The sequence below is a fragment of the Ambystoma mexicanum genome, chromosome 14 (genome assembly GCF_040938575.1).
Source record: "Ambystoma mexicanum isolate Mex_15411 chromosome 14, UKY_AmexF1_1, whole genome shotgun sequence".
Classification (NCBI taxonomy): Eukaryota; Metazoa; Chordata; class Amphibia; order Caudata; family Ambystomatidae; genus Ambystoma; species Ambystoma mexicanum.
In genome coordinates, this window is record NC_090940.1 from 79,011,753 (window position 1) to 79,083,841 (window position 72,089).

Genomic DNA, 72,089 nt, shown 5'->3' on the forward strand with positions numbered 1-72,089 from the left:
AAGATAGTGAGCTAAAGACTCTGGGTAAGTTTCTCATAACCAGGACTAATGTCTGGCAGAGGGACTCCCAGGATCCCCTTGTTAATCTGCATATTTAAGTAACTTTGGGTCTCAACCTAAGTTACTAGGGGAATCCAGACGTGGACCCCTTGTTCACTATTCTTAGAGAGGCACAGATCCACCCTACTGATGAGATCCAACCAGACCGAAACACGTGTCTGGGGTTTCGGTTGGTACTCTTGTTCAGAGGAGAATTGCCTAGCATTTCGGTGCTGGACTGCCCCAGGGCAGGACAAAGACTGATATGTTTGGGATATTTCTTCTCTGTGAAAGATAGTGAGCTAAAGACTCTGGGTAAGTTTCTCATAACCAGGACTAATGTCTGGCAGAGGGACTCCCAGGACCCCCTTGTTAATCTGCATATTTAAGTAACTTTGGGTCTCAACCTAAGTTACTAGGGGAATCCAGACGTGGACCCCTTGTTCACTATTCTTAGAGAGGCACAGATCCACCCTACTGATGAGATCCAACCAGACCGAAACACGTGTCTGGGGTTTCGGTTGGTACTCTTGTTCAGAGGAGAATTGCCTAGCATTTCGGTGCTGGACTGCCCCAGGGCAGGACAAAGACTGATATGTTTGGGATATTTCTTCTCTGTGAAAGATAGTGAGCTAAAGACTCTGGGTAAGTTTCTCATAACCAGGACTAATGTCTGGCAGAGGGACTCCCAGGACCCCCTTGTTAATCTGCATATTTAAGTAACTTTGGGTCTCACCCTAAGTTACTTGGGGAATCCAGACGTGGACCCCTTGCTCACTATTCTTAGAGAGGGACAGATCCACCATACTGATGAGATCCAACCAGACTGAAACACGTGTCTGGGGTTTCTGTTGGTACTCTTGTTCAGAGGAGAATTGCCTAGCATTTCGGTGCTGGACTGCCCCAGGGCAGGACAAAGACTGATATGTTTGGGATATTTCTTCTCTGTGAAAGATAGTGAGCTAAAGACTCTGGGAAAGTTTCTCATAACCAGGACAGATGTCTGGCAGAGGGACTCCCAGGACCCCCTTGTTAATCTGCATATTTAAGTATCTTTGGGTCTCACCCTAAGTTACTAGGGGAATCCAGACGTGGACCCCTTGCTCACTATTCTTAGAGAGGCGCAGATCCACCCTACTGATGAGATCCAACCAGACCGAAACAAGTGTCTGGGGTTTCTGTTGCTACTCATGTTCAGAGGAGAATTGCCTAGCATTTCGGTGCTGGACTGCCCCAGGGCAGGACAAAGACTGATATGTTTGGGATATTTCTTCTCTGTGAAAGATAGTGAGCTAAAGACTCTGGGTAAGTTTCTCATAACCAGGACTAATGTCTGGCAGAGGGACTCCCAGGACCCCCTTGTTAATCTGCATATTTAAGTAACTTTGGGTCTCACCCTAAGTTACTAGGGGAATCCAGACGTGGACCCCTTGCTCACTATTCTTAGAGAGGCGCAGATCCACCCTACTGATGAGATCCAACCAGACCGAAACACCTGTCTGGGGTTTCTGTTGGTACTCTTGTTCAGAGGAGAATTGCCTAGCATTTCGGTGCTGGACTGCCCCAGGGCAGGACAAAGACGGATATGTTTGGGATATTTCTTCTCTGTGAAAGATAGTGAGCTAAAGACTCTGGGTAAGTTTCTCATAACCAGGACTAATGTCTGGCAGAGGGACTCCCAGGATCCCCTTGTTAATCTGCATATTTAAGTAACTTTGGGTCCCACCCTAAGTTACTAGGGGAATCCAGACGTGGACCCCTTGCTCACTATTCTTAGAGAGGCACAGATCCACCCTACTGATGAGATCCAACCAGACCGAAACACGTGTCTGGGGTTTCTGTTGGTACTCTTGTTCAGAGGAGAATTGCCTAGCATTTCGGTGCTGGACTGCCCCAGGGCAGGACAAAGACTGATATGTTTGGGATATTTCTTCTCTGTGAAAGATAGTGAGCTAAAGACTCTGGGAAAGTTTCTCATAACCAGGACTGATGTCTGGCAGAGGGACTCCCAGGACCCCCTTGTTAATCTGCATATTTAAGTAACTTTGGGTCTCACCCTAAGTTACTTGGGGAATCCAGACGTGGACCCCTTGCTCACTATTCTTAGAGAGGCACAGATCCACCCTACTGATGAGATCCAACCAGACCGAAACAAGTGTCTGGGGTTTCTGTTGCTACTCTTGTTCAGAGGAGAATTGCATAGCATTTCGGTGCTGGACTGCCCCAGAGCAGGACAAAGACTGATATGTTTGGGATATTTCTTCTCTGTGAAAGATAGTGAGCTAAAGACTCTGGGTAAGTTTCTCATAACCAGGACTAATGTCTGGCAGAGGGACTCCCAGGACCCCCTTGTTAATCTGCATATTTAAGTAACTTTGGGTCTCACCCTAAATTACTAGGGGAATCCAGACATGGACCCCTTGCTCACTATTCTTAGAGAGGCACAGATCCACCCTACTGCTGAGATCCAACGAGACCGAAACACGTGTCTGGGGTTTCTGTTGGTACTCTTGTTCAGAGGAGAATTGCCTAGCATTTCGGTGCTGGACTGCCCCAGGGCAGGACAAAGACAGATTTTTGGGATATTTCTTCTCTGTGAAAGATAGTGAGCTAAAGACTCTGGGTAAGTTTCTCATAACCAGGACTAATGTCTGGCAGAGGGACTGCCAGGACCCCCTTGTTAATCTGCATATTTAAGTAACTTTGGGTCTCAACCTAAGTTACTTGGGGAATCCAGACGTGGACCCCTTGCTCACTAGTCTAAGAGAGGCACAGATCCACCCTACTGATAAGATCCAACCAGACCGAAACAAGTGTCTGGGGTTTCTGTTGCTACTCTTGTTCAGAGGAGAATTGCCTAGCATTTCGGTGCTGGACTGCCCCAGGGCAGGACAAAAACTGATATGTTTGGGATATTTCTTCTCTGTGAAAGATAGTGAGCTAAAGACTCTGGGAAAGTTTCTCATAACCAGGACTGATGTCTGGCAGAGGGACTCCCATGACCCCCTTGTTAATCTGCATATTTAAGTAACTTTGGGTCTCACCCTAAGTTACTTGGGGAATCCAGACGTGGACCCCTTGCTCACTATTCTTAGAGAGGCACAGATCCCCCCTACTGATGAGATCCAACCAGACCGAAAAAAGTGTCTGGGGTTTCTGTTGCTACTCTTGTTCAGAGGAGAATTGCCTAGCATTTCGGTGCTGGACTGCCCCAGGGCAGGACAAAGACTGATATGTTTGGGATATTTCTTCTCTGTGAAAGATAGTGCGCTAAAGACTCTGGGTAAGTTTCTCATAACCAGGACTAATGTCTGACAGAGGGACTCCCAGGACCCCCTTGTTAATCTGCATATTTAAGTAACTTTGGGTCTCACCCTAAATTACTAGGAGAATCCAGACGTGGACCCCTTGCTCACTATTCTTAGAGAGGCGCAGATCCACCCTACTGATGAGATCCAACCAGACCGAAACACGTGTCTGGGGTTTCTGTTGGTACTCTTGTTCAGAGGAGAATTGCCTAGCATTTCGGTGCTGGACTGCCCCAGGGCAGGACAAAGACTGATATATTTGGGATATTTCTTCTCTGTGAAAGATAGTGAGCTAAAGACTCTGGGTAAGTTTCTCATAACCAGGACTAATGTCTGGCAGAGGGACTCCCAGGACCCCCTTGTTAATCTGCATATTTAAGTAACTTTGGGTCCCACCCTAAGTTACTAGGGGAATCCAGACGTGGACCCCTTGCTCACTATTCTTAGAGAGGCACAGATCCACCCTACTGATGAGATCCAACCAGACCGAAACACGTGTCTGGGGTTTCTGTTGGTACTCTTGTTCAGAGGAGAATTGCCTAGCATTTCGGTGCTGGACTGCCCCAGGGCAGGACAAAGACTGATATGTTTGGGATATTTCTTCTCTGTGAAAGATAGTGAGCTAAAGACTCTGGGTAAGTTTCTCATAACCAGGACTAATGTCTGGCAGAGGGACTCCCAGGACCCCCTTGTTAATCTGCATATTTAAGCAACTTTGGGTCTCACCATAAATTACTAGGGGAATCCAGACGTGGACCCCTTGCTCACTATTCTTAGAGAGGCACAGATCCACCCTACTGATGAGATCCAACCAGACCGAAACACGTGTCTGGGGTTTCTGTTGGTACTCTTGTTCAGAGGAGAATTGCCTAGCATTTCGGTGCTGGACTGCCCCAGGGCAAGACAAAGACTGATATGTTTGGGATATTTCTTCTCTGTGAAAGATAGTGAGCTAAAGACTCTGGGTAAGTTTCTCATAACCAGGACTAATGTCTGGCAGAGGGACTCCCAGGACCCCCTTGTTAATCTGCATATTTAAGTAACTTTGGGTCTCAACCCAAGTTACTAGGGGAATCCAGACGTGGACCCCTTGCTCACTATTCTTAGAGAGGGACAGATCCACCCTACTGATGAGATCCAACCAGACCGAAACGTGTGTCTGGGGTTTCTGTTGGTACTCTTGTTCAGAGGAGAATTGCCTAGCATTTCGGTGCTGGACTGCCCCAGGGCAGGACAAAGACTGATATGTTTGGGATATTTCTTCTCTGTGAAAGATAGTGAGCTAAAGAATCTGGGAAAGTTTCTCATAACCAGGACTGATGTCGGGCAGAGGGACTCCCAGGACCCCCTTGTTAATCTGCATATTTAAGTAACTTTGGGTCTCACCCTAAGTTACTTGGGGAATCCAGACGTGGACCCCTTGCTTACTATTCTTAGAGAGGCACAGATCCACCCTACTGATGAGATCCAACCAGACCGAAACAAGTGTCTGGGGTTTCTGTTGCTACTCTTGTTCAGAGGAGAATTGCCTAGCATTTCGGTGCTGGACTGCCCCAGGGCAGGACAAAAACTGATATGTTTGGGATATTTCTTCTCTGTGAAAGATAGTGAGCTAAAGACTCTGGGTAAGTTTCTCATAACCAGGACTAATGTCTGGCAGAGGGACTCCCAGGACCCCCTTGTTAATCTGCATATTTAAGTAATTTTGGGTCTCACCCTAAGTTACTAGGGGAATCCAGACGTGGACCCCTTGCTCACTATTCTTAGAGAGGCACAGATCCACCCTACTGATTAGATCCAACCAGACCGAAACACGTGTCTGGGGTTTCTGTTGGTACTCTTGTTCAGAGGAGAATTGCCTAGCATTTCGGTGCTGGACTGCCCCAGGGCAGGACAAAAACTGATATGTTTGGGATATTTCTTCTCTGTGAAAGATAGTGAGATAAAGACTCTGGGTAAGTTTCTCATAACCAGGACTAATGTCTGGCAGAGGGACTCCCAGGACCCCCTTGTTAATCTGCATATTTAAGTAACTTTGGGTCTCACCCTAAATTACTAGGGGAATCCAGACGTGGACCCCTTGCTCACTATTCTTAGAGAGGCACAGATCCACCCTACTGCTGAGATCCAACGAGACCGAAACACGTGTCTGGGGTTTCTGTTGGTACTCTTGTTCAGAGGAGAATTGCCTAGCATTTCGGTGCTGGACTGTCCCAGGGCAAAACAAAGACTGATATGTTTGGGATATTTCTTCTCTGTGAAAGATAGTGAGCTAAAGACTCTGGGTAAGTTTCTCATAACCAGGACTAATGTCTGGCAGAGGGACTCCCAGGACCCCCTTGTTAATCTGCATATTTAAGTAACTTTGGGTCTCAACCTAAGTTACTAGGGGAATCCAGACGTGGACCCCTTGCTCACTATTCTTAGAGAGGGACAGATCCACCATACTGATGAGATCCAACCAGACTGAAACACGTGTCTGGGGTTTCTGTTGGTACTCTTGTTCAGAGGAGAATTGCCTAGCATTTCGGTGCTGGACTGCCCAAGGGCAGGACAAAGACTGATATGTTTGGGATATTTCTTCTCTGTGAAAGATAGTGAGCTAAAGACTCTGGGTAAGTTTCTCATAACCAGGACTAATGTCTGGCAGAGGGACTCCCAGGACCCCCTTGTTAATCTGCATATTTAAGTAACTTTGGGTCTCACCCTAAGTTACTTGGGGAATCCAGACGTGGACCCCTTGCTCACTATTCTTAGAGAGGCACAGATCCACCCTACTGATGAGATCCAACCAGACCGAAACACGTGTCTGGGGTTTCTGTTGGTACTCTTGTTCAGAGGAGAATTGCCTAGCATTTCGGTGCTGGACTGCCCCAGGGCAGGACAAAGACTGATATGTTTGGGATATTTCTTCTCTGTGAAAGATAGTGAGCTAAAGACTCTGGGTAAGTTTCTCATAACCAGGACTAATGTCTGGCAGAGGGACTCCCAGGATCCCCTTGTTAATCTGCATATTTAAGTAACTTTGGGTCTCAACCTAAGTTACTAGGGGAATCCAGACGTGGACCCCTTGTTCACTATTCTTAGAGAGGCACAGATCCACCCTACTGATGAGATCCAACCAGACCGAAACACGTGTCTGGGGTTTCGGTTGGTACTCTTGTTCAGAGGAGAATTGCCTAGCATTTCGGTGCTGGACTGCCCCAGGGCAGGACAAAGACTGATATGTTTGGGATATTTCTTCTCTGTGAAAGATAGTGAGCTAAAGACTCTGGGTAAGTTTCTCATAACCAGGACTAATGTCTGGCAGAGGGACTCCCAGGACCCCCTTGTTAATCTGCATATTTAAGTAACTTTGGGTCTCAACCTAAGTTACTTGGGGAATCCAGACGTGGACCCCTTGCTCACTAGTCTAAGAGAGGCACAGATCCACCCTACTGATAAGATCCAACCAGACCGAAACAAGTGTCTGGGGTTTCTGTTGCTACTCTTGTTCAGAGGAGAATTGCCTAGCATTTCGGTGCTGGACTGCCCCAGGGCAGGACAAAAACTGATATGTTTGGGATATTTCTTCTCTGTGAAAGATAGTGAGCTAAAGACTCTGGGAAAGTTTCTCATAACCAGGACTGATGTCTGGCAGAGGGACTCCCATGACCCCCTTGTTAATCTGCATATTTAAGTAACTTTGGGTCTCACCCTAAGTTACTTGGGGAATCCAGACGTGGACCCCTTGCTCACTATTCTTAGAGAGGCACAGATCCCCCCTACTGATGAGATCCAACCAGACCGAAAAAAGTGTCTGGGGTTTCTGTTGCTACTCTTGTTCAGAGGAGAATTGCCTAGCATTTCGGTGCTGGACTGCCCCAGGGCAGGACAAAGACTGATATGTTTGGGATATTTCTTCTCTGTGAAAGATAGTGAGCTAAAGACTCTGGGTAAGTTTCTCATAACCAGGACTAATGTCTGACAGAGGGACTCCCAGGACCCCCTTGTTAATCTGCATATTTAAGTAACTTTGGGTCTCACCCTAAATTACTAGGAGAATCCAGACGTGGACCCCTTGCTCACTATTCTTAGAGAGGCGCAGATCCACCCTACTGATGAGATCCAACCAGACCGAAACACGTGTCTGGGGTTTCTGTTGGTACTCTTGTTCAGAGGAGAATTGCCTAGCATTTCGGTGCTGGACTGCCCCAGGGCAGGACAAAGACTGATATATTTGGGATATTTCTTCTCTGTGAAAGATAGTGAGCTAAAGACTCTGGGTAAGTTTCTCATAACCAGGACTAATGTCTGGCAGAGGGACTCCCAGGACCCCCTTGTTAATCTGCATATTTAAGTAACTTTGGGTCCCACCCTAAGTTACTAGGGGAATCCAGACGTGGACCCCTTGCTCACTATTCTTAGAGAGGCACAGATCCACCCTACTGATGAGATCCAACCAGACCGAAACACGTGTCTGGGGTTTCTGTTGGTACTCTTGTTCAGAGGAGAATTGCCTAGCATTTCGGTGCTGGACTGCCCCAGGGCAGGACAAAGACTGATATGTTTGGGATATTTCTTCTCTGTGAAAGATAGTGAGCTAAAGACTCTGGGTAAGTTTCTCATAACCAGGACTAATGTCTGGCAGAGGGACTCCCAGGACCCCCTTGTTAATCTGCATATTTAAGCAACTTTGGGTCTCACCATAAATTACTAGGGGAATCCAGACGTGGACCCCTTGCTCACTATTCTTAGAGAGGCACAGATCCACCCTACTGATGAGATCCAACCAGACCGAAACACGTGTCTGGGGTTTCTGTTGGTACTCTTGTTCAGAGGAGAATTGCCTAGCATTTCGGTGCTGGACTGCCCCAGGGCAAGACAAAGACTGATATGTTTGGGATATTTCTTCTCTGTGAAAGATAGTGAGCTAAAGACTCTGGGTAAGTTTCTCATAACCAGGACTAATGTCTGGCAGAGGGACTCCCAGGACCCCCTTGTTAATCTGCATATTTAAGTAACTTTGGGTCTCAACCTAAGTTACTAGGGGAATCCAGACGTGGACCCCTTGCTCACTATTCTTAGAGAGGGACAGATCCACCCTACTGATGAGATCCAACCAGACCGAAACGCGTGTCTGGGGTTTCTGTTGGTACTCTTGTTCAGAGGAGGATTGCCTAGCATTTCGGTGCTGGACTGCCCCAGGGCAGGACAAAGACTGATATGTTTGGGATATTTCTTCTCTGTGAAAGATAGTGAGCTAAAGAATCTGGGAAAGTTTCTCATAACCAGGACTGATGTCGGGCAGAGGGACTCCCAGGACCCCCTTGTTAATCTGCATATTTAAGTAACTTTGGGTCTCACCCTAAGTTACTTGGGGAATCCAGACGTGGACCCCTTGCTCACTATTCTTAGAGAGGCACAGATCCACCCTACTGATGAGATCCAACCAGACCGAAACAAGTGTCTGGGGTTTCTGTTGCTACTCTTGTTCAGAGGAGAATTGCCTAGCATTTCGGTGCTGGACTGCCCCAGGGCAGGACAAAAACTGATATGTTTGGGATATTTCTTCTCTGTGAAAGATAGTGAGCTAAAGACTCTGGGTAAGTTTCTCATAACCAGGACTAATGTCTGGCAGAGGGACTCCCAGGACCCCCTTGTTAATCTGCATATTTAAGTAATTTTGGGTCTCACCCTAAGTTACTAGGGGAATCCAGACGTGGACCCCTTGCTCACTATTCTTAGAGAGGCACAGATCCACCCTACTGATTAGATCCAACCAGACCGAAACACGTGTCTGGGGTTTCTGTTGGTACTCTTGTTCAGAGGAGAATTGCCTAGCATTTCGGTGCTGGACTGCCCCAGGGCAGGACAAAAACTGATATGTTTGGGATATTTCTTCTCTGTGAAAGATAGTGAGATAAAGACTCTGGGTAAGTTTCTCATAACTTGGACTAATGTCTGGCAGAGGGACTCCCAGGACCCCCTTGTTAATCTGCATATTTAAGTAACTTTGGGTCTCACCCTAAATTACTAGGGGAATCCAGACGTGGACCCCTTGCTCACTATTCTTAGAGAGGCACAGATCCACCCTACTGCTGAGATCCAACGAGACCGAAACACGTGTCTGGGGTTTCTGTTGGTACTCTTGTTCAGAGGAGAATTGCCTAGCATTTCGGTGCTGGACTGTCCCAGGGCAAAACAAAGACTGATATGTTTGGGATATTTCTTCTCTGTGAAAGATAGTGAGCTAAAGACTCTGGGTAAGTTTCTCATAACCAGGACTAATGTCTGGCAGAGGGACTCCCAGGACCCCCTTGTTAATCTGCATATTTAAGTAACTTTGGGTCTCAACCTAAGTTACTAGGGGAATCCAGACGTGGACCCCTTGCTCACTATTCTTAGAGAGGGACAGATCCACCATACTGATGAGATCCAACCAGACTGAAACACGTGTCTGGGGTTTCTGTTGGTACTCTTGTTCAGAGGAGAATTGCCTAGCATTTCGGTGCTGGACTGCCCCAGGGCAGGACAAAGACTGATATGTTTGGGATATTTCTTCTCTGTGAAAGATAGTGAGCTAAAGACTCTGGGAAAGTTTCTCATAACCAGGACAGATGTCTCGCAGAGGGACTCCCAGGACCCCCTTGTTAATCTGCATATTTAAGTAACTTTGGGTCTCACCCTAAGTTACTTGGGGAATCCAGACGTGGACCCCTTGCTCACTAGTCTAAGAGAGGCACAGATCCACCCTACTGATAAGATCCAACCAGACCGAAACAAGTGTCTGGGGTTTCTGTTGCTACTGTTGTTCAGAGGAGAATTGCCTAGCATTTCGGTGCTGGACTGCCCCAGGGCAGGACAAAGACGGATATGTTTGGGATATTTCTTCTCTGTGAAAGATAGTGAGCTAAAGACTCTGGGTAAGTTTCTCATAACCACGACTAATGTCTGGCAGAGGGACTCCCAGGACCCCCTTGTTAATCTGCATATTTAAGTAACTTTGGGTCCCACCCTAAATTACTAGGGGAATCCAGACGTGGACCCCTTGCTCACTATTCTTAGAGAGGCACAGATCCACCCTACTGATGAGATCCAACCAAACCGAAACACTTGTCTGGGGTTTCTGTTGGTACTCTTGTTCAGAGGAGAATTGCCTAGCATTTCGGTGCTGGACTGCCCCAGGGCAGGACAAAGACTGATATCTTTGGGATATTTCTTCTCTGTGAAAGATAGTGAGCTAAAGACTCTGGGTAAGTTTCTCATAACCAGGACTAATGTCTGGCAGAGGGACTCCCAGGACCCCCTTGTTAATCTGCATATTTAAGCAACTTTGGGTCTCACCATAAATTACTAGGGGAATCCAGACGTGGACCCCTTGCTCACTATTCTTAGAGAAGCACAGATCCACCCTACTGATGAGATCCAACCAGACCGAAACACGTGTCTGGGGTTTCTGTTGGTACTCTTGTTCAGAGGAGAATTGCCTAGCATTTCGGTGCTGGACTGCACCAGGGCAGGACAAAAACTGATATGTTTGGGATATTTCTTCTCTGTGAAAGATAGTATGATAAAGACTCTGGGTAAGTTTCTCATAACCAGGACTAAGGTCTGGCAGAGGGACTCCCAGGACCCCCTTGTTAATCTGCATATTTAAGTAACTTTGGGTCTCACCCTAAATTACTCGGGGAATCCAGACGTGGACCCCTTGCTCACTATTCTTAGAGAGGGACAGATCCACCATACTGATGAGATCCAACCAGACTGAAACATGTGTCTGGGGTTTCTGTTGGTACTCTTGTTCAGAGGAGAATTGCCTAGCATTTCGGTGCTGGACTGCCCCAGGGCAGGACAAAGACTGATATGTTTGGGATATTTCTTCTCTGTGAAAGATAGTGAGCTAAAGACTCTGGGAAAGTTTCTCATAACCAGGACAGATGTCTGGCAGAGGGACTCCCAGGACCCCCTTGTTAATCTGCATATTTAAGTAACTTTGGGTCTCACCTTAAGTTACTTGGGGAATCCAGACGTGGACCCCTTGCTCACTAGTCTAAGAGAGGCACAGATCCACCCTACTGATGAGATCCAACCAGACTGAAACAAGTGTCTGGGGTTTCTGTTGCTACTCTTGTTCAGAGGAGAATTGCCTAGCATTTCGGTGCTGGACTGCCCCAGGGCAGGACAAAGACTGATATGTTTGGGATATTTCTTCTCTGTGAAAGATAGTGAGCTAAAGACTCTGGGTAAGTTTCTCATAACCAGGACTAATGTCTGGCAGAGGGACTCCCAGGACCCCCTTGTTAATCTGCATATTTAAGTAACTTTGGGTCTCACCCTAAGTTACTAGGGGAATCCAGACGTGGACCCCTTGCTCACTATTCTTAGAGAGGCGCAGATCCACCCTACTGATGAGATCCAACCAGACCGAAACACGTGTCTGGGGTTTCTGTTGGTACTCTTGTTCAGAGGAGAATTGCCTAGCATTTCGGTGCTGGACTGCCCCAGGGCAGGACAAATACGGATATGTTTGGGATATTTCTTCTCTGTGAAAGATAGTGAGCTAAAGACTCTGGGTAAGTTTCTCATAACCAGGACTAATGTCTGGCAGAGGGACTCCCAGGACCCCCTTGTTAATCTGCATATTTAAGTAACTTTGGGTCTCACCCTAAATTACTAGGGGAATCCAGACGTGGACCCCTTGCTCACTATTCTTAGAGAGGCACAGATCCACCCTACTGCTGAGATCCAACGAGACCGAAACACGTGTCTGGGGTTTCTGTTGGTACTCTTGTTCAGAGGAGAATTGCCTAGCATTTCGGTGCTGGACTGCCCCAGGGCAGGACAAAGACTGATATGTTTGGGATATTTCTTCTCTGTGAAAGATAGTGAGCTAAAGACTCTGGGTAAGTTTCTCATAACCAGGACTAATGTCTGGCAGAGGGACTCCCAGGACCCCCTTGTTAATCTGCATATTTAAGTAACTTTGGGTCTCAACCTAAGTTACTTGGGGAATCCAGACGTGGACCCCTTGCTCACTAGTCTAAGAGAGGCACAGATCCACCCTACTGATAAGATCCAACCAGACCGAAACAAGTGTCTGGGGTTTCTGTTGCTACTCTTGTTCAGAGGAGAATTGCCTAGCATTTCGGTGCTGGACTGCCCCAGGGCAGGACAAAAACTGATATGTTTGGGATATTTCTTCTCTGTGAAAGATAGTGAGCTAAAGACTCTGGGAAAGTTTCTCATAACCAGGACTGATGTCTGGCAGAGGGACTCCCATGACCCCCTTGTTAATCTGCATATTTAAGTAACTTTGGGTCTCACCCTAAGTTACTTGGGGAATCCAGACGTGGACCCCTTGCTCACTATTCTTAGAGAGGCACAGATCCCCCCTACTGATGAGATCCAACCAGACCGAAAAAAGTGTCTGGGGTTTCTGTTGCTACTCTTGTTCAGAGGAGAATTGCCTAGCATTTCGGTGCTGGACTGCCCCAGGGCAGGACAAAGACTGATATGTTTGGGATATTTCTTCTCTGTGAAAGATAGTGAGCTAAAGACTCTGGGTAAGTTTCTCATAACCAGGACTAATGTCTGACAGAGGGACTCCCAGGACCCCCTTGTTAATCTGCATATTTAAGTAACTTTGGGTCTCACCCTAAATTACTAGGAGAATCCAGACGTGGACCCCTTGCTCACTATTCTTAGAGAGGCGCAGAGCCACCCTACTGATGAGATCCAACCAGACCGAAACACGTGTCTGGGGTTTCTGTTGGTACTCTTGTTCAGAGGAGAATTGCCTAGCATTTCGGTGCTGGACTGCCCCAGGGCAGGACAAAGACTGATATATTTGGGATATTTCTTCTCTGTGAAAGATAGTGAGCTAAAGACTCTGGGTAAGTTTCTCATAACCAGGACTAATGTCTGGCAGAGGGACTCCCAGGACCCCCTTGTTAATATGCATATTTAAGTAACTTTGGGTCCCACCCTAAGTTACTAGGGGAATCCAGACGTGGACCCCTTGCTCACTATTCTTAGAGAGGCACAGATCCACCCTACTTATGAGATCCAACCAGACCGAAACACGTGTCTGGGGTTTCTGTTGGTACTCTTGTTCAGAGGAGAATTGCCTAGCATTTCGGTGCTGGACTGCCCCAGGGCAGGACAAAGACTGATATGTTTGGGATATTTCTTCTCTGTGAAAGATAGTGAGCTAAAGACTCTGGGTAAGTTTCTCATAACCAGGACTAATGTCTGGCAGAGGGACTCCCAGGACCCCCTTGTTAATCTGCATATTTAAGCAACTTTGGGTCTCACCATAAATTACTAGGGGAATCCAGACGTCGACCCCTTGCTCACTATTCTTAGAGAGGCACAGATCCACCCTACTGATGAGATCCAACCAGACCGAAACACGTGTCTGGGGTTTCTGTTGGTACTCTTGTTCAGAGGAGAATTGCCTAGCATTTCGGTGCTGGACTGCCCCAGGGCAAGACAAAGACTGATATGTTTGGGATATTTCTTCTCTGTGAAAGATAGTGAGCTAAAGACTCTGGGTAAGTTTCTCATAACCAGGACTAATGTCTGGCAGAGGGACTCCCAGGACCCCCTTGTTAATCTGCATATTTAAGTAACTTTGGGTCTCAACCTAAGTTACTAGGGGAATCCAGACGTGGACCCCTTGCTCACTATTCTTAGAGAGGGACAGATCCACCCTACTGATGAGATCCAACCAGACCGAAACGCGTGTCTGGGGTTTCTGTTGGTACTCTTGTTCAGAGGAGAATTGCCTAGCATTTCGGTGCTGGACTGCCCCAGGGCAGGACAAAGACTGATATGTTTGGGATATTTCTTCTCTGTGAAAGATAGTGAGCTAAAGAATCTGGGAAAGTTTCTCATAACCAGGACTGATGTCGGGCAGAGGGACTCCCAGGACCCCCTTGTTAATCTGCATATTTAAGTAACTTTGGGTCTCACCCTAAGTTACTTGGGGAATCCAGACGTGGACCCCTTGCTCACTATTCTTAGAGAGGCACAGATCCACCCTACTGATGAGATCCAACCAGACCGAAACAAGTGTCTGGGGTTTCTGTTGCTACTCTTGTTCAGAGGAGAATTGCCTAGCATTTCGGTGCTGGACTGCCCCAGGGCAGGACAAAAACTGATATGTTTGGGATATTTCTTCTCTGTGAAAGATAGTGAGCTAAAGACTCTGGGTAAGTTTCTCATAACCAGGACTAATGTCTGGCAGAGGGACTCCCAGGACCCCCTTGTTAATCTGCATATTTAAGTAATTTTGGGTCTCACCCTAAGTTACTAGGGGAATCCAGACGTGGACCCCTTGCTCACTATTCTTAGAGAGGCACAGATCCACCCTACTGATTAGATCCAACCAGACCGAAACACGTGTCTGGGGTTTCTGTTGGTACTCTTGTTCAGAGGAGAATTGCCTAGCATTTCGGTGCTGGACTGCCCCAGGGCAGGACAAAAACTGATATGTTTGGGATATTTCTTCTCTGTGAAAGATAGTGAGATAAAGACTCTGGGTAAGTTTCTCATAACCAGGACTAATGTCTGGCAGAGGGACTCCCAGGACCCCCTTGTTAATCTGCATATTTAAGTAACTTTGGGTCTCACCCTAAATTACTAGGGGAATCCAGACGTGGACCCCTTGCTCACTATTCTTAGAGAGGCACAGATCCACCCTACTGCTGAGATCCAACGAGACCGAAACACGTGTCTGGGGTTTCTGTTGGTACTCTTGTTCAGAGGAGAATTGCCTAGCATTTCGGTGCTGGACTGTCCCAGGGCAAAACAAAGACTGATATGTTTGGGATATTTCTTCTCTGTGAAAGATAGTGAGCTAAAGACTCTGGGTAAGTTTCTCATAACCAGGACTAATGTCTGGCAGAGGGACTCCCAGGACCCCCTTGTTAATCTGCATATTTAAGTAACTTTGGGTCTCAACCTAAGTTACTAGGGGAATCCAGACGTGGACCCCTTGCTCACTATTCTTAGAGAGGGACAGATCCACCATACTGATGAGATCCAACCAGACTGAAACACGTGTCTGGGGTTTCTGTTGGTACTCTTGTTCAGAGGAGAATTGCCTAGCATTTCGGTGCTGGACTGCCCCAGGGCAGGACAAAGACTGATATGTTTGGGATATTTCTTCTCTGTGAAAGATAGTGAGCTAAAGACTCTGGGAAAGTTTCTCATAACCAGGACAGATGTCTCGCAGAGGGACTCCCAGGACCCCCTTGTTAATCTGCATATTTAAGTAACTTTGGGTCTCACCCTAAGTTACTTGGGGAATCCAGACGTGGACCCCTTGCTCACTAGTCTAAGAGAGGCACAGATCCACCCTACTGATATGATCCAACCAGACCGAAACAAGTGTCTGGGGTTTCTGTTGCTACTGTTGTTCAGAGGAGAATTGCCTAGCATTTCGGTGCTGGACTGCCCCAGGGCAGGACAAAGACTGATATGTTTGGGATATTTCTTCTCTGTGAAAGATAGTGAGCTAAAGACTCTGGGAAAGTTTCTCATAACCAGGACAGATGTCTGGCAGAGGGACTCCCAGGACCCCCTTGTTAATCTGCATATTTAAGTAACTTTGGGTCTCACCTTAAGTTACTTGGGGAATCCAGACGTGGACCCCTTGCTCACTAGTCTAAGAGAGGCACAGATCCACCCTACTGATGAGATCCAACCAGACTGAAACAAGTGTCTGGGGTTTCTGTTGCTACTCTTGTTCAGAGGAGAATTGCCTAGCATTTCGGTGCTGGACTGCCCCAGGGCAGGACAAAGACTGATATGTTTGGGATATTTCTTCTCTGTGAAAGATAGTGAGCTAAAGACTCTGGGTAAGTTTCTCATAACCAGGACTAATGTCTGGCAGAGGGACTCCCAGGACCCCCTTGTTAATCTGCATATTTAAGTAACTTTGGGTCTCACCCTAAGTTACTAGGGGAATCCAGACGTGGACCCCTTGCTCACTATTCTTAGAGAGGCGCAGATCCACCCTACTGATGAGATCCAACCAGACCGAAACACGTGTCTGGGGTTTCTGTTGGTACTCTTGTTCAGAGGAGAATTGCCTAGCATTTCGGTGCTGGACTGCCCCAGGGCAGGACAAAGACTGATATGTTTGGGATATTTCTTCTCTGTGAAAGATAGTGAGCTAAAGACTCTGGGTAAGTTTCTCATAACCAGGACTAATGTCTGGAAGAGGGACTCCCAGGACCCCCTTGTTAATCTGCATATTTAAGCAACTTTGGGTCTCACCATAAGTTACTAGGGGAATCCAGACGTGGACCTCTTGCTCACTATTCTTAGAGAGGCACAGATCCACCCTACTGATGAGATCCAACCAGACCGAAACATGTGTCTGGGGTTTCTGTTGGTACTCTTGTTCAGAGGAGAATTGCCTAGCATTTCGGTGCTGGACTGCCCCAGGGCAGGACAAAGACTGATATGTTTGGGATATTTCTTCTCTGTGAAAGATAGTGAGCTAAAGACTCTGGGAAAGTTTCTCATAACCAGGACTGATGTCTGGCAGAGGGACTCCCAGGACCCCCTTGTTAATCTGCATATTTAAGTAACTTTGGGTCTCACCCTAAGTTACTAGGGGAATCCAGACGTGGACCCCTTGCTCACTATTCTTAGAGAGGCACAGATCCACCCTACTGATGAGATCCAACCAGACCGAAGCAAGTGTCTGGGGTTTCTGTTGCTACTCTTGTTCAGAGGAGAATTGCCTAGCATTTCGGTGCTGGACTGCCCCAGGGCAGGACAAAGACTGATATGTTTGGGATATTTCTTCTCTGTGAAAGATAGTGAGCTAAAGACTCTGGGTAAGTTTCTCATAACCAGGACCCCCTTGTTAATCTGCATATTTAAGTAACTTTGGGTCTCACCCTAAATTACTAGGGGAATCCAGACGTGGACCCCTTGCTCACTATTCTTAGAGAGGCACAGATCCACCCTACTTCTGAGATCCAACGAGACCGAAACACGTGTCTGGGGTTTCTGTTGGTACTCTTGTTCAGAGGAGAATTGCCTAGCATTTCGGTGCTGGACTGCCCCAGGGCAGGACAAAGACTGATATGTTTGGGATATTTCTTCTCTGTGAAAGATAGTGAGCTAAAGACTCTGGGTAAGTTTCTCATAACCAGGACTAATGTCTGACAGAGGGACTCCCAGGACCCCCTTGTTAATCTGCATATTTAAGTAACTTTGGGTCTCACCCTAAATTACTTGGGGAATCCAGACGTGGACCCCTTGCTCACTATTCTTAGAGAGGCACAGATCCACCCTACTGATGAGATCCAACCAGACCGAAACAAGTGTCTGGGGTTTCTGTTGCTACTCTTGTTCAGAGGAGAATTGCCTAGCATTTCGGTGCTGGACTGCCCCAGGGCAGGACAAAGACTGATATGTTTGGGATATTTCTTCTCTGTGAAAGATAGTGAGCTAAAGACTCTGGGTAAGTTTCTCATAACCAGGACTAATGTCTGACAGAGGGACTCCCAGGACCCCCTTGTTAATCTGCATATTTAAGTAACTTTGGGTCTCACCCTAAATTACTAGGGGAATCCAGACGTGGACCCCTTGCTCACTATTCTTAGAGAGGCGCAGATCCACCCTACTGATGAGATCCAACCAGACCGAAACACGTGTCTGGGGTTTCTGTTGGTACTCTTGTTCAGAGGAGAATTGCCTAGCATTTCGGTGCTGGACTGCCCCAGGGCAGGACAAAGACTGATATGTTTGGGATATTTCTTCTCTGTGAAAGATAGTGAGCTAAAGACTCTGGGTAAGTTTCTCATAACCAGGACTAATGTCTGGCAGAGGGACTCCCAGGACCCCCTTGTTAATCTGCATATTTAAGCAACTTTGGGTCTCACCATAAGTTACTAGGGGAATCCAGTCGTGGACCCCTTGCTCACTATTCTTAGAGAGGCACAGATCCACCCTACTGATGAGATCCAACCAGACCGAAACAAGTGTCTGGGGTTTCTGTTGCTACTCTTGTTCAGAGGAGAATTGCCTAGCATTTCGGTGCTGGACTGCCCCAGGGCAGGACAAAGACTGATATGTTTGGGATATTTCTTCTCTGTGAAAGATAGTGAGCTAAAGACTCTGGGTAAGTTTCTCATAACCAGGACTAATGTCTGACAGAGGGACTCCCAGGACCCCCTTGTTAATCTGCATATTTAAGTAACTTTGGGTCTCACCCTAAATTACTTGGGGAATCCAGACGTGGACCCCTTGCTCACTATTCTTAGAGAGGCACAGATCCACCCTACTGATGAGATCCAACCAGACCGAAACAAGTGTCTGGGGTTTCTGTTGCTACTCTTGTTCAGAGGAGAATTGCCTAGCATTTCGGTGCTGGACTGCCCCAGGGCAGGACAAAGACTGATATGTTTGGGATATTTCTTCTCTGTGAAAGATAGTGAGCTAAAGACTCTGGGTAAGTTTCTCATAACCAGGACTAATGTCTGACAGAGGGACTCCCAGGACCCCCTTGTTAATCTGCATATTTAAGTAACTTTGGGTCTCACCCTAAATTACTAGGGGAATCCAGACGTGGACCCCTTGCTCACTATTCTTAGAGAGGCGCAGATCCACCCTACTGATGAGATCCAACCAGACCGAAACACGTGTCTGGGGTTTCTGTTGGTACTCTTGTTCAGAGGAGAATTGCCTAGCATTTCGGTGCTGGACTGCCCCAGGGCAGGACAAAGACTGATATGTTTGGGATATTTCTTCTCTGTGAAAGATAGTGAGCTAAAGACTCTGGGTAAGTTTCTCATAACCAGGACCAATGTCTGGCAGAGGGACTCCCAGGACCCCCTTGTTAATCTGCATATTTAAGCAACTTTGGGTCTCACCATAAGTTACTAGGGGAATCCAGACGTGGACCCCTTGCTCACTATTCTTAGAGAGGCACAGATCCACCCTACTGATGAGATCCAACCAGACCGAAACACGTGTCTGGGGTTTCTGTTGGTACTCTTGTTCAGAGGAGAATTGCCTAGCATTTCGGTGCTGGACTGCCCCAGGGCAGGACAAAGACTGATATGTTTGGGATATTTCTTCTCTGTGAAAGATAGTGAGCTAAAGACTCTGGGAAAGTTTCTCATAACCAGGACTGATGTCTGGCAGAGGGACTCCCAGGACCCCCTTGTTAATCTGCATATTTAAGTAACTTTGGGTCTCACCCTAAGTTACTTGGGGAATCCAGACGTGGACCCCTTGCTCACTATTCTTAGAGAGGCACAGATCCACCCTACTGATGAGATCCAACCAGACCGAAACAAGTGTCTGGGGTTTCTGTTGCTACTCTTGTTCAGAGGAGAATTGCATAGCATTTCGGTGCTGGACTGCCCCAGGGCAGGACAAAGACTGATATGCTTGGGATATTTCTTCTCTGTGAAAGATAGTGAGCTAAAGACTCTGGGTAAGTTTCTCATAACCAGGACTAATGTCTGGCAGAGGGACTCCCAGGACCCCCTTGTAAATCTGCATATTTAAGTAACTTTGGGTCTCACCCTAAATTACTAGGGGAATCCAGACGTGGACCCCTTGCTCACTATTCTTAGAGAGGCACAGATCCACCCTACTGCTGAGATCCAACGAGACCGAAACACGTGTCTGGGGTTTCTGTTGGTACTCTTGTTCAGAGGAGAATTGCCTAGCATTTCGGTGCTGGACTGCCCCAGGGCAGGACAAAGACTGATATGTTTGGGATATTTCTTCTCTGTGAAAGATAGTGAGCTAAAGACTCTGGGTAAGTTTCTCATAACCAGGACTAATGTCTGGCAGAGGGTCTCCCAGGACCCCCTTGTTAATCTGCATATTTAAGTAACTTTGGGTCTCAACCTAAGTTACTTGGGGAATCCAGACGTGGACCCCTTGCTCACTAGTCTAAGAGAGGCACAGATCCACCCTACTGATAAGATCCAACCAGACCGAAACAAGTGTCTGGGGTTTCTGTTGCTACTCTTGTTCAGAGGAGAATTGCCTAGCATTTCGGTGCTGGACTGCCCCAGGGCAGGACAAAAACTGATTTGTTTGGGATATTTCTTCTCTGTGAAAGATAGTGAGCTAAAGACTCTGGGAAAGTTTCTCATAACCAGGACTGATGTCTGGCAGAGGGACTCCCATGACCCCCTTGTTAATCTGCATATTTAAGTAACTTTGGGTCTCACCCTAAGTTACTTGGGGAATCCAGACGTGGACCCCTTGCTCACTATTCTTAGAGAGGCACAGATCCCCCCTACTGATGAGATCCAACCAGACCGAAAAAAGTGTCTGGGGTTTCTGTTGCTACTCTTGTTCAGAGGAGAATTGCCTAGCATTTCGGTGCTGGACTGCCCCAGGGCAGGACAAAGACTGATATGTTTGGGATATTTCTTCTCTGTGAAAGATAGTGAGCTAAAGACTCTGGGTAAGTTTCTCATAACCAGGACTAATGTCTGACAGAGGGACTCCCAGGACCCCCTTGTTAATCTGCATATTTAAGTAACTTTGGGTCTCACCCTAAATTACTAGGAGAATCCAGACGTGGACCCCTTGCTCACTATTCTTAGAGAGGCGCAGATCCACCCTACTGATGAGATCCAACCAGACCGAAACACGTGTCTGGGGTTTCTGTTGGTACTCTTGTTCAGAGGAGAATTGCCTAGCATTTCGGTGCTGGACTGCCCCAGGGCAGGACAAAGACTGATATATTTGGGATATTTCTTCTCTGTGAAAGATAGTGAGCTAAAGACTCTGGGTAAGTTTCTCATAACCAGGACTAATGTCTGGCAGAGGGACTCCCAGGACCCCCTTGTTAATCTGCATATTTAAGTAACTTTGGGTCCCACCCTAAGTTACTAGGGGAATCCAGACGTGGACCCCTTGCTCACTATTCTTAGAGAGGCACAGATCCACCCTACTGATGAGATCCAACCAGACCGAAACACGTGTCTGGGGTTTCTGTTGGTACTCTTGTTCAGAGGAGAATTGCCTAGCATTTCGGTGCTGGACTGCCCCAGGGCAGGACAAAGACTGATATGTTTGGGATATTTCTTCTCTGTGAAAGATAGTGAGCTAAAGACTCTGGGTAAGTTTCTCATAACCAGGACTAATGTCTGGCAGAGGGACTCCCAGGACCCCCTTGTTAATCTGCATATTTAAGCAACTTTGGGTCTCACCATAAATTACTAGGGGAATCCAGACGTGGACCCCTTGCTCACTATTCTTAGAGAGGCACAGATCCACCCTACTGATGAGATCCAACCAGACCGAAACACGTGTCTGGGGTTTCTGTTGGTACTCTTGTTCAGAGGAGAATTGCCTAGCATTTCGGTGCTGGACTGCCCCAGGGCAAGACAAAGACTGATATGTTTGGGATATTTCTTCTCTGTGAAAGATAGTGAGCTAAAGACTCTGGGTAAGTTTCTCATAACCAGGACTAATGTCTGGCAGAGGGACTCCCAGGACCCCCTTGTTAATCTGCATATTTAAGTAACTTTGGGTCTCAACCTAAGTTACTAGGGGAATCCAGACGTGGACCCCTTGCTCACTATTCTTAGAGAGGGACAGATCCACCCTACTGATGAGATCCAACCAGACCGAAACGCGTGTCTGGGGTTTCTGTTGGTACTCTTGTTCAGAGGAGAATTGCCTAGCATTTCGGTGCTGGACTGCCCCAGGGCAGGACAAAGACTGATATGTTTGGGATATTTCTTCTCTGTGAAAGATAGTGAGCTAAAGAATCTGGGAAAGTTTCTCATAACCAGGACTGATGTCGGGCAGAGGGACTCCCAGGACCCCCTTGTTAATCTGCATATTTAAGTAACTTTGGGTCTCACCCTAAGTTACTTGGGGAATCCAGACGTGGACCCCTTGCTCACTATTCTTAGAGAGGCACAGATCCACCCTACTGATGAGATCCAACCAGACCGAAACAAGTGTCTGGGGTTTCTGTTGCTACTCTTGTTCAGAGGAGAATTGCCTAGCATTTCGGTGCTGGACTGCCCCAGGGCAGGACAAAGACTGATATGTTTGGGATATTTCTTCTCTGTGAAAGATAGTGAGCTAAAGACTCTGGGTAAGTTTCTCATAACCAGGACTAATGTCTGGCAGAGGGACTCCCAGGACCCCCTTGTTAATCTGCATATTTAAGTAACTTTGGGTCTCACCCTAAATTACTAGGGGAATCCAGATGTGGACCCTTTGCTCACTATTCTTAGAGAGGCGCAGATCCACCCTACTGATGAGATCCAACCAGACCGAAACACGTGTCTGGGGTTTCTGTTGGTACTCTTGTTCAGAGGAGAATTGCCTAGCATTTCGGTGCTGGACTGCCCCAGGGCAGGACAAAGACTGATATGTTTGGGATATTTCTTCTCTGTGAAAGATAGTGAGCTAAAGACTCTGGGTAAGTTTCTCATAACCAGGACTAATGTCTGGCAGAGGGACTCCCAGGACCCCCTTGTTAATCTGCATATTTAAGCAACTTTGGGTCTCACCATAAGTTACTAGGGGAATCCAGACGTGGACCCCTTGCTCACTATTCTTAGAGAGGCACAGATCCACCCTACTGATGAGATCCAACCAGACCGAAACACGTGTCTGGGATTTCTGTTGGTACTCTTGTTCAGAGGAGAATTGCCTAGCATTTCGGTGCTGGACTGCCCCAGGGCAGGACAAAAACTGATATGTTTGGGATATTTCTTCTCTGTGAAAGATAGTGAGCTAAAGACTCTGGGTAAGTTTCTCATAACCAGGACTAATGTCTGGCAGAGGGACTCCCAGGACCCCCTTGTTAATCTGCATATTTAAGTAATTTTGGGTCTCACCCTAAGTTACTAGGGGAATCCAGACGTGGACCCCTTGCTCACTATTCTTAGAGAGGCACAGATCCACCCTACTGATTAGATCCAACCAGACCGAAACACGTGTCTGGGGTTTCTGTTGGTACTCTTGTTCAGAGGAGAATTGCCTAGCATTTCGGTGCTGGACTGCCCCAGGGCAGGACAAAAACTGATATGTTTGGGATATTTCTTCTCTGTGAAAGATAGTGAGATAAAGACTCTGGGTAAGTTTCTCATAACCAGGACTAATGTCTGGCAGAGGGACTCCCAGGACCCCCTTGTTAATCTGCATATTTAAGTAACTTTGGGTCTCACCCTAAATTACTAGGGGAATCCAGACGTGGACCCCTTGCTCACTATTCTTAGAGAGGCACAGATCCACCCTACTGCTGAGATCCAACGAGACCGAAACACGTGTCTGGGGTTTCTGTTGGTACTCTTGTTCAGAGGAGAATTGCCTAGCATTTCGGTGCTGGACTGTCCCAGGGCAAAACAAAGACTGATATGTTTGGGATATTTCTTCTCTGTGAAAGATAGTGAGCTAAAGACTCTGGGTAAGTTTCTCATAACCAGGACTAATGTCTGGCAGAGGGACTCCCAGGACCCCCTTGTTAATCTGCATATTTAAGTAACTTTGGGTCTCAACCTAAGTTACTAGGGGAATCCAGACGTGGACCCCTTGCTCACTATTCTTAGAGAGGGACAGATCCACCATACTGATGAGATCCAACCAGACTGAAACACGTGTCTGGGGTTTCTGTTGGTACTCTTGTTCAGAGGAGAATTGCCTAGCATTTCGGTGCTGGACTGCCCCAGGGCAGGACAAAGACTGATATGTTTGGGATATTTCTTCTCTGTGAAAGATAGTGAGCTAAAGACTCTGGGAAAGTTTCTCATAACCAGGACAGATGTCTCGCAGAGGGACTCCCAGGACCCCCTTGTTAATCTGCATATTTAAGTAACTTTGGGTCTCACCCTAAGTTACTTGGGGAATCCAGACGTGGACCCCTTGCTCACTAGTCTAAGAGAGGCACAGATCCACCCTACTGATAAGATCCAACCAGACCGAAACAAGTGTCTGGGGTTTCTGTTGCTACTGTTGTTCAGAGGAGAATTGCCTAGCATTTCGGTGCTGGACTGCCCCAGGGCAGGACAAAGACGGATATGTTTGGGATATTTCTTCTCTGTGAAAGATAGTGAGCTAAAGACTCTGGGTAAGTTTCTCATAACCACGACTAATGTCTGGCAGAGGGACTCCCAGGACCCCCTTGTTAATCTGCATATTTAAGTAACTTTGGGTCCCACCCTAAGTTACTAGGGGAATCCAGACGTGGACCCCTTGCTCACTATTCTTAGAGAGGCACAGATCCACCCTACTGATGAGATCCAACCAAACCGAAACACGTGTCTGGGGTTTCTGTTGGTACTCTTGTTCAGAGGAGAATTGCCTAGCATTTCGGTGCTGGACTGCCCCAGGGCAGGACAAAGACTGATATGTTTGGGATATTTCTTCTCTGTGAAAGATAGTGAGCTAAAGACTCTGGGTAAGTTTCTCATAACCAGGACTAATGTCTGGCAGAGGGACTCCCAGGACCCCCTTGTTAATCTGCATATTTAAGCAACTTTGGGTCTCACCATAAATTACTAGGGGAATCCAGACGTGGACCCCTTGCTCACTATTCTTAGAGAGGCACAGATCCACCCTACTGATGAGATCCAACCAGACCGAAACACGTGTCTGGGGTTTCTGTTGGTACTCTTGTTCAGAGGAGAATTGCCTAGCATTTCGGTGCTGGACTGCACCAGGGCAGGACAAAAACTGATATGTTTGGGATATTTCTTCTCTGTGAAAGATAGTATGATAAAGACTCTGGGTAAGTTTCTCATAACCAGGACTAAGGTCTGGCAGAGGGACTCCCATGACCCCCTTGTTAATCTGCATATTTAAGTAACTTTGGGTCTCACCCTAAATTACTCGGGGAATCCAGACGTGGACCCCTTGCTCACTATTCTTAGAGAGGGACAGATCCACCATACTGATGAGATCCAACCAGACCGAAACACGTGTCTGGGGTTTCTGTTGGTACTCTTGTTCAGAGGAGAATTGCCTAGCATTTCGGTGCTGGACTGCCCCAGGGCAGGACAAAGACTGATATGTTTGGGATATTTCTTCTCTGTGAAAGATAGTGAGCTAAAGACTCTGGGTAAGTTTCTCATAACCAGGACTAATGTCTGGCAGAGGGACTCCCAGGACCCCCTTGTTAATCTGCATATTTAAGCAACTTTGGGTCTCACCATAAGTTACTAGGGGAATCCAGACGTGGACCCCTTGCTCACTATTCTTAGAGAGGCACAGATCCACCCTACTGATGAGATCCAACCAGACCGAAACACGTGTCTGGGATTTCTGTTGGGACTCTTGTTCAGAGGAGAATTGCCTAGCATTTCGGTGCTGGACTGCCCCAGGGCAGGACAAAAACTGATATGTTTGGGATATTTCTTCTCTGTGAAAGATAGTGAGCTAAAGACTCTGGGTAAGTTTCTCATAACCAGGACTAATGTCTGGCAGAGGGACTCCCAGGACCCCCTTGTTAATCTGCATATTTAAGTAATTTTGGGTCTCACCCTAAGTTACTAGGGGAATCCAGACGTGGACCCCTTGCTCACTATTCTTAGAGAGGCACAGATCCACCCTACTGATTAGATCCAACCAGACCGAAACACGTGTCTGGGGTTTCTGTTGGTACTCTTGTTCAGAGGAGAATTGCCTAGCATTTCGGTGCTGGACTGCCCCAGGGCAGGACAAAAACTGATATGTTTGGGATATTTCTTCTCTGTGAAAGATAGTGAGATAAAGACTCTGGGTAAGTTTCTCATAACCAGGACTAATGTCTGGCAGAGGGACTCCCAGGACCCCCTTGTTAATCTGCATATTTAAGTAACTTTGGGTCTCACCCTAAATTACTAGGGGAATCCAGACGTGGACCCCTTGCTCACTATTCTTAGAGAGGCACAGATCCACCCTACTGCTGAGATCCAACGAGACCGAAACACGTGTCTGGGGTTTCTGTTGGTACTCTTGTTCAGAAGAGAATTGCCTAGCATTTCGGTGCTGGACTGTCCCAGGGCAAAACAAAGACTGATATGTTTGGGATATTTCTTCTCTGTGAAAGATAGTGAGCTAAAGACTCTGGGTAAGTTTCTCATAACCAGGACTAATGTCTGGCAGAGGGACTCCCAGGACCCCCTTGTTAATCTGCATATTTAAGTAACTTTGGGTCTCAACCTAAGTTACTAGGGGAATCCAGACGTGGACCCCTTGCTCACTATTCTTAGAGAGGGACAGATCCACCATACTGATGAGATCCAACCAGACTGAAACACGTGTCTGGGGTTTCTGTTGGTACTCTTGTTCAGAGGAGAATTGCCTAGCATTTCGGTGCTGGACTGCCCCAGGGCAGGACAAAGACTGATATGTTTGGGATATTTCTTCTCTGTGAAAGATAGTGAGCTAAAGACTCTGGGAAAGTTTCTCATAACCAGGACAGATGTCTCGCAGAGGGACTCCCAGGACCCCCTTGTTAATCTGCATATTTAAGTAACTTTGGGTCTCACCCTAAGTTACTTGGGGAATCCAGACGTGGACCCCTTGCTCACTAGTCTAAGAGAGGCACAGATCCACCCTACTGATAAGATCCAACCAGACCGAAACAAGTGTCTGGGGTTTCTGTTGCTACTGTTGTTCAGAGGAGAATTGCCTAGCATTTCGGTGCTGGACTGCCCCAGGGCAGGACAAAGACGGATATGTTTGGGATATTTCTTCTCTGTGAAAGATAGTGAGCTAAAGACTCTGGGTAAGTTTCTCATAACCACGACTAATGTCTGGCAGAGGGACTCCCAGGACCCCCTTGTTAATCTGCATATTTAAGTAACTTTGGGTCCCACCCTAAGTTACTAGGGGAATCCAGACGTGGACCCCTTGCTCACTATTCTTAGAGAGGCACAGATCCACCCTACTGATGAGATCCAACCAAACCGAAACACGTGTCTGGGGTTTCTGTTGGTACTCTTGTTCAGAGGAGAATTGCCTAGCATTTCGGTGCTGGACTGCCCCAGGGCAGGACAAAGACTGATATGTTTGGGATATTTCTTCTCTGTGAAAGATAGTGAGCTAAAGACTCTGGGTAAGTTTCTCATAACCAGGACTAATGTCTGGCAGAGGGACTCCCAGGACCCCCTTGTTAATCTGCATATTTAAGCAACTTTGGGTCTCACCATAAATTACTAGGGGAATCCAGACGTGGACCCCTTGCTCACTATTCTTAGAGAGGCACAGATCCACCCTACTGATGAGATCCAACCAGACCGAAACACGTGTCTGGGGTTTCTGTTGGTACTCTTGTTCAGAGGAGAATTGCCTAGCATTTCGGTGCTGGACTGCACCAGGGCAGGACAAAAACTGATATGTTTGGGATATTTCTTCTCTGTGAAAGATAGTATGATAAAGACTCTGGGTAAGTTTCTCATAACCAGGACTAAGGTCTGGCAGAGGGACTCCCATGACCCCCTTGTTAATCTGCATATTTAAGTAACTTTGGGTCTCACCCTAAATTACTCGGGGAATCCAGACGTGGACCCCTTGCTCACTATTCTTAGAGAGGGACAGATCCACCATACTGATGAGATCCAACCAGACTGAAACACGTGTCTGGGGTTTCTGTTGGTACTCTTGTTCAGAGGAGAATTGCCTAGCATTTCGGTGCTGGACTGCCCCAGGGCAGGACAAAGACTGATATGTTTGGGATATTTCTTCTCTGTGAAAGATAGTGAGCTAAAGACTCCGGGAAAGTTTCTCATAACCAGGACAGATGTCTGGCAGAGGGACTCCCAGGACCCCCTTGTTAATCTGCATATTTAAGTAACTTTGGGTCTCACCCTAAGTTACTTGGGGAATCCAGACGTGGACCCCTTGCTCACTAGTCTAAGAGAGGCACAGATCCACCCTACTGATGAGATCCAACCAGACTGAAACAAGTGTCTGGGGTTTCTGTTGCTACTCTTGTTCAGAGGAGAATTGCCTAGCATTTCGGTGCTGGACTGCCCCAGGGCAGGACAAAGACTGATATGTTTGGGATATTTCTTCTCTGTGAAAGATAGTGAGCTAAAGACTCTGGGTAAGTTTCTCATAACCAGGACTAATGTCTGGCAGAGGGACTCCCAGGACCCCCTTGTTAATCTGCATATTTAAGTAACTTTGGGTCTCACCCTAAGTTACTAGGGGAATCCAGACGTGGACCCCTTGCTCACTATTCTTAGAGAGGCGCAGATCCACCCTACTGATGAGATCCAACCAGACCGAAACACGTGTCTGGGGTTTCTGTTGGTACTCTTGTTCAGAGGAGAATTGCCTAGCATTTCGGTGCTGGACTGCCCCAGGGCAGGACAAATACGGATATGTTTGGGATATTTCTTCTCTGTGAAAGATAGTGAGCTAAAGACTCTGGGTAAGTTTCTCATAACCAGGACTAATGTCTGGCAGAGGGACTCCCAGGACCCCCTTGTTAATCTGCATATTTAAGTAACTTTGGGTCCCACCCTAAGTTACTAGGGGAATCCAGACGTGGACCCCTTGCTCACTATTCTTAGAGAGGCACAGATCCACCCTACTGTTGAGACCCAACCAGACCGAAACACGTGTCTGGGGTTTCTGTTGGTACTCTTGTTCAGAGGAGAATTGCCTAGCATTTCGGTGCTGGACTGCCCCAGGGCAGGACAAAGACTGATATGTTTGGGATATTTCTTCTCTGTGAAAGATAGTGAGCTAAAGACTCTGGGTAAGTTTCTCATAACCAGGACTAATGTCTGGAAGAGGGACTCCCAGGACCCCCTTGTTAATCTGCATATTTAAGCAACTTTGGGTCTCACCATAAGTTACTAGGGGAATCCAGACGTGGACCTCTTGCTCACTATTCTTAGAGAGGCACAGATCCACCCTACTGATGAGATCCAACCAGACCGAAACATGTGTCTGGGGTTTCTGTTGGTACTCTTGTTCAGAGGAGAATTGCCTAGCATTTCGGTGCTGGACTGCCCCAGGGCAGGACAAAGACTGATATGTTTGGGATATTTCTTCTCTGTGAAAGATAGTGAGCTAAAGACTCTGGGAAAGTTTCTCATAACCAGGACTGATGTCTGGCAGAGGGACTCCCAGGACCCCCTTGTTAATCTGCATATTTAAGTAACTTTGGGTCTCACCCTAAGTTACTTGGGGAATCCAGACGTGGACCCCTTGCTCACTATTCTTAGAGAGGCACAGATCCACCCTACTGATGAGATCCAACCAGACCGAAGCAAGTGTCTGGGGTTTCTGTTGCTACTCTTGTTCAGAGGAGAATTGCCTAGCATTTCGGTGCTGGACTGCCCCAGGGCAGGACAAAGACTGATATGTTTGGGATATTTCTTCTCTGTGAAAGATAGTATGATAAAGACTCTGGGTAAGTTTCTCATAACCAGGACTAAGGTCTGGCAGAGGGACTCCCAGGACCCCCTTGTTAATCTGCATATTTAAGTAACTTTGGGTCTCATCCTAAATTACTCGGGGAATCCAGACGTGGACCCCTTGCTCACTATTCTTAGAGAGGGACAGATCCACCATACTGATGAGATCCAACCAGACTGAAACACGTGTCTGGGGGTTCTGTTGGTACTCTTGTTCAGAGGAGAATTGCCTAGCATTTCGGTGCTGGACTGCCCCAGGGCAGGACAAAGACTGATATGTTTGGGATATTTCTTCTCTGTGAAAGATAGTGAGCTAAAGACTCTGGGAAAGTTTCTCATAACCAGGACAGATGTCTGGCAGAGGGACTCCCAGGACCCCCTTGTTAATCTGCATATTTAAGTAACTTTGGGTCTCACCCTAAGTTACTTGGGGAATCCAGACGTGGACCCCTTGCTCACTAGTCTAAGAGAGGCACAGATCCACCCTACTGATGAGATCCAACCAGACTGAAACAAGTGTCTGGGGTTTCTGTTGCTACTCTTGTTCAGAGGAGAATTGCCTAGCATTTCGGTGCTGGACTGCCCCAGGGCAGGACAAAGACTGATATGTTTGGGATATTTCTTCTCTGTGAAAGATAGTGAGCTAAAGACTCTGGGTAAGTTTCTCATAACCAGGACTAATGTCTGGCAGAGGGACTCCCAGGACCCCCTTGTTAATCTGCATATTTAAGTAACTTTGGGTCTCACCCTAAGTTACTAGGGGAATCCAGACGTGGACCCCTTGCTCACTATTCTTAGAGAGGCGCAGATCCACCCTACTGATGAGATCCAACCAGACCGAAACACGTGTCTGGGGTTTCTGTTGGTACTCTTGTTCAGAGGAGAATTGCCTAGCATTTCGGTGCTGGACTGCCCCAGGGCAGGACAAATACGGATATGTTTGGGATATTTCTTCTCTTTGAAAGATAGTGAGCTAAAGACTCTGGGTAAGTTTCTCATAACCAGGACTAATGTCTGGCAGAGGGACTCCCAGGACCCCCTTGTTAATCTGCATATTTAAGTAACTTTGGGTCCCACCCTAAGTTACTAGGGGAATCCAGACGTGGACCCCTTGCTCACTATTCTTAGAGAGGCACAGATCCACCCTACTGTTGAGATCCAACCAGACCGAAACACGTGTCTGGGGTTTCTGTTGGTACTCTTGTTCAGAGGAGAATTGCCTAGCATTTCGGTGCTGGACTGCCCCAGGGCAGGACAAAGACTGATATGTTTGGGATATTTCTTCTCTGTGAAAGATAGTGAGCTAAAGACTCTGGGTAAGTTTCTCATAACCAGGACTAATGTCTGGAAGAGGGACTCCCAGGACCCCCTTGTTAATCTGCATATTTAAGCAACTTTGGGTCTCACCATAAGTTACTAGGGGAATCCAGACGTGGACCTCTTGCTCACTATTCTTAGAGAGGCACAGATCCACCCTACTGATGAGATCCAACCAGACCGAAACATGTGTCTGGGGTTTCTGTTGGTACTCTTGTTCAGAGGAGAATTGCCTAGCATTTCGGTGCTGGACTGCCCCAGGGCAGGACAAAGACTGATATGTTTGGGATATTTCTTCTCTGTGAAAGATAGTGAGCTAAAGACTCTGGGAAAGTTTCTCATAACCAGGACTGATGTCTGGCAGAGGGACTCCCAGGACCCCCTTGTTAATCTGCATATTTAAGTAACTTTGGGTCTCACCCTAAGTTACTTGGGGAATCCAGACGTGGACCCCTTGCTCACTATTCTTAGAGAGGCACAGATCCACCCTACTGATGAGATCCAACCAGACCGAAGCAAGTGTCTGGGGTTTCTGTTGCTACTCTTGTTCAGAGGAGAATTGCCTAGCATTTCGGTGCTGGACTGCCCCAGGGCAGGACAAAGACTGATATGTTTGGGATATTTCTTCTCTGTGAAAGATAGTGAGCTAAAGACTCTGGGTAAGTTTCTCATAACCAGGACCCCCTTGTTAATCTGCATATTTAAGTAACTTTGGGTCTCACCCTAAATTACTAGGGGAATCCAGACGTGGACCCCTTGCTCACTATTCTTAGAGAGGCACAGATCCACCCTACTGCTGAGATCCAACGAGACCGAAACACGTGTCTGGGGTTTCTGTTGGTACTCTTGTTCAGAGGAGAATTGCCTAGCATTTCGGTGCTGGACTGCCCCAGGGCAGGACAAAGACTGATATGTTTGGGATATTTCTTCTCTGTGAAAGATAGTGAGCTAAAGACTCTGGGTAAGTTTTTCATAACCAGGACTAATGTCTGGCAGAGGGACTCCCAGGACCCCCTTGTTAATCTGCATATTTAAGTAACTTTGGGTCTCAACCTAAGTTACTAGGGGAATCCAGACGTGGACCCCTTGCTCACTATTCTTAGAGAGGGACAGATCCACCCTACTGATGAGATCCAACCAGACCGAAACACGTGTCTGGGGTTTCTGTTGGTACTCTTGTTCAGAGGAGAATTGCCTAGCATTTCGGTGCTGGACTGCCCCAGGGCAGGACAAAGACTGATATGTTTGGGATATTTCTTCTCTGTGAAAGATAGTGAGCTAAAGACTCTGGGTAAGTTTCTCATAACCAGGACTAATGTCTGACAGAGGGACTCCCAGGACCCCCTTGTTAATCTGCATATTTAAGTAACTTTGGGTCTCACCCTAAATTACTTGGGGAATCCAGACGTGGACCCCTTGCTCACTATTCTTAGAGAGGCACAGATCCACCCTACTGATGAGATCCAACCAGACCGAAACAAGTGTCTGGGGTTTCTGTTGCTACTCTTGTTCAGAGGAGAATTGCCTAGCATTTCGGTGCTGGACTGCCCCAGGGCAGGACAAAGACTGATATGTTTGGGATATTTCTTCTCTGTGAAAGATAGTGAGCTAAAGACTCTGGGTAAGTTTCTCATAACCAGGACTAATGTCTGACAGAGGGACTCCCAGGACCCCCTTGTTAATCTGCATATTTAAGTAACTTTGGGTCTCACCCTAAATTACTAGGGGAATCCAGACGTGTACCCCTTGCTCACTATTCTTAGAGAGGCGCAGATCCACCCTACTGATGAGATCCAACCAGACCGAAACACGTGTCTGGGGTTTCTGTTGGTACTCTTGTTCAGAGGAGAATTGCCTAGCATTTCGGTGCTGGACTGCCCCAGGGCAGGACAAAGACTGCTATGTTTGGGATATTTCTTCTCTGTGAAAGATAGTGAGCTAAAGACTCTGGGTAAGTTTCTCATAACCAGGACTAATGTCTGGCAGAGGGACTCCCAGGACCCCCTTGTTAATCTGCATATTTAAGTAACTTTGGGTCCCACCCTAGGTTACTAGGGGAATCCAGACGTGGACCCCTTGCTCACTATTCTTAGAGAGGCACAGATCCACCCTACTGATGAGATCCAACCAGACCGAAACATGTGTCTGGGGTTTCTGTTGGTACTCTTGTTCAGAGGAGAATTGCCTAGCATTTCGGTGCTGGACTGCCCCAGGGCAGGACAAAGACTGATATGTTTGGGATATTTCTTCTCTGTGAAAGATAGTGAACTAAAGACTCTGGGTAAGTTTTTCATAACCAGGACTAATGTCTGGCAGAGGGACTCCCAGGACCCCCTTGTTAATCTGCATATTTAAGTAACTTTGGGTCTCAACCTAAGTTACTAGGGGAATCCAGACGTGGACCCCTTGCTCACTATTCTTAGAGAGGGAAAGATCCACCCTACTGATGAGATCCAACCAGACCGAAACACGTGTCTGGGGTTTCTGTTGGTACTCTTGTTCAGAGGAGAATTGCCTAGCATTTCGGTGCTGGACTGCCCCAGGGCAGGACAAAGACTGATATGTTTGGGATATTTCTTCTCTGTGAAAGATAGTGAGCTAAAGACTCTGGGTAAGTTTCTCATAACCAGGACTAATGTCTGACAGAGGGACTCCCAGGACCCCCTTGTTAATCTGCATATTTAAGTAACTTTGGGTCTCACCCTAAATTACTTGGGGAATCCAGACGTGGACCCCTTGCTCACTATTCTTAGAGAGGCACAGATCCACCCTACTGATGAGATCCAACCAGACCGAAACAAGTGTCTGGGGTTTCTGTTGCTACTCTTGTTCAGAGGAGAATTGCCTAGCATTTCGGTGCTGGACTGCCCCAGGGCAGGACAAAGACTGATATGTTTGGGATATTTCTTCTCTGTGAAAGATAGTGAGCTAAAGACTCTGGGTAAGTTTCTCATAACCAGGACTAATGTCTGACAGATGGACTCCCAGGACCCCCTTGTTAATCTGCATATTTAAGTAACTTTGGGTCTCACCCTAAATTACTAGGGGAATCCAGACGTGGACCCCTTGCTCACTATTCTTAGAGAGGCGCAGATCCACCCTACTGATGAGATCCAACCAGACCGAAACACGTGTCTGGGGTTTCTGTTGGTACTCTTGTTCAGAGGAGAATTGCCTAGCATTTCGGTGCTGGACTGCCCCAGGGCAGGACAAAGACTGATATGTTTGGGATATTTCTTCTCTGTGAAAGATAGTGAGCTAAAGACTCTGGGTAAGTTTCTCATAACCAGGACTAATGTCTGGCAGAGGGACTCCCAGGACCCCCTTGTTAATCTGCATATTTAAGCAACTTTGGGTCTCACCATAAGTTACTAGGGGAATCCAGACGTGGACCCCTTGCTCACTATTCTTAGAGAGGCATAGATCCACCCTACTGATGAGATCCAACCAGAGCGAAACACGTGTCTGGGGTTTCTGTTGGTACTCTTGTTCAGAGGAGAATTGCCTAGCATTTCGGTGCTGGACTGCCCCAGGGCAGGACAAAAACTGATATGTTTGGGATATTTCTTCTCTGTGAAAGATAGTGAGCTAAAGACTCTGGGTAAGTTTCTCATAACCAGGACTAATGTCTGGCAGAGGGACTCCCAGGACCCCCTTGTTAATCTGCATATATAAGTAATTTTGGGTCTCACCCTAAGTTACTAGGGGAATCCAGACGTGGACCCCTTGCTCACTATTCTTAGAGAGTCATAGATCCACCCTACTGATGAGATCCAACCAGACCGAAACACGTGTCTGGGGTTTCGGTTGGTACTCTTGTTCAGAGGAGAATTGCCTAGCATTTCGGTGCTGGACTGCCCCAGGGCAGGACAAAGACTGATATGTTTGGGATATTTCTTCTCTGTGAAAGATAGTGAGCTAAAGACTCTGGGTAAGTTTCTCATAACCAGGACTAATGTCTGGCAGAGGGACTCCCAGGACCCCCTTGTTAATCTGCATATTTAAGTAACTTTGGGTCTCACCCTAAGTTACTTGGGGAATCCAGACGTGGACCCCTTGCTCACTATTCTTAGAGAGGCACAGATCCACCCTACTGATGAGATCCAACCAGACCGAAACACGTGTCTGGGGTTTCTGTTGGTACTCTTGTTCAGAGGAGAATTGCCTAGCATTTCGGTGCTGGACTGCCCCAGGGCAGGACAAAGACTGATATGTTTGGGATATTTCTTCTCTGTGAAAGATAGTGAGCTAAAGACTCTGGGTAAGTTTCTCATAACCAGGACTAATGTCTGGCAGAGGGACTCCCAGGATCCCCTTGTTAATCTGCATATTTAAGTAACTTTGGGTCTCAACCTAAGTTACTAGGGGAATCCAGACGTGGACCCCTTGTTCACTATTCTTAGAGAGGCACAGATCCACCCTACTGATGAGATCCAACCAGATCGTAACACGTGTCTGGGGTTTCGGTTGGTACTCTTGTTCAGAGGAGAATTGCCTAGCATTTCGGTGCTGGACTGCCCCAGGGCAGGACAAAGACTGATATGTTTGGGATATTTCTTCTCTGTGAAAGATAGTGAGCAAAAGACTCTGGGTAAGTTTCTCATAACCAGGACTAATGTCTGGCAGAGGGACTCCCAGGACCCCTTGTTAATCTGCATATTTAAGTAACTTTGGGTCTCACCCTAAGTTACTTGGGGAATCCAGACGTGGACCCCTTGCTCACTATTCTTAGAGAGGGACAGATCCACCATACTGATGAGATCCAACCAGACTGAAACACGTGTCTGGGGTTTCTGTTGGTACTCTTGTTCAGAGGAGAATTGCCTAGCATTTCGGTGCTGGACTGCCCAAGGGCAGGACAAAGACTGATATGTTTGGGATATTTCTTCTCTGTGAAAGATAGTGAGCTAAAGACTCTGGGAAAGTTTCTCATAACCAGGACAGATGTCTGGCAGAGGGACTCCCAGGACCCCCTTGTTAATCTGCATATTTAAGTAACTTTGGGTCTCACCCTAAGTTACTAGGGGAATCCAGACGTGGACCCCTTGCTCACTATTCTTAGAGAGGCGCAGATCCACCCTACTGATGAGATCCAACCAGACCGAAACAAGTGTCTGGGGTTTCTGTTGCTACTCTTGTTCAGAGGAGAATTGCCTAGCATTTCGGTGCTGGACTGCCCCAGGGCAGGACAAAGACTGATATGTTTGGGATAGTTCTTCTCTGTGAAAGATAGTGAGCTAAAGACTCTGGGTAAGTTTCTCATAACCAGGACTAATGTCTGGCAGAGGGACTCCCAGGACCCCCTTGTTAATCTGCATATTTAAGTAACTTTGGGTCTCACCCTAAGTTACTTGGGGAATCCAGACGTGGACCCCTTGCTCACTATTCTTAGAGAGGCACAGATCCACCCTACTGATGAGATCCAACCAGACCGAAGCAAGTGTCTGGGGTTTCTGTTGCTACTCTTGTTCAGAGGAGAATTGCCTAGCATTTCGGTGCTGGACTGCCCCAGGGCAGGACAAAGACTGATATGTTTGGGATATTTCTTCTCTGTGAAAGATAGTGAGCTAAAGACTCTGGGTAAGTTTCTCATAACCAGGACCCCCTTGTTAATCTGCATATTTAAGTAACTTTGGGTCTCACCCTAAATTACTAGGGGAATCCAGACGTGGACCCCTTGCTCACTATTCTTAGAGAGGCACAGATCCACCCTACTGCTGAGATCCAACGAGACCGAAACACGTGTCTGGGGTTTCTGTTGGTACTCTTGTTCAGAGGAGAATTGCCTAGCATTTCGGTGCTGGACTGCCCCAGGGCAGGACAAAGACTGATATGTTTGGGATATTTCTTCTCTGTGAAAGATAGTGAGCTAAAGACTCTGGGTAAGTTTTTCATAACCAGGACTAATGTCTGGCAGAGGGACTCCCAGGACAACCTTGTTAATCTGCATATTTAAGTAACTTTGGGTCTCAACCTAAGTTACTAGGGGAATCCAGACGTGGACCCCTTGCTCACTATTCTTAGAGAGGGACAGATCCACCCTACTGATGAGATCCAACCAGACCGAAACACCTGTCTGGGGTTTCTGTTGGTACTCTTGTTCAGAGGAGAATTGCCTAGCATTTCGGTGCTGGACTGCCCCAGGGCAGGACAAAGACGGATATGTTTGGGATATTTCTTCTCTGTGAAAGATAGTGAGCTAAAGACTCTGGGTAAGTTTCTCATAACCAGGACTAATGTCTGGCAGAGGGACTCCCAGGACCCCCTTGTTAATCTGCATATTTAAGTAACTTTGGGTCCCACCCTAAGTTACTAGGGGAATCCAGACGTGGACCCCTTGCTCACTATTCTTAGAGAGGCACAGATCCACCCTACTGATGAGATCCAACCAGACCGAAACATGTGTCTGGGGTTTCTGTTGGTACTCTTGTTCAGAGGAGAATTGCCTAGCATTTCGGTGCTGGACTGCCCCAGGGCAGGACAAAGACTGATATGTTTGGGATATTTCTTCTCTGTGAAAGATAGTGAGCTAAAGACTCTGGGAAAGTTTCTCATAACCAGGACTGATGTCTGGCAGAGGGACTCCCAGGACCCCCTTGTTAATCTGCATATTTAAGTAACTTTGGGTCTCACCCTAAGTTACTTGGGGAATCCAGACGTGGACCCCTTGCTCACTATTCTTAGAGAGGCACAGATCCACCCTACTGATGTGATCCAACCAGACCGAAGCAAGTGTCTGGGGTTTCTGTTGCTACTCTTGTTCAGAGGAGAATTGCCTAGCATTTCGGTGCTGGACTGCCCCAGGGCAGGACAAAGACTGATATGTTTGGGATATTTCTTCTCTGTGAAAGATAGTGAGCTAAAGACTCTGGGTAAGTTTCTCATAACCAGGACCCCCTTGTTAATCTGCATATTTAAGTAACTTTGGGTCTCACCCTAAATTACTAGGGGAATCCAGACGTGGACCCCTTGCTCACTATTCTTAGAGAGGCACAGATCCACCCTACTGCTGAGATCCAACGAGACCGAAACACGTGTCTGGGGTTTCTGTTGGTACTCTTGTTCAGAGGAGAATTGCCTAGCATTTCGGTGCTGGACTGCCCCAGGGCAGGACAAAGACTGATATGTTTGGGATATTTCTTCTCTGTGAAAGATAGTGAGCTAAAGACTCTGGGTAAGTTTTTCATAACCAGGACTAATGTCTGGCAGAGGGACTCCCAGGACCCCCTTGTTAATCTGCATATTTAAGTAACTTTGGGTCTCACCCTAAATTACTAGGGGAATCCAGACGTGGACCCCTTGCTCACTATTCTTAGAGAGGCGCAGATCCACCCTACTGATGAGATCCAACCAGACCGAAACACGTGTCTGGGGTTTCTGTTGGTACTCTTGTTCAGAGGAGAATTGCCTAGCATTTCGGTGCTGGACTGCCCCAGGGCAGGACAAAGACTGATATGTTTGGGATATTTCTTCTCTGTGAAAGATAGTGAGCTAAAGACTCTGGGTAAGTTTCTCATAACCAGGACTAATGTCTGGCAGAGGGACTCCCAAGACCCCCTTGTTAATCTGCATATTTAAGTAACTTTGGGTCCCACCCTAGGTTACTAGGGGAATCCAGACGTGGACCCCTTGCTCACTATTCTTAGAGAGGCACAGATCCACTCTACTGATGAGATCCAACCAGACCGAAACATGTGTCTGGGGTTTCTGTTGGTACTCTTGTTCAGAGGAGAATTGCCTAGCATTTCGGTGCTGGACTGCCCCAGGGCAGGACAAAGACTGATATGTTTGGGATATTTCTTCTCTGTGAAAGATAGTGAGCTAAAGACTCTGGGTAAGTTTTTCATAACCAGGACTAATGTCTGGCAGAGGGACTCCCAGGACCCCCTTGTTAATCTGCATATTTAAGTAACTTTGGGTCTCAACCTAAGTTACTAGGGGAATCCAGACGTGGACCCCTTGCTCACTATTCTTAGAGAGGGACAGATCCACCCTACTGATGAGATCCAACCAGACCGAAACACGTGTCTGGGGTTTCTGTTGGTACTCTTGTTCAGAGGAGAATTGCCTAGCATTTCAGTGCTGGACTGCCCCAGGGCAGGACAAAGACTGATATGTTTGGGATATTTCTTCTCTGTGAAAGATAGTGAGCTAAAGACTCTGGGTAAGTTTCTCATAACCAGGACTAATGTCTGACAGAGGGACTCCCAGGACCCCCTTGTTAATCTGCATATTTAAGTAACTTTGGGTCTCACCCTAAATTACTAGGGGAATCCAGACGTGGACCCCTTGCTCACTATTCTTAGAGAGGCGCAGATCCACCCTACTGATGAGATCCAACCAGACCGAAACACGTGTCTGGGGTTTCTGTTGGTACTCTTGTTCAGAGGAGAATTGCCTAGCATTTCGGTGCTGGACTGCCCCAGGGCAGGACAAAGACTGATATGTTTGGGATATTTCTTCTCTGTGAAAGATAGTGAGCTAAAGACTCTGGGTAAGTTTCTCATAACCAGGACTAATGTCTGGCAGAGGGACTCCCAGGACCCCCTTGTTAATCTGCATATTTAAGTAACTTTGGGTCCCACCCTAGGTTACTAGGGGAATCCAGACGTGGACCCCTTGCTCACTATTCTTAGAGAGGCACAGATCCACCCTACTGATGAGATCCAACCAGACCGAAACACGTGTCTGGGGTTTCTGTTGGTACTCTTGTTCAGAGGAGAATTGCCTAGCATTTCGGTGCTGGACTGCCCCAGGGCAGGACAAAGACTGATATGTTTGGGATATTTCTTCTCTGTGAAAGATAGTGAGCTAAAGACTCTGGGTAAGTTTCTCATAACCAGGACTAATGTCTGGCAGAGGGACTCCCAGGACCCCCTTGTTAATCTGCATATTTAAGCAACTTTGGGTCTCACCATAAGTTACTAGGGGAATCCAGACGTGGACCCCTTGCTCACTATTCTTAGAGAGGCATAGATCCACCCTACTGATGAGATCCAACCAGAGCGAAACACGTGTCTGGGGTTTCTGTTGGTACTCTTGTTCAGAGGAGAATTGCCTAGCATTTCGGTGCTGGACTGCCCCAGGGCAGGACAAAAACTGATATGTTTGGGATATTTCTTCTCTGTGAAAGATAGTGAGCTAAAGACTCTGGGTAAGTTTCTCATAACCAGGACTAATGTCTGGCAGAGGGACTCCCAGGACCCCCTTGTTAATCTGCATATATAAGTAATTTTGGGTCTCACCCTAAGTTACTAGGGGAATCCAGACGTGGACCCCTTGCTCACTATTCTTAGAGAGTCACAGATCCACCCTACTGATGAGATCCAACCAGACCGAAACACGTGTCTGGGGTTTCGGTTGGTACTCTTGTTCAGAGGAGAATTGCCTAGCATTTCGGTGCTGGACTGCCCCAGGGCAGGACAAAGACTGATATGTTTGGGATATTTCTTCTCTGTGAAAGATAGTGAGCTAAAGACTCTGGGTAAGTTTCTCATAACCAGGACTAATGTCTGACAGAGGGACTCCCAGGACCCCCTTGTTAATCTGCATATTTAAGTAACTTTGGGTCTCACCCTAAATTACTTGGGGAATCCAGACGTGGACCCCTTGCTCACTATTCTTAGAGAGGCACAGATCCACCCTACTGATGAGATCCAACCAGACCGAAACAAGTGTCTGGGGTTTCTGTTGCTACTCTTGTTCAGAGGAGAATTTCCTAGCATTTCGGTGCTGGACTGCCCCAGGGCAGGACAAAGACTGATATGTTTGGGATATTTCTTCTCTGTGAAAGATAGTGAGCTAAAGACTCTGGGTAAGTTTCTCATAACCAGGACTAATGTCTGACAGAGGGACTCCCAGGACCCCCTTGTTAATCTGCATATTTAAGTAACTTTGGGTCTCACCCTAAATTACTAGGGGAATCCAGACGTGTACCCCTTGCTCACTATTCTTAGAGAGGCGCAGATCCACCCTACTGATGAGATCCAACCAGACCGAAACACGTGTCTGGGGTTTCTGTTGGTACTCTTGTTCAGAGGAGAATTGCCTAGCATTTCGGTGCTGGACTGCCCCAGGGCAGGACAAAGACTGCTATGTTTGGGATATTTCTTCTCTGTGAAAGATAGTGAGCTAAAGACTCTGGGTAAGTTTCTCATAACCAGGACTAATGTCTGGCAGAGGGACTCCCAGGACCCCCTTGTTAATCTGCATATTTAAGTAACTTTGGGTCCCACCCTAGGTTACTAGGGGAATCCAGACGTGGACCCCTTGCTCACTATTCTTAGAGAGGCACAGATCCACCCTACTGATGAGATCCAACCAGACCGAAACATGTGTCTGGGGTTTCTGTTGGTACTCTTGTTCAGAGGAGAATTGCCTAGCATTTCGGTGCTGGACTGCCCCAGGGCAGGACAAAGACTGATATGTTTGGGATATTTCTTCTCTGTGAAAGATAGTGAGCAAAAGACTCTGGGTAAGTTTCTCATAACCAGGACTAATGTCTGGCAGAGGGACTCCCAGGACCCCTTGTTAATCTGCATATTTAAGTAACTTTGGGTCTCACCCTAAGTTACTTGGGGAATCCAGACGTGGACCCCTTGCTCACTATTCTTAGAGAGGGACAGATCCACCATACTGATGAGATCCAACCAGACTGAAACACGTGTCTGGGGTTTCTGTTGGTACTCTTGTTCAGAGGAGAATTGCCTAGCATTTCGGTGCTGGACTGCCCAAGGGCAGGACAAAGACTGATATGTTTGGGATATTTCTTCTCTGTGAAAGATAGTGAGCTAAAGACTCTGGGAAAGTTTCTCATAACCAGGACAGATGTCTGGCAGAGGGACTCCCAGGACCCCCTTGTTAATCTGCATATTTAAGTAACTTTGGGTCTCACCCTAAGTTACTAGGGGAATCCAGACGTGGACCCCTTGCTCACTATTCTTAGAGAGGCGCAGATCCACCCTACTGATGAGATCCAACCAGACCGAAACAAGTGTCTGGGGTTTCTGTTGCTACTCTTGTTCAGAGGAGAATTGCCTAGCATTTCGGTGCTGGACTGCCCCAGGGCAGGACAAAGACTGATATGTTTGGGATAGTTCTTCTCTGTGAAAGATAGTGAGCTAAAGACTCTGGGTAAGTTTCTCATAACCAGGACTAATGTCTGGCAGAGGGACTCCCAGGACCCCCTTGTTAATCTGCATATTTAAGTAACTTTGGGTCTCACCCTAAGTTACTTGGGGAATCCAGACGTGGACCCCTTGCTCACTATTCTTAGAGAGGCACAGATCCACCCTACTGATGAGATCCAACCAGACCGAAGCAAGTGTCTGGGGTTTCTGTTGCTACTCTTGTTCAGAGGAGAATTGCCTAGCATTTCGGTGCTGGACTGCCCCAGGGCAGGACAAAGACTGATATGTTTGGGATATTTCTTCTCTGTGAAAGATAGTGAGCTAAAGACTCTGGGTAAGTTTCTCATAACCAGGACCCCCTTGTTAATCTGCATATTTAAGTAACTTTGGGTCTCACCCTAAATTACTAGGGGAATCCAGACGTGGACCCCTTGCTCACTATTCTTAGAGAGGCACAGATCCACCCTACTGCTGAGATCCAACGAGACCGAAACACGTGTCTGGGGTTTCTGTTGGTACTCTTGTTCAGAGGAGAATTGCCTAGCATTTCGGTGCTGGACTGCCCCAGGGCAGGACAAAGACTGATATGTTTGGGATATTTCTTCTCTGTGAAAGATAGTGAGCTAAAGACTCTGGGTAAGTTTTTCATAACCAGGACTAATGTCTGGCAGAGGGACTCCCAGGACAACCTTGTTAATCTGCATATTTAAGTAACTTTGGGTCTCAACCTAAGTTACTAGGGGAATCCAGACGTGGACCCCTTGCTCACTATTCTTAGAGAGGGACAGATCCACCCTACTGATGAGATCCAACCAGACCGAAACACCTGTCTGGGGTTTCTGTTGGTACTCTTGTTCAGAGGAGAATTGCCTAGCATTTCGGTGCTGGACTGCCCCAGGGCAGGACAAAGACGGATATGTTTGGGATATTTCTTCTCTGTGAAAGATAGTGAGCTAAAGACTCTGGGTAAGTTTCTCATAACCAGGACTAATGTCTGGCAGAGGGACTCCCAGGACCCCCTTGTTAATCTGCATATTTAAGTAACTTTGGGTCCCACCCTAAGTTACTAGGGGAATCCAGACGTGGACCCCTTGCTCACTATTCTTAGAGAGGCACAGATCCACCCTACTGATGAGATCCAACCAGACCGAAACATGTGTCTGGGGTTTCTGTTGGTACTCTTGTTCAGAGGAGAATTGCCTAGCATTTCGGTGCTGGACTGCCCCAGGGCAGGACAAAGACTGATATGTTTGGGATATTTCTTCTCTGTGAAAGATAGTGAGCTAAAGACTCTGGGAAAGTTTCTCATAACCAGGACTGATGTCTGGCAGAGGGACTCCCAGGACCCCCTTGTTAATCTGCATATTTAAGTAACTTTGGGTCTCACCCTAAGTTACTTGGGGAATCCAGACGTGGACCCCTTGCTCACTATTCTTAGAGAGGCACAGATCCACCCTACTGATGTGATCCAACCAGACCGAAGCAAGTGTCTGGGGTTTCTGTTGCTACTCTTGTTCAGAGGAGAATTGCCTAGCATTTCGGTGCTGGACTGCCCCAGGGCAGGACAAAGACTGATATGTTTGGGATATTTCTTCTCTGTGAAAGATAGTGAGCTAAAGACTCTGGGTAAGTTTCTCATAACCAGGACCCCCTTGTTAATCTGCATATTTAAGTAACTTTGGGTCTCACCCTAAATTACTAGGGGAATCCAGACGTGGACCCCTTGCTCACTATTCTTAGAGAGGCACAGATCCACCCTACTGCTGAGATCCAACGAGACCGAAACACGTGTCTGGGGTTTCTGTTGGTACTCTTGTTCAGAGGAGAATTGCCTAGCATTTCGGTGCTGGACTGCCCCAGGGCAGGACAAAGACTGATATGTTTGGGATATTTCTTCTCTGTGAAAGATAGTGAGCTAAAGACTCTGGGTAAGTTTTTCATAACCAGGACTAATGTCTGGCAGAGGGACTCCCAGGACCCCCTTGTTAATCTGCATATTTAAGTAACTTTGGGTCTCACCCTAAATTACTAGGGGAATCCAGACGTGGACCCCTTGCTCACTATTCTTAGAGAGGCGCAGATCCACCCTACTGATGAGATCCAACCAGACCGAAACACGTGTCTGGGGTTTCTGTTGGTACTCTTGTTCAGAGGAGAATTGCCTAGCATTTCGGTGCTGGACTGCCCCAGGGCAGGACAAAGACTGATATGTTTGGGATATTTCTTCTCTGTGAAAGATAGTGAGCTAAAGACTCTGGGTAAGTTTCTCATAACCAGGACTAATGTCTGGCAGAGGGACTCCCAAGACCCCCTTGTTAATCTGCATATTTAAGTAACTTTGGGTCCCACCCTAGGTTACTAGGGGAATCCAGACGTGGACCCCTTGCTCACTATTCTTAGAGAGGCACAGATCCACTCTACTGATGAGATCCAACCAGACCGAAACATGTGTCTGGGGTTTCTGTTGGTACTCTTGTTCAGAGGAGAATTGCCTAGCATTTCGGTGCTGGACTGCCCCAGGGCAGGACAAAGACTGATATGTTTGGGATATTTCTTCTCTGTGAAAGATAGTGAGCTAAAGACTCTGGGTAAGTTTTTCATAACCAGGACTAATGTCTGGCAGAGGGACTCCCAGGACCCCCTTGTTAATCTGCATATTTAAGTAACTTTGGGTCTCAACCTAAGTTACTAGGGGAATCCAGACGTGGACCCCTTGCTCACTATTCTTAGAGAGGGACAGATCCACCCTACTGATGAGATCCAACCAGACCGAAACACGTGTCTGGGGTTTCTGTTGGTACTCTTGTTCAGAGGAGAATTGCCTAGCATTTCAGTGCTGGACTGCCCCAGGGCAGGACAAAGACTGATATGTTTGGGATATTTCTTCTCTGTGAAAGATAGTGAGCTAAAGACTCTGGGTAAGTTTCTCATAACCAGGACTAATGTCTGACAGAGGGACTCCCAGGACCCCCTTGTTAATCTGCATATTTAAGTAACTTTGGGTCTCACCCTAAATTACTAGGGGAATCCAGACGTGGACCCCTTGCTCACTATTCTTAGAGAGGCGCAGATCCACCCTACTGATGAGATCCAACCAGACCGAAACACGTGTCTGGGGTTTCTGTTGGTACTCTTGTTCAGAGGAGAATTGCCTAGCATTTCGGTGCTGGACTGCCCCAGGGCAGGACAAAGACTGATATGTTTGGGATATTTCTTCTCTGTGAAAGATAGTGAGCTAAAGACTCTGGGTAAGTTTCTCATAACCAGGACTAATGTCTGGCAGAGGGACTCCCAGGACCCCCTTGTTAATCTGCATATTTAAGTAACTTTGGGTCCCACCCTAGGTTACTAGGGGAATCCAGACGTGGACCCCTTGCTCACTATTCTTAGAGAGGCACAGATCCACCCTACTGATGAGATCCAACCAGACCGAAACACGTGTCTGGGGTTTCTGTTGGTACTCTTGTTCAGAGGAGAATTGCCTAGCATTTCGGTGCTGGACTGCCCCAGGGCAGGACAAAGACTGATATGTTTGGGATATTTCTTCTCTGTGAAAGATAGTGAGCTAAAGACTCTGGGTAAGTTTCTCATAACCAGGACTAATGTCTGGCAGAGGGACTCCCAGGACCCCCTTGTTAATCTGCATATTTAAGCAACTTTGGGTCTCACCATAAGTTACTAGGGGAATCCAGACGTGGACCCCTTGCTCACTATTCTTAGAGAGGCATAGATCCACCCTACTGATGAGATCCAACCAGAGCGAAACACGTGTCTGGGGTTTCTGTTGGTACTCTTGTTCAGAGGAGAATTGCCTAGCATTTCGGTGCTGGACTGCCCCAGGGCAGGACAAAAACTGATATGTTTGGGATATTTCTTCTCTGTGAAAGATAGTGAGCTAAAGACTCTGGGTAAGTTTCTCATAACCAGGACTAATGTCTGGCAGAGGGACTCCCAGGACCCCCTTGTTAATCTGCATATATAAGTAATTTTGGGTCTCACCCTAAGTTACTAGGGGAATCCAGACGTGGACCCCTTGCTCACTATTCTTAGAGAGTCACAGATCCACCCTACTGATGAGATCCAACCAGACCGAAACACGTGTCTGGGGTTTCGGTTGGTACTCTTGTTCAGAGGAGAATTGCCTAGCATTTCGGTGCTGGACTGCCCCAGGGCAGGACAAAGACTGATATGTTTGGGATATTTCTTCTCTGTGAAAGATAGTGAGCTAAAGACTCTGGGTAAGTTTCTCATAACCAGGACTAATGTCTGACAGAGGGACTCCCAGGACCCCCTTGTTAATCTGCATATTTAAGTAACTTTGGGTCTCACCCTAAATTACTTGGGGAATCCAGACGTGGACCCCTTGCTCACTATTCTTAGAGAGGCACAGATCCACCCTACTGATGAGATCCAACCAGACCGAAACAAGTGTCTGGGGTTTCTGTTGCTACTCTTGTTCAGAGGAGAATTTCCTAGCATTTCGGTGCTGGACTGCCCCAGGGCAGGACAAAGACTGATATGTTTGGGATATTTCTTCTCTGTGAAAGATAGTGAGCTAAAGACTCTGGGTAAGTTTCTCATAACCAGGACTAATGTCTGACAGAGGGACTCCCAGGACCCCCTTGTTAATCTGCATATTTAAGTAACTTTGGGTCTCACCCTAAATTACTAGGGGAATCCAGACGTGTACCCCTTGCTCACTATTCTTAGAGAGGCGCAGATCCACCCTACTGATGAGATCCAACCAGACCGAAACACGTGTCTGGGGTTTCTGTTGGTACTCTTGTTCAGAGGAGAATTGCCTAGCATTTCGGTGCTGGACTGCCCCAGGGCAGGACAAAGACTGCTATGTTTGGGATATTTCTTCTCTGTGAAAGATAGTGAGCTAAAGACTCTGGGTAAGTTTCTCATAACCAGGACTAATGTCTGGCAGAGGGACTCCCAGGACCCCCTTGTTAATCTGCATATTTAAGTAACTTTGGGTCCCACCCTAGGTTACTAGGGGAATCCAGACGTGGACCCCTTGCTCACTATTCTTAGAGAGGCACAGATCCACCCTACTGATGAGATCCAACCAGACCGAAACATGTGTCTGGGGTTTCTGTTGGTACTCTTGTTCAGAGGAGAATTGCCTAGCATTTCGGTGCTGGACTGCCCCAGGGCAGGACAAAGACTGATATGTTTGGGATATTTCTTCTCTGTGAAAGATAGTGAGCTAAAGACTCTGGGTAAGTTTTTCATAACCAGGACTAATGTCTGGCAGAGGGACTCCCAGGACCCCCTTGTTAATCTGCATATTTAAGTAACTTTGGGTCTCAACCTAAGTTACTAGGGGAATCCAGACGTGGACCCCTTGCTCACTATTCTTAGAGAGGGAAAGATCCACCCTACTGATGAGATCCAACCAGACCGAAACACGTGTCTGGGGTTTCTGTTGGTACTCTTGTTCAGAGGAGAATTGCCTAGCATTTCGGTGCTGGACTGCCCCAGGGCAGGACAAAGACTGATATGTTTGGGATATTTCTTCTCTGTGAAAGATAGTGAGCTAAAGACTCTGGGTAAGTTTCTCATAACCAGGACTAATGTCTGACAGAGGGACTCCCAGGACCCCCTTGTTAATCTGCATATTTAAGTAACTTTGGGTCTCACCCTAAATTACTTGGGGAATCCAGACGTGGACCCCTTGCTCACTATTCTTAGAGAGGCACAGATCCACCCTACTGATGAGATCCAACCAGACCGAAACAAGTGTCTGGGGTTTCTGTTGCTACTCTTGTTCAGAGGAGAATTGCCTAGCATTTCGGTGCTGGACTGCCCCAGGGCAGGACAAAGACTGATATGTTTGGGATATTTCTTCTCTGTGAAAGATAGTGAGCTAAAGACTCTGGGTAAGTTTCTCATAACCAGGACTAATGTCTGACAGAGGGACTCCCAGGACCCCCTTGTTAATCTGCATATTTAAGTAACTTTGGGTCTCACCCTAAATTACTAGGGGAATCCAGACGTGGACCCCTTGCTCACTATTCTTAGAGAGGCGCAGATCCACCCTACTGATGAGATCCAACCAGACCGAAACACGTGTCTGGGGTTTCTGTTGGTACTCTTGTTCAGAGGAGAATTGCCTAGCATTTCGGTGCTGGACTGCCCCAGGGCAGGACAAAGACTGATATGTTTGGGATATTTCTTCTCTGTGAAAGATAGTGAGCTAAAGACTCTGGGTAAGTTTCTCATAACCAGGACTAATGTCTGGCAGAGGGACTCCCAGGACCCCCTTGTTAATCTGCATATTTAAGCAACTTTGGGTCTCACCATAAGTTACTAGGGGAATCCAGACGTGGACCCCTTGCTCACTATTCTTAGAGAGGCATAGATCCACCCTACTGATGAGATCCAACCAGAGCGAAACACGTGTCTGGGGTTTCTGTTGGTACTCTTGTTCAGAGGAGAATTGCCTAGCATTTCGGTGCTGGACTGCCCCAGGGCAGGACAAAAACTGATATGTTTGGGATATTTCTTCTCTGTGAAAGATAGTGAGCTAAAGACTCTGGGTAAGTTTCTCATAACCAGGACTAATGTCTGGCAGAGGGACTCCCAGGACCCCCTTGTTAATCTGCATATATAAGTAATTTTGGGTCTCACCCTAAGTTACTAGGGGAATCCAGACGTGGACCCCTTGCTCACTATTCTTAGAGAGTCACAGATCCACCCTACTGATGAGATCCAACCAGACCGAAACACGTGTCTGGGGTTTCGGTTGGTACTCTTGTTCAGAGGAGAATTGCCTAGCATTTCGGTGCTGGACTGCCCCAGGGCAGGACAAAGACTGATATGTTTGGGATATTTCTTCTCTGTGAAAGATAGTGAGCTAAAGACTCTGGGTAAGTTTCTCATAACCAGGACTAATGTCTGGCAGAGGGACTCCCAGGACCCCCTTGTTAATCTGCATATTTAAGTAACTTTGGGTCTCACCCTAAGTTACTTGGGGAATCCAGACGTGGACCCCTTGCTCACTATTCTTAGAGAGGCACAGATCCACCCTACTGATGAGATCCAACCAGACCGAAACACGTGTCTGGGGTTTCTGTTGGTACTCTTGTTCAGAGGAGAATTGCCTAGCATTTCGGTGCTGGACTGCCCCAGGGCAGGACAAAGACTGATATGTTTGGGATATTTCTTCTCTGTGAAAGATAGTGAGCTAAAGACTCTGGGTAAGTTTCTCATAACCAGGACTAATGTCTGGCAGAGGGACTCCCAGGATCCCCTTGTTAATCTGCATATTTAAGTAACTTTGGGTCTCAACCTAAGTTACTAGGGGAATCCAGACGTGGACCCCTTGTTCACTATTCTTAGAGAGGCACAGATCCACCCTACTGATGAGATCCAACCAGATCGTAACACGTGTCTGGGGTTTCGGTTGGTACTCTTGTTCAGAGGAGAATTGCCTAGCATTTCGGTGCTGGACTGCCCCAGGGCAGGACAAAGACTGATATGTTTGGGATATTTCTTCTCTGTGAAAGATAGTGAGCAAAAGACTCTGGGTAAGTTTCTCATAACCAGGACTAATGTCTGGCAGAGGGACTCCCAGGACCCCTTGTTAATCTGCATATTTAAGTAACTTTGGGTCTCACCCTAAGTTACTTGGGGAATCCAGACGTGGACCCCTTGCTCACTATTCTTAGAGAGGGACAGATCCACCATACTGATGAGATCCAACCAGACTGAAACACGTGTCTGGGGTTTCTGTTGGTACTCTTGTTCAGAGGAGAATTGCCTAGCATTTCGGTGCTGGACTGCCCAAGGGCAGGACAAAGACTGATATGTTTGGGATATTTCTTCTCTGTGAAAGATAGTGAGCTAAAGACTCTGGGAAAGTTTCTCATAACCAGGACAGATGTCTGGCAGAGGGACTCCCAGGACCCCCTTGTTAATCTGCATATTTAAGTAACTTTGGGTCTCACCCTAAGTTACTAGGGGAATCCAGACGTGGACCCCTTGCTCACTATTCTTAGAGAGGCGCAGATCCACCCTACTGATGAGATCCAACCAGACCGAAACAAGTGTCTGGGGTTTCTGTTGCTACTCTTGTTCAGAGGAGAATTGCCTAGCATTTCGGTGCTGGACTGCCCCAGGGCAGGACAAAGACTGATATGTTTGGGATAGTTCTTCTCTGTGAAAGATAGTGAGCTAAAGACTCTGGGTAAGTTTCTCATAACCAGGACTAATGTCTGGCAGAGGGACTCCCAGGACCCCCTTGTTAATCTGCATATTTAAGTAACTTTGGGTCTCACCCTAAGTTACTTGGGGAATCCAGACGTGGACCCCTTGCTCACTATTCTTAGAGAGGCACAGATCCACCCTACTGATGAGATCCAACCAGACCGAAGCAAGTGTCTGGGGTTTCTGTTGCTACTCTTGTTCAGAGGAGAATTGCCTAGCATTTCGGTGCTGGACTGCCCCAGGGCAGGACAAAGACTGATATGTTTGGGATATTTCTTCTCTGTGAAAGATAGTGAGCTAAAGACTCTGGGTAAGTTTCTCATAACCAGGACCCCCTTGTTAATCTGCATATTTAAGTAACTTTGGGTCTCACCCTAAATTACTAGGGGAATCCAGACGTGGACCCCTTGCTCACTATTCTTAGAGAGGCACAGATCCACCCTACTGCTGAGATCCAACGAGACCGAAACACGTGTCTGGGGTTTCTGTTGGTACTCTTGTTCAGAGGAGAATTGCCTAGCATTTCGGTGCTGGACTGCCCCAGGGCAGGACAAAGACTGATATGTTTGGGATATTTCTTCTCTGTGAAAGATAGTGAGCTAAAGACTCTGGGTAAGTTTTTCATAACCAGGACTAATGTCTGGCAGAGGGACTCCCAGGACAACCTTGTTAATCTGCATATTTAAGTAACTTTGGGTCTCAACCTAAGTTACTAGGGGAATCCAGACGTGGACCCCTTGCTCACTATTCTTAGAGAGGGACAGATCCACCCTACTGATGAGATCCAACCAGACCGAAACACCTGTCTGGGGTTTCTGTTGGTACTCTTGTTCAGAGGAGAATTGCCTAGCATTTCGGTGCTGGACTGCCCCAGGGCAGGACAAAGACGGATATGTTTGGGATATTTCTTCTCTGTGAAAGATAGTGAGCTAAAGACTCTGGGTAAGTTTCTCATAACCAGGACTAATGTCTGGCAGAGGGACTCCCAGGACCCCCTTGTTAATCTGCATATTTAAGTAACTTTGGGTCCCACCCTAAGTTACTAGGGGAATCCAGACGTGGACCCCTTGCTCACTATTCTTAGAGAGGCACAGATCCACCCTACTGATGAGATCCAACCAGACCGAAACATGTGTCTGGGGTTTCTGTTGGTACTCTTGTTCAGAGGAGAATTGCCTAGCATTTCGGTGCTGGACTGCCCCAGGGCAGGACAAAGACTGATATGTTTGGGATATTTCTTCTCTGTGAAAGATAGTGAGCTAAAGACTCTGGGAAAGTTTCTCATAACCAGGACTGATGTCTGGCAGAGGGACTCCCAGGACCCCCTTGTTAATCTGCATATTTAAGTAACTTTGGGTCTCACCCTAAGTTACTTGGGGAATCCAGACGTGGACCCCTTGCTCACTATTCTTAGAGAGGCACAGATCCACCCTACTGATGTGATCCAACCAGACCGAAGCAAGTGTCTGGGGTTTCTGTTGCTACTCTTGTTCAGAGGAGAATTGCCTAGCATTTCGGTGCTGGACTGCCCCAGGGCAGGACAAAGACTGATATGTTTGGGATATTTCTTCTCTGTGAAAGATAGTGAGCTAAAGACTCTGGGTAAGTTTCTCATAACCAGGACCCCCTTGTTAATCTGCATATTTAAGTAACTTTGGGTCTCACCCTAAATTACTAGGGGAATCCAGACGTGGACCCCTTGCTCACTATTCTTAGAGAGGCACAGATCCACCCTACTGCTGAGATCCAACGAGACCGAAACACGTGTCTGGGGTTTCTGTTGGTACTCTTGTTCAGAGGAGAATTGCCTAGCATTTCGGTGCTGGACTGCCCCAGGGCAGGACAAAGACTGATATGTTTGGGATATTTCTTCTCTGTGAAAGATAGTGAGCTAAAGACTCTGGGTAAGTTTTTCATAACCAGGACTAATGTCTGGCAGAGGGACTCCCAGGACCCCCTTGTTAATCTGCATATTTAAGTAACTTTGGGTCTCACCCTAAATTACTAGGGGAATCCAGACGTGGACCCCTTGCTCACTATTCTTAGAGAGGCGCAGATCCACCCTACTGATGAGATCCAACCAGACCGAAACACGTGTCTGGGGTTTCTGTTGGTACTCTTGTTCAGAGGAGAATTGCCTAGCATTTCGGTGCTGGACTGCCCCAGGGCAGGACAAAGACTGATATGTTTGGGATATTTCTTCTCTGTGAAAGATAGTGAGCTAAAGACTCTGGGTAAGTTTCTCATAACCAGGACTAATGTCTGGCAGAGGGACTCCCAAGACCCCCTTGTTAATCTGCATATTTAAGTAACTTTGGGTCCCACCCTAGGTTACTAGGGGAATCCAGACGTGGACCCCTTGCTCACTATTCTTAGAGAGGCACAGATCCACCCTACTGATGAGATCCAACCAGACCGAAACATGTGTCTGGGGTTTCTGTTGGTACTCTTGTTCAGAGGAGAATTGCCTAGCATTTCGGTGCTGGACTGCCCCAGGGCAGGACAAAGACTGATATGTTTGGGATATTTCTTCTCTGTGAAAGATAGTGAGCTAAAGACTCTGGGTAAGTTTTTCATAACCAGGACTAATGTCTGGCAGAGGGACTCCCAGGACCCCCTTGTTAATCTGCATATTTAAGTAACTTTGGGTCTCAACCTAAGTTACTAGGGGAATCCAGACGTGGACCCCTTGCTCACTATTCTTAGAGAGGGACAGATCCACCCTACTGATGAGATCCAACCAGACCGAAACACGTGTCTGGGGTTTCTGTTGGTACTCTTGTTCAGAGGAGAATTGCCTAGCATTTCAGTGCTGGACTGCCCCAGGGCAGGACAAAGACTGATATGTTTGGGATATTTCTTCTCTGTGAAAGATAGTGAGCTAAAGACTCTGGGTAAGTTTCTCATAACCAGGACTAATGTCTGACAGAGGGACTCCCAGGACCCCCTTGTTAATCTGCATATTTAAGTAACTTTGGGTCTCACCCTAAATTACTAGGGGAATCCAGACGTGGACCCCTTGCTCACTATTCTTAGAGAGGCGCAGATCCACCCTACTGATGAGATCCAACCAGACCGAAACACGTGTCTGGGGTTTCTGTTGGTACTCTTGTTCAGAGGAGAATTGCCTAGCATTTCGGTGCTGGACTGCCCCAGGGCAGGACAAAGACTGATATGTTTGGGATATTTCTTCTCTGTGAAAGATAGTGAGCTAAAGACTCTGGGTAAGTTTCTCATAACCAGGACTAATGTCTGGCAGAGGGACTCCCAGGACCCCCTTGTTAATCTGCATATTTAAGTAACTTTGGGTCCCACCCTAGGTTACTAGGGGAATCCAGACGTGGACCCCTTGCTCACTATTCTTAGAGAGGCACAGATCCACCCTACTGATGAGATCCAACCAGACCGAAACACGTGTCTGGGGTTTCTGTTGGTACTCTTGTTCAGAGGAGAATTGCCTAGCATTTCGGTGCTGGACTGCCCCAGGGCAGGACAAAGACTGATATGTTTGGGATATTTCTTCTCTGTGAAAGATAGTGAGCTAAAGACTCTGGGTAAGTTTCTCATAACCAGGACTAATGTCTGGCAGAGGGACTCCCAGGACCCCCTTGTTAATCTGCATATTTAAGCAACTTTGGGTCTCACCATAAGTTACTAGGGGAATCCAGACGTGGACCCCTTGCTCACTATTCTTAGAGCGGCATAGATCCACCCTACTGATGAGATCCAACCAGAGCGAAACACGTGTCTGGGGTTTCTGTTGGTACTCTTGTTCAGAGGAGAATTGCCTAGCATTTCGGTGCTGGACTGCCCCAGGGCAGGACAAAAACTGATATGTTTGGGATATTTCTTCTCTGTGAAAGATAGTGAGCTAAAGACTCTGGGTAAGTTTCTCATAACCAGGACTAATGTCTGGCAGAGGGACTCCCAGGACCCCCTTGTTAATCTGCATATATAAGTAATTTTGGGTCTCACCCTAAGTTACTAGGGGAATCCAGACGTGGACCCCTTGCTCACTATTCTTAGAGAGTCACAGATCCACCCTACTGATGAGATCCAACCAGACCGAAACACGTGTCTGGGGTTTCGGTTGGTACTCTTGTTCAGAGGAGAATTGCCTAGCATTTCGGTGCTGGACTGCCCCAGGGCAGGACAAAGACTGATATGTTTGGGATATTTCTTCTCTGTGAAAGATAGTGAGCTAAAGACTCTGGGTAAGTTTCTCATAACCAGGACTAATGTCTGGCAGAGGGACTCCCAGGACCCCCTTGTTAATCTGCATATTTAAGTAACTTTGGGTCTCACCCTAAGTTACTAGGGGAATCCAGACGTGGACCCCTTGCTCACTATTCTTAGAGAGGCGCAGATCCACCCTACTGATGAGATCCAACCAGACCGAAACAAGTGTCTGGGGTTTCTGTTGCTACTCTTGTTCAGAGGAGAATTGCCTAGCATTTCGGTGCTGGACTGCCCCAGGGCAGGACAAAGACTGATATGTTTGGGATAGTTCTTCTCTGTGAAAGATAGTGAGCTAAAGACTCTGGGTAAGTTTCTCATAACCAGGACTAATGTCTGGCAGAGGGACTCCCAGGACCCCCTTGTTAATCTGCATATTTAAGTAACTTTGGGTCTCACCCTAAGTTACTTGGGGAATCCAGACGTGGACCCCTTGCTCACTATTCTTAGAGAGGCACAGATCCACCCTACTGATGAGATCCAACCAGACCGAAGCAAGTGTCTGGGGTTTCTGTTGCTACTCTTGTTCAGAGGAGAATTGCCTAGCATTTCGGTGCTGGACTGCCCCAGGGCAGGACAAAGACTGATATGTTTGGGATATTTCTTCTCTGTGAAAGATAGTGAGCTAAAGACTCTGGGTAAGTTTCTCATAACCAGGACCCCCTTGTTAATCTGCATATTTAAGTAACTTTGGGTCTCACCCTAAATTACTAGGGGAATCCAGACGTGGACCCCTTGCTCACTATTCTTAGAGAGGCACAGATCCACCCTACTGCTGAGATCCAACGAGACCGAAACACGTGTCTGGGGTTTCTGTTGGTACTCTTGTTCAGAGGAGAATTGCCTAGCATTTCGGTGCTGGACTGCCCCAGGGCAGGACAAAGACTGATATGTTTGGGATATTTCTTCTCTGTGAAAGATAGTGAGCTAAAGACTCTGGGTAAGTTTTTCATAACCAGGACTAATGTCTGGCAGAGGGACTCCCAGGACAACCTTGTTAATCTGCATATTTAAGTAACTTTGGGTCTCAACCTAAGTTACTAGGGGAATCCAGACGTGGACCCCTTGCTCACTATTCTTAGAGAGGGACAGATCCACCCTACTGATGAGATCCAACCAGACCGAAACACCTGTCTGGGGTTTCTGTTGGTACTCTTGTTCAGAGGAGAATTGCCTAGCATTTCGGTGCTGGACTGCCCCAGGGCAGGACAAAGACGGATATGTTTGGGATATTTCTTCTCTGTGAAAGATAGTGAGCTAAAGACTCTGGGTAAGTTTCTCATAACCAGGACTAATGTCTGGCAGAGGGACTCCCAGGACCCCCTTGTTAATCTGCATATTTAAGTAACTTTGGGTCCCACCCTAAGTTACTAGGGGAATCCAGACGTGGACCCCTTGCTCACTATTCTTAGAGAGGCACAGATCCACCCTACTGATGAGATCCAACCAGACCGAAACATGTGTCTGGGGTTTCTGTTGGTACTCTTGTTCAGAGGAGAATTGCCTAGCATTTCGGTGCTGGACTGCCCCAGGGCAGGACAAAGACTGATATGTTTGGGATATTTCTTCTCTGTGAAAGATAGTGAGCTAAAGACTCTGGGAAAGTTTCTCATAACCAGGACTGATGTCTGGCAGAGGGACTCCCAGGACCCCCTTGTTAATCTGCATATTTAAGTAACTTTGGGTCTCACCCTAAGTTACTTGGGGAATCCAGACGTGGACCCCTTGCTCACTATTCTTAGAGAGGCACAGATCCACCCTACTGATGTGATCCAACCAGAACGAAGCAAGTGTCTGGGGTTTCTGTTGCTACTCTTGTTCAGAGGAGAATTGCCTAGCATTTCGGTGCTGGACTGCCCCAGGGCAGGACAAAGACTGATATGTTTGGGATATTTCTTCTCTGTGAAAGATAGTGAGCTAAAGACTCTGGGTAAGTTTCTCATAACCAGGACCCCCTTGTTAATCTGCATATTTAAGTAACTTTGGGTCTCACCCTAAATTACTAGGGGAATCCAGACGTGGACCCCTTGCTCACTATTCTTAGAGAGGCACAGATCCACCCTACTGCTGAGATCCAACGAGACCGAAACACGTGTCTGGGGTTTCTGTTGGTACTCTTGTTCAGAGGAGAATTGCCTAGCATTTCGGTGCTGGACTGCCCCAGGGCAGGACAAAGACTGATATGTTTGGGATATTTCTTCTCTGTGAAAGATAGTGAGCTAAAGACTCTGGGTAAGTTTTTCATAACCAGGACTAATGTCTGGCAGAGGGACTCCCAGGACCCCCTTGTTAATCTGCATATTTAAGTAACTTTGGGTCTCACCCTAAATTACTAGGGGAATCCAGACGTGGACCCCTTGCTCACTATTCTTAGAGAGGCGCAGATCCACCCTACTGATGAGATCCAACCAGACCGAAACACGTGTCTGGGGTTTCTGTTGCTACTCTTGTTCAGAGGAGAATTGCCTAGCATTTCGGTGCTGGACTGCCCCAGGGCAGGACAAAGACTGATATGTTTGGGATATTTCTTCTCTGTGAAAGATAGTGAGCTAAAGACTCTGGGTAAGTTTCTCATAACCAGGACTAATGTCTGGCAGAGGGACTCCCAAGACCCCCTTGTTAATCTGCATATTTAAGTAACTTTGGGTCCCACCCTAGGTTACTAGGGGAATCCAGACGTGGACCCCTTGCTCACTATTCTTAGAGAGGCACAGATCCACCCTACTGATGAGATCCAACCAGACCGAAACATGTGTCTGGGGTTTCTGTTGGTACTCTTGTTCAGAGGAGAATTGCCTAGCATTTCGGTGCTGGACTGCCCCAGGGCAGGACAAAGACTGATATGTTTGGGATATTTCTTCTCTGTGAAAGATAGTGAGCTAAAGACTCTGGGTAAGTTTTTCATAACCAGGACTAATGTCTGGCAGAGGGACTCCCAGGACCCCCTTGTTAATCTGCATATTTAAGTAACTTTGGGTCTCAACCTAAGTTACTAGGGGAATCCAGACGTGGACCCCTTGCTCACTATTCTTAGAGAGGGACAGATCCACCCTACTGATGAGATCCAACCAGACCGAAACACGTGTCTGGGGTTTCTGTTGGTACTCTTGTTCAGAGGAGAATTGCCTAGCATTTCAGTGCTGGACTGCCCCAGGGCAGGACAAAGACTGATATGTTTGGGATATTTCTTCTCTGTGAAAGATAGTGAGCTAAAGACTCTGGGTAAGTTTCTCATAACCAGGACTAATGTCTGACAGAGGGACTCCCAGGACCCCCTTGTTAATCTGCATATTTAAGTAACTTTGGGTCTCACCCTAAATTACTAGGGGAATCCAGACGTGGACCCCTTGCTCACTATTCTTAGAGAGGCGCAGATCCACCCTACTGATGAGATCCAACCAGACCGAAACACGTGTCTGGGGTTTCTGTTGGTACTCTTGTTCAGAGGAGAATTGCCTAGCATTTCGGTGCTGGACTGCCCCAGGGCAGGACAAAGACTGATATGTTTGGGATATTTCTTCTCTGTGAAAGATAGTGAGCTAAAGACTCTGGGTAAGTTTCTCATAACCAGGACTAATGTCTGGCAGAGGGACTCCCAGGACCCCCTTGTTAATCTGCATATTTAAGTAACTTTGGGTCCCACCCTAGGTTACTAGGGGAATCCAGACGTGGACCCCTTGCTCACTATTCTTAGAGAGGCACAGATCCACCCTACTGATGAGATCCAACCAGACCGAAACACGTGTCTGGGGTTTCTGTTGGTACTCTTGTTCAGAGGAGAATTGCCTAGCATTTCGGTGCTGGACTGCCCCAGGGCAGGACAAAGACTGATATGTTTGGGATATTTCTTCTCTGTGAAAGATAGTGAGCTAAAGACTCTGGGTAAGTTTCTCATAACCAGGACTAATGTCTGGCAGAGGGACTCCCAGGACCCCCTTGTTAATCTGCATATTTAAGCAACTTTGGGTCTCACCATAAGTTACTAGGGGAATCCAGACGTGGACCCCTTGCTCACTATTCTTAGAGAGGCATAGATCCACCCTACTGATGAGATCCAACCAGAGCGAAACACGTGTCTGGGGTTTCTGTTGGTACTCTTGTTCAGAGGAGAATTGCCTAGCATTTCGGTGCTGGACTGCCCCAGGGCAGGACAAAAACTGATATGTTTGGGATATTTCTTCTCTGTGAAAGATAGTGAGCTAAAGACTCTGGGTAAGTTTCTCATAACCAGGACTAATGTCTGGCAGAGGGACTCCCAGGACCCCCTTGTTAATCTGCATATATAAGTAATTTTGGGTCTCACCCTAAGTTACTAGGGGAATCCAGACGTGGACCCCTTGCTCACTATTCTTAGAGAGTCACAGATCCACCCTACTGATGAGATCCAACCAGACCGAAACACGTGTCTGGGGTTTCGGTTGGTACTCTTGTTCAGAGGAGAATTGCCTAGCATTTCGGTGCTGGACTGCCCCAGGGCAGGACAAAGACTGATATGTTTGGGATATTTCTTCTCTGTGAAAGATAGTGAGCTAAAGACTCTGGGTAAGTTTCTCATAACCAGGACTAATGTCTGACAGAGGGACTCCCAGGACCCCCTTGTTAATCTGCATATTTAAGTAACTTTGGGTCTCACCCTAAATTACTTGGGGAATCCAGACGTGGACCCCTTGCTCACTATTCTTAGAGAGGCACAGATCCACCCTACTGATGAGATCCAACCAGACCGAAACAAGTGTCTGGGGTTTCTGTTGCTACTCTTGTTCAGAGGAGAATTTCCTAGCATTTCGGTGCTGGACTGCCCCAGGGCAGGACAAAGACTGATATGTTTGGGATATTTCTTCTCTGTGAAAGATAGTGAGCTAAAGACTCTGGGTAAGTTTCTCATAACCAGGACTAATGTCTGACAGAGGGACTCCCAGGACCCCCTTGTTAATCTGCATATTTAAGTAACTTTGGGTCTCACCCTAAATTACTAGGGGAATCCAGACGTGTACCCCTTGCTCACTATTCTTAGAGAGGCGCAGATCCACCCTACTGATGAGATCCAACCAGACCGAAACACGTGTCTGGGGTTTCTGTTGGTACTCTTGTTCAGAGGAGAATTGCCTAGCATTTCGGTGCTGGACTGCCCCAGGGCAGGACAAAGACTGCTATGTTTGGGATATTTCTTCTCTGTGAAAGATAGTGAGCTAAAGACTCTGGGTAAGTTTCTCATAACCAGGACTAATGTCTGGCAGAGGGACTCCCAGGACCCCCTTGTTAATCTGCATATTTAAGTAACTTTGGGTCCCACCCTAGGTTACTAGGGGAATCCAGACGTGGACCCCTTGCTCACTATTCTTAGAGAGGCACAGATCCACCCTACTGATGAGATCCAACCAGACCGAAACATGTGTCTGGGGTTTCTGTTGGTACTCTTGTTCAGAGGAGAATTGCCTAGCATTTCGGTGCTGGACTGCCCCAGGGCAGGACAAAGACTGATATGTTTGGGATATTTCTTCTCTGTGAAAGATAGTGAGCTAAAGACTCTGGGTAAGTTTTTCATAACCAGGACTAATGTCTGGCAGAGGGACTCCCAGGACCCCCTTGTTAATCTGCATATTTAAGTAACTTTGGGTCTCAACCTAAGTTACTAGGGGAATCCAGACGTGGACCCCTTGCTCACTATTCTTAGAGAGGGAAAGATCCACCCTACTGATGAGATCCAACCAGACCGAAACACGTGTCTGGGGTTTCTGTTGGTACTCTTGTTCAGAGGAGAATTGCCTAGCCTTTCGGTGCTGGACTGCCCCAGGGCAGGACAAAGACTGATATGTTTGGGATATTTCTTCTCTGTGAAAGATAGTGAGCTAAAGACTCTGGGTAAGTTTCTCATAACCAGGACTAATGTCTGACAGAGGGACTCCCAGGACCCCCTTGTTAATCTGCATATTTAAGTAACTTTGGGTCTCACCCTAAATTACTTGGGGAATCCAGACGTGGACCCCTTGCTCACTATTCTTAGAGAGGCACAGATCCACCCTACTGATGAGATCCAACCAGACCGAAACAAGTGTCTGGGGTTTCTGTTGCTACTCTTGTTCAGAGGAGAATTGCCTAGCATTTCGGTGCTGGACTGCCCCAGGGCAGGACAAAGACTGATATGTTTGGGATATTTCTTCTCTGTGAAAGATAGTGAGCTAAAGACTCTGGGTAAGTTTCTCATAACCAGGACTAATGTCTGACAGAGGGACTCCCAGGACCCCCTTGTTAATCTGCATATTTAAGTAACTTTGGGTCTCACCCTAAATTACTAGGGGAATCCAGACGTGGACCCCTTGCTCACTATTCTTAGAGAGGCGCAGATCCACCCTACTGATGAGATCCAACCAGAGCGAAACACGTGTCTGGGGTTTCTGTTGGTACTCTTGTTCAGAGGAGAATTGCCTAGCATTTCGGTGCTGGACTGCCCCAGGGCAGGACAAAAACTGATATGTTTGGGATATTTCTTCTCTGTGAAAGATAGTGAGCTAAAGACTCTGGGTAAGTTTCTCATAACCAGGACTAATGTCTGGCAGAGGGACTCCCAGGACCCCCTTGTTAATCTGCATATATAAGTAATTTTGGGTCTCACCCTAAGTTACTAGGGGAATCCAGACGTGGACCCCTTGCTCACTATTCTTAGAGAGTCACAGATCCACCCTACTGATGAGATCCAACCAGACCGAAACACGTGTCTGGGGTTTCGGTTGGTACTCTTGTTCAGAGGAGAATTGCCTAGCATTTCGGTGCTGGACTGCCCCAGGGCAGGACAAAGACTGATATGTTTGGGATATTTCTTCTCTGTGAAAGATAGTGAGCTAAAGACTCTGGGTAAGTTTCTCATAACCAGGACTAATGTCTGGCAGAGGGACTCCCAGGACCCCCTTGTTAATCTGCATATTTAAGTAACTTTGGGTCTCACCCTAAGTTACTTGGGGAATCCAGACGTGGACCCCTTGCTCACTATTCTTAGAGAGGCACAGATCCACCCTACTGATGAGATCCAACCAGACCGAAACACGTGTCTGGGGTTTCTGTTGGTACTCTTGTTCAGAGGAGAATTGCCTAGCATTTCGGTGCTGGACTGCCCCAGGGCAGGACAAAGACTGATATGTTTGGGATATTTCTTCTCTGTGAAAGATAGTGAGCTAAAGACTCTGGGTAAGTTTCTCATAACCAGGACTAATGTCTGGCAGAGGGACTCCCAGGATCCCCTTGTTAATCTGCATATTTAAGTAACTTTGGGTCTCAACCTAAGTTACTAGGGGAATCCAGACGTGGACCCCTTGTTCACTATTCTTAGAGAGGCACAGATCCACCCTACTGATGAGATCCAACCAGATCGTAACACGTGTCTGGGGTTTCGGTTGGTACTCTTGTTCAGAGGAGAATTGCCTAGCATTTCGGTGCTGGACTGCCCCAGGGCAGGACAAAGACTGATATGTTTGGGATATTTCTTCTCTGTGAAAGATAGTGAGCAAAAGACTCTGGGTAAGTTTCTCATAACCAGGACTAATGTCTGGCAGAGGGACTCCCAGGACCCCTTGTTAATCTGCATATTTAAGTAACTTTGGGTCTCACCCTAAGTTACTTGGGGAATCCAGACGTGGACCCCTTGCTCACTATTCTTAGAGAGGGACAGATCCACCATACTGATGAGATCCAACCAGACTGAAACACGTGTCTGGGGTTTCTGTTGGTACTCTTGTTCAGAGGAGAATTGCCTAGCATTTCGGTGCTGGACTGCCCAAGGGCAGGACAAAGACTGATATGTTTGGGATATTTCTTCTCTGTGAAAGATAGTGAGCTAAAGACTCTGGGAAAGTTTCTCATAACCAGGACAGATGTCTGGCAGAGGGACTCCCAGGACCCCCTTGTTAATCTGCATATTTAAGTAACTTTGGGTCTCACCCTAAGTTACTAGGGGAATCCAGACGTGGACCCCTTGCTCACTATTCTTAGAGAGGCGCAGATCCACCCTACTGATGAGATCCAACCAGACCGAAACAAGTGTCTGGGGTTTCTGTTGCTACTCTTGTTCAGAGGAGAATTGCCTAGCATTTCGGTGCTGGACTGCCCCAGGGCAGGACAAAGACTGATATGTTTGGGATAGTTCTTCTCTGTGAAAGATAGTGAGCTAAAGACTCTGGGTAAGTTTCTCATAACCAGGACTAATGTCTGGCAGAGGGACTCCCAGGACCCCCTTGTTAATCTGCATATTTAAGTAACTTTGGGTCTCACCCTAAGTTACTTGGGGAATCCAGACGTGGACCCCTTGCTCACTATTCTTAGAGAGGCACAGATCCACCCTACTGATGAGATCCAACCAGACCGAAGCAAGTGTCTGGGGTTTCTGTTGCTACTCTTGTTCAGAGGAGAATTGCCTAGCATTTCGGTGCTGGACTGCCCCAGGGCAGGACAAAGACTGATATGTTTGGGATATTTCTTCTCTGTGAAAGATAGTGAGCTAAAGACTCTGGGTAAGTTTCTCATAACCAGGACCCCCTTGTTAATCTGCATATTTAAGTAACTTTGGGTCTCACCCTAAATTACTAGGGGAATCCAGACGTGGACCCCTTGCTCACTATTCTTAGAGAGGCACAGATCCACCCTACTGCTGAGATCCAACGAGACCGAAACACGTGTCTGGGGTTTCTGTTGGTACTCTTGTTCAGAGGAGAATTGCCTAGCATTTCGGTGCTGGACTGCCCCAGGGCAGGACAAAGACTGATATGTTTGGGATATTTCTTCTCTGTGAAAGATAGTGAGCTAAAGACTCTGGGTAAGTTTTTCATAACCAGGACTAATGTCTGGCAGAGGGACTCCCAGGACAACCTTGTTAATCTGCATATTTAAGTAACTTTGGGTCTCAACCTAAGTTACTAGGGGAATCCAGACGTGGACCCCTTGCTCACTATTCTTAGAGAGGGACAGATCCACCCTACTGATGAGATCCAACCAGACCGAAACACCTGTCTGGGGTTTCTGTTGGTACTCTTGTTCAGAGGAGAATTGCCTAGCATTTCGGTGCTGGACTGCCCCAGGGCAGGACAAAGACGGATATGTTTGGGATATTTCTTCTCTGTGAAAGATAGTGAGCTAAAGACTCTGGGTAAGTTTCTCATAACCAGGACTAATGTCTGGCAGAGGGACTCCCAGGACCCCCTTGTTAATCTGCATATTTAAGTAACTTTGGGTCCCACCCTAAGTTACTAGGGGAATCCAGACGTGGACCCCTTGCTCACTATTCTTAGAGAGGCACAGATCCACCCTACTGATGAGATCCAACCAGACCGAAACATGTGTCTGGGGTTTCTGTTGGTACTCTTGTTCAGAGGAGAATTGCCTAGCATTTCGGTGCTGGACTGCCCCAGGGCAGGACAAAGACTGATATGTTTGGGATATTTCTTCTCTGTGAAAGATAGTGAGCTAAAGACTCTGGGAAAGTTTCTCATAACCAGGACTGATGTCTGGCAGAGGGACTCCCAGGACCCCCTTGTTAATCTGCATATTTAAGTAACTTTGGGTCTCACCCTAAGTTACTTGGGGAATCCAGACGTGGACCCCTTGCTCACTATTCTTAGAGAGGCACAGATCCACCCTACTGATGTGATCCAACCAGACCGAAGCAAGTGTCTGGGGTTTCTGTTGCTACTCTTGTTCAGAGGAGAATTGCCTAGCATTTCGGTGCTGGACTGCCCCAGGGCAGGACAAAGACTGATATGTTTGGGATATTTCTTCTCTGTGAAAGATAGTGAGCTAAAGACTCTGGGTAAGTTTCTCATAACCAGGACCCCCTTGTTAATCTGCATATTTAAGTAACTTTGGGTCTCACCCTAAATTACTAGGGGAATCCAGACGTGGACCCCTTGCTCACTATTCTTAGAGAGGCACAGATCCACCCTACTGCTGAGATCCAACGAGACCGAAACACGTGTCTGGGGTTTCTGTTGGTACTCTTGTTCAGAGGAGAATTGCCTAGCATTTCGGTGCTGGACTGCCCCAGGGCAGGACAAAGACTGATATGTTTGGGATATTTCTTCTCTGTGAAAGATAGTGAGCTAAAGACTCTGGGTAAGTTTTTCATAACCAGGACTAATGTCTGGCAGAGGGACTCCCAGGACCCCCTTGTTAATCTGCATATTTAAGTAACTTTGGGTCTCACCCTAAATTACTAGGGGAATCCAGACGTGGACCCCTTGCTCACTATTCTTAGAGAGGCGCAGATCCACCCTACTGATGAGATCCAACCAGACCGAAACACGTGTCTGGGGTTTCTGTTGGTACTCTTGTTCAGAGGAGAATTGCCTAGCATTTCGGTGCTGGACTGCCCCAGGGCAGGACAAAGACTGATATGTTTGGGATATTTCTTCTCTGTGAAAGATAGTGAGCTAAAGACTCTGGGTAAGTTTCTCATAACCAGGACTAATGTCTGGCAGAGGGACTCCCAAGACCCCCTTGTTAATCTGCATATTTAAGTAACTTTGGGTCCCACCCTAGGTTACTAGGGGAATCCAGACGTGGACCCCTTGCTCACTATTCTTAGAGAGGCACAGATCCACCCTACTGATGAGATCCAACCAGACCGAAACATGTGTCTGGGGTTTCTGTTGGTACTCTTGTTCAGAGGAGAATTGCCTAGCATTTCGGTGCTGGACTGCCCCAGGGCAGGACAAAGACTGATATGTTTGGGATATTTCTTCTCTGTGAAAGATAGTGAGCTAAAGACTCTGGGTAAGTTTTTCATAACCAGGACTAATGTCTGGCAGAGGGACTCCCAGGACCCCCTTGTTAATCTGCATATTTAAGTAACTTTGGGTCTCAACCTAAGTTACTAGGGGAATCCAGACGTGGACCCCTTGCTCACTATTCTTAGAGAGGGACAGATCCACCCTACTGATGAGATCCAACCAGACCGAAACACGTGTCTGGGGTTTCTGTTGGTACTCTTGTTCAGAGGAGAATTGCCTAGCATTTCAGTGCTGGACTGCCCCAGGGCAGGACAAAGACTGATATGTTTGGGATATTTCTTCTCTGTGAAAGATAGTGAGCTAAAGACTCTGGGTAAGTTTCTCATAACCAGGACTAATGTCTGACAGAGGGACTCCCAGGACCCCCTTGTTAATCTGCATATTTAAGTAACTTTGGGTCTCACCCTAAATTACTAGGGGAATCCAGACGTGGACCCCTTGCTCACTATTCTTAGAGAGGCGCAGATCCACCCTACTGATGAGATCCAACCAGACCGAAACACGTGTCTGGGGTTTCTGTTGGTACTCTTGTTCAGAGGAGAATTGCCTAGCATTTCGGTGCTGGACTGCCCCAGGGCAGGACAAAGACTGATATGTTTGGGATATTTCTTCTCTGTGAAAGATAGTGAGCTAAAGACTCTGGGTAAGTTTCTCATAACCAGGACTAATGTCTGGCAGAGGGACTCCCAGGACCCCCTTGTTAATCTGCATATTTAAGTAACTTTGGGTCCCACCCTAGGTTACTAGGGGAATCCAGACGTGGACCCCTTGCTCACTATTCTTAGAGAGGCACAGATCCACCCTACTGATGAGATCCAACCAGACCGAAACACGTGTCTGGGGTTTCTGTTGGTACTCTTGTTCAGAGGAGAATTGCCTAGCATTTCGGTGCTGGACTGCCCCAGGGCAGGACAAAGACTGATATGTTTGGGATATTTCTTCTCTGTGAAAGATAGTGAGCTAAAGACTCTGGGTAAGTTTCTCATAACCAGGACTAATGTCTGGCAGAGGGACTCCCAGGACCCCCTTGTTAATCTGCATATTTAAGCAACTTTGGGTCTCACCATAAGTTACTAGGGGAATCCAGACGTGGACCCCTTGCTCACTATTCTTAGAGCGGCATAGATCCACCCTACTGATGAGATCCAACCAGAGCGAAACACGTGTCTGGGGTTTCTGTTGGTACTCTTGTTCAGAGGAGAATTGCCTAGCATTTCGGTGCTGGACTGCCCCAGGGCAGGACAAAAACTGATATGTTTGGGATATTTCTTCTCTGTGAAAGATAGTGAGCTAAAGACTCTGGGTAAGTTTCTCATAACCAGGACTAATGTCTGGCAGAGGGACTCCCAGGACCCCCTTGTTAATCTGCATATATAAGTAATTTTGGGTCTCACCCTAAGTTACTAGGGGAATCCAGACGTGGACCCCTTGCTCACTATTCTTAGAGAGTCACAGATCCACCCTACTGATGAGATCCAACCAGACCGAAACACGTGTCTGGGGTTTCGGTTGGTACTCTTGTTCAGAGGAGAATTGCCTAGCATTTCGGTGCTGGACTGCCCCAGGGCAGGACAAAGACTGATATGTTTGGGATATTTCTTCTCTGTGAAAGATAGTGAGCTAAAGACTCTGGGTAAGTTTCTCATAACCAGGACTAATGTCTGGCAGAGGGACTCCCAGGACCCCCTTGTTAATCTGCATATTTAAGTAACTTTGGGTCTCACCCTAAGTTACTAGGGGAATCCAGACGTGGACCCCTTGCTCACTATTCTTAGAGAGGCGCAGATCCACCCTACTGATGAGATCCAACCAGACCGAAACAAGTGTCTGGGGTTTCTGTTGCTACTCTTGTTCAGAGGAGAATTGCCTAGCATTTCGGTGCTGGACTGCCCCAGGGCAGGACAAAGACTGATATGTTTGGGATAGTTCTTCTCTGTGAAAGATAGTGAGCTAAAGACTCTGGGTAAGTTTCTCATAACCAGGACTAATGTCTGGCAGAGGGACTCCCAGGACCCCCTTGTTAATCTGCATATTTAAGTAACTTTGGGTCTCACCCTAAGTTACTTGGGGAATCCAGACGTGGACCCCTTGCTCACTATTCTTAGAGAGGCACAGATCCACCCTACTGATGAGATCCAACCAGACCGAAGCAAGTGTCTGGGGTTTCTGTTGCTACTCTTGTTCAGAGGAGAATTGCCTAGCATTTCGGTGCTGGACTGCCCCAGGGCAGGACAAAGACTGATATGTTTGGGATATTTCTTCTCTGTGAAAGATAGTGAGCTAAAGACTCTGGGTAAGTTTCTCATAACCAGGACCCCCTTGTTAATCTGCATATTTAAGTAACTTTGGGTCTCACCCTAAATTACTAGGGGAATCCAGACGTGGACCCCTTGCTCACTATTCTTAGAGAGGCACAGATCCACCCTACTGCTGAGATCCAACGAGACCGAAACACGTGTCTGGGGTTTCTGTTGGTACTCTTGTTCAGAGGAGAATTGCCTAGCATTTCGGTGCTGGACTGCCCCAGGGCAGGACAAAGACTGATATGTTTGGGATATTTCTTCTCTGTGAAAGATAGTGAGCTAAAGACTCTGGGTAAGTTTTTCATAACCAGGACTAATGTCTGGCAGAGGGACTCCCAGGACAACCTTGTTAATCTGCATATTTAAGTAACTTTGGGTCTCAACCTAAGTTACTAGGGGAATCCAGACGTGGACCCCTTGCTCACTATTCTTAGAGAGGGACAGATCCACCCTACTGATGAGATCCAACCAGACCGAAACACCTGTCTGGGGTTTCTGTTGGTACTCTTGTTCAGAGGAGAATTGCCTAGCATTTCGGTGCTGGACTGCCCCAGGGCAGGACAAAGACGGATATGTTTGGGATATTTCTTCTCTGTGAAAGATAGTGAGCTAAAGACTCTGGGTAAGTTTCTCATAACCAGGACTAATGTCTGGCAGAGGGACTCCCAGGACCCCCTTGTTAATCTGCATATTTAAGTAACTTTGGGTCCCACCCTAAGTTACTAGGGGAATCCAGACGTGGACCCCTTGCTCACTATTCTTAGAGAGGCACAGATCCACCCTACTGATGAGATCCAACCAGACCGAAACATGTGTCTGGGGTTTCTGTTGGTACTCTTGTTCAGAGGAGAATTGCCTAGCATTTCGGTGCTGGACTGCCCCAGGGCAGGACAAAGACTGATATGTTTGGGATATTTCTTCTCTGTGAAAGATAGTGAGCTAAAGACTCTGGGAAAGTTTCTCATAACCAGGACTGATGTCTGGCAGAGGGACTCCCAGGACCCCCTTGTTAATCTGCATATTTAAGTAACTTTGGGTCTCACCCTAAGTTACTTGGGGAATCCAGACGTGGACCCCTTGCTCACTATTCTTAGAGAGGCACAGATCCACCCTACTGATGTGATCCAACCAGAACGAAGCAAGTGTCTGGGGTTTCTGTTGCTACTCTTGTTCAGAGGAGAATTGCCTAGCATTTCGGTGCTGGACTGCCCCAGGGCAGGACAAAGACTGATATGTTTGGGATATTTCTTCTCTGTGAAAGATAGTGAGCTAAAGACTCTGGGTAAGTTTCTCATAACCAGGACCCCCTTGTTAATCTGCATATTTAAGTAACTTTGGGTCTCACCCTAAATTACTAGGGGAATCCAGACGTGGACCCCTTGCTCACTATTCTTAGAGAGGCACAGATCCACCCTACTGCTGAGATCCAACGAGACCGAAACACGTGTCTGGGGTTTCTGTTGGTACTCTTGTTCAGAGGAGAATTGCCTAGCATTTCGGTGCTGGACTGCCCCAGGGCAGGACAAAGACTGATATGTTTGGGATATTTCTTCTCTGTGAAAGATAGTGAGCTAAAGACTCTGGGTAAGTTTTTCATAACCAGGACTAATGTCTGGCAGAGGGACTCCCAGGACCCCCTTGTTAATCTGCATATTTAAGTAACTTTGGGTCTCACCCTAAATTACTAGGGGAATCCAGACGTGGACCCCTTGCTCACTATTCTTAGAGAGGCGCAGATCCACCCTACTGATGAGATCCAACCAGACCGAAACACGTGTCTGGGGTTTCTGTTGCTACTCTTGTTCAGAGGAGAATTGCCTAGCATTTCGGTGCTGGACTGCCCCAGGGCAGGACAAAGACTGATATGTTTGGGATATTTCTTCTCTGTGAAAGATAGTGAGCTAAAGACTCTGGGTAAGTTTCTCATAACCAGGACTAATGTCTGGCAGAGGGACTCCCAAGACCCCCTTGTTAATCTGCATATTTAAGTAACTTTGGGTCCCACCCTAGGTTACTAGGGGAATCCAGACGTGGACCCCTTGCTCACTATTCTTAGAGAGGCACAGATCCACCCTACTGATGAGATCCAACCAGACCGAAACATGTGTCTGGGGTTTCTGTTGGTACTCTTGTTCAGAGGAGAATTGCCTAGCATTTCGGTGCTGGACTGCCCCAGGGCAGGACAAAGACTGATATGTTTGGGATATTTCTTCTCTGTGAAAGATAGTGAGCTAAAGACTCTGGGTAAGTTTTTCATAACCAGGACTAATGTCTGGCAGAGGGACTCCCAGGACCCCCTTGTTAATCTGCATATTTAAGTAACTTTGGGTCTCAACCTAAGTTACTAGGGGAATCCAGACGTGGACCCCTTGCTCACTATTCTTAGAGAGGGACAGATCCACCCTACTGATGAGATCCAACCAGACCGAAACACGTGTCTGGGGTTTCTGTTGGTACTCTTGTTCAGAGGAGAATTGCCTAGCATTTCAGTGCTGGACTGCCCCAGGGCAGGACAAAGACTGATATGTTTGGGATATTTCTTCTCTGTGAAAGATAGTGAGCTAAAGACTCTGGGTAAGTTTCTCATAACCAGGACTAATGTCTGACAGAGGGACTCCCAGGACCCCCTTGTTAATCTGCATATTTAAGTAACTTTGGGTCTCACCCTAAATTACTAGGGGAATCCAGACGTGGACCCCTTGCTCACTATTCTTAGAGAGGCGCAGATCCACCCTACTGATGAGATCCAACCAGACCGAAACACGTGTCTGGGGTTTCTGTTGGTACTCTTGTTCAGAGGAGAATTGCCTAGCATTTCGGTGCTGGACTGCCCCAGGGCAGGACAAAGACTGATATGTTTGGGATATTTCTTCTCTGTGAAAGATAGTGAGCTAAAGACTCTGGGTAAGTTTCTCATAACCAGGACTAATGTCTGGCAGAGGGACTCCCAGGACCCCCTTGTTAATCTGCATATTTAAGTAACTTTGGGTCCCACCCTAGGTTACTAGGGGAATCCAGACGTGGACCCCTTGCTCACTATTCTTAGAGAGGCACAGATCCACCCTACTGATGAGATCCAACCAGACCGAAACACGTGTCTGGGGTTTCTGTTGGTACTCTTGTTCAGAGGAGAATTGCCTAGCATTTCGGTGCTGGACTGCCCCAGGGCAGGACAAAGACTGATATGTTTGGGATATTTCTTCTCTGTGAAAGATAGTGAGCTAAAGACTCTGGGTAAGTTTCTCATAACCAGGACTAATGTCTGGCAGAGGGACTCCCAGGACCCCCTTGTTAATCTGCATATTTAAGCAACTTTGGGTCTCACCATAAGTTACTAGGGGAATCCAGACGTGGACCCCTTGCTCACTATTCTTAGAGAGGCATAGATCCACCCTACTGATGAGATCCAACCAGAGCGAAACACGTGTCTGGGGTTTCTGTTGGTACTCTTGTTCAGAGGAGAATTGCCTAGCATTTCGGTGCTGGACTGCCCCAGGGCAGGACAAAAACTGATATGTTTGGGATATTTCTTCTCTGTGAAAGATAGTGAGCTAAAGACTCTGGGTAAGTTTCTCATAACCAGGACTAATGTCTGGCAGAGGGACTCCCAGGACCCCCTTGTTAATCTGCATATATAAGTAATTTTGGGTCTCACCCTAAGTTACTAGGGGAATCCAGACGTGGACCCCTTGCTCACTATTCTTAGAGAGTCACAGATCCACCCTACTGATGAGATCCAACCAGACCGAAACACGTGTCTGGGGTTTCGGTTGGTACTCTTGTTCAGAGGAGAATTGCCTAGCATTTCGGTGCTGGACTGCCCCAGGGCAGGACAAAGACTGATATGTTTGGGATATTTCTTCTCTGTGAAAGATAGTGAGCTAAAGACTCTGGGTAAGTTTCTCATAACCAGGACTAATGTCTGACAGAGGGACTCCCAGGACCCCCTTGTTAATCTGCATATTTAAGTAACTTTGGGTCTCACCCTAAATTACTTGGGGAATCCAGACGTGGACCCCTTGCTCACTATTCTTAGAGAGGCACAGATCCACCCTACTGATGAGATCCAACCAGACCGAAACAAGTGTCTGGGGTTTCTGTTGCTACTCTTGTTCAGAGGAGAATTTCCTAGCATTTCGGTGCTGGACTGCCCCAGGGCAGGACAAAGACTGATATGTTTGGGATATTTCTTCTCTGTGAAAGATAGTGAGCTAAAGACTCTGGGTAAGTTTCTCATAACCAGGACTAATGTCTGACAGAGGGACTCCCAGGACCCCCTTGTTAATCTGCATATTTAAGTAACTTTGGGTCTCACCCTAAATTACTAGGGGAATCCAGACGTGTACCCCTTGCTCACTATTCTTAGAGAGGCGCAGATCCACCCTACTGATGAGATCCAACCAGACCGAAACACGTG